Raw genomic sequence first — 72089 nt, 5'->3', positions numbered from 1 at the left:
AAAAAAATATTTGCTGATCATCAGGGCTCAGTTCGAAGTGGGACTCGTCACTAAAGACAATGACTCCTGTCATTGCTATTCCAGGCCGAAGACGTGTCTGGAGATGCCGCAGACAGCGGCCCGGCAACCAAGAGTGGGTGTGGGGTCACATTTCTTTTCATAGCAGAAAGATTTTGGTCGCCATCTACGGCACGCTTACAGCCCAGCTGTACGTGGAAGATATTCTATGCTCCGTTTTGTTATCCTTCACGGAAATCCATCCTAGGTTTACATTTCAGCAAGATGATGCGCACCCACACACGGCGAGAGTTTCTGCTGGTTGTCTTTGTGCTTGCCAAATCCTACCTTGGTCAGCAAGTTCACCGGATCTCTCCCCAAATAAGAACGTGTGGAGCATTACGGGCAGGGCCTCTCCAGTCATCTCCGGTTTTGTGATCTAACGCGCCAGCCTCACAGAATGCGGTACGATATCCCTCGGACGACATCCAACAACTCTGTCAATCGATTTCAAGCCGAATAACCGCTTGCATAAGGGCCAGATGTGAACCAACACGCCATTGAGTTTCTCAGTTTGTGAAGCTCTTTCTCTTGTGTAAATCATTCAACTTTTCTGAAATTGGAAGCATTTGTTTGTCTGTACATGTACATCACATCTACCGGTTTGCGTCCCATTCGGATGTTTCCTTCGTGGCGCGTCCTTTTTTTTTCTCTAATTTTTTGTCGTAGAGTGTATTCAGAAGAGGTTAGGGTGGAGTGTCAAGACGAAACGTCGCAAGAAGCAGTCCATTGGTATATTTCTGTTCCATTAGATCGCCCCAGTTCAGTCTCGGCAGGACACTGTCGAATGCGCCGCTTCTTTGGGCTATCAAATTTTGCTTCAGCCTCTGTATCCTCCTAACATGGCCCCCTGTGATTTTTTTTCTGTTTCCTTGGATGAATAAACCACTGCGTCGCAGGCATTTCCATAATGATGAAGAAGTTATTTTAGAGGTGGAATGTTTCCTTAACAGCCAAAATGCCGACTTCTACAAGCAAGGTCTCCGCCAAATCATTCATCGTTGGGAAAAAGCTCTCACAGTGAAGGATGAATGCGTAGAGAAGGACTAACACCGTCAGTTTCAGATTTAAAGTGGCATCTTGATTTGTTATAAGTATCTTTATGACAACCGCTCATATATCCGCACTAAACTGGTTCAAATGGCTCTGAGCACTATGCGACTTAACTTCTGAGGTCATCAGTCGCCTAGAACTTAGAACTAATTAAACCTAACTAACCTAAGGACATCACACACATCCATGCCCGGGGCAGGATTCGAACCTGCGACCGTAGCGGTCGCTCGGCTCCAGGCTGTAGCGCCTAGAACCGCATGGCCACTCCGGCCGGCGCACTAAACTTCTCACTGCCATTGTGTTGATCTACGCTCATGAATCCTGTCGAAGCGGCAGTACGAGGTTACACGTGAAAAAGCAGTTTCGCTATTATTTCACGAGAAATAGTTCTGTGAAATGCGAGAACTGTCGTTTCTTTCGTATCAGAAATCGTATTTAGCAATACGAAGTGTATGCTGTGATAAAAACTGTAACTGCTGTTGTGCTTCCGAGAAAAACGATTGAGCTGTTTGTGCACGCAGACTGTAAGACAAAGAAACACTATGTTTCCTGTTTTAGAGTCTTCATTATTCTCTTATACTCAGAAGAAGTACAATAGAATGAAAGCCCATACGCCATATACACACCGCACGCGAAGTAATTCCAAACTGCAACGCCATTCTCCCAGGCACACGAGCCGCTTATTCCGTGCTATGCAATTGAGTATAAGACGGAACAGTCGAATAATGACTTGTTTGCGAACTTCTGGGAAATATGAAAGTAGTAATCGCCGATGAAGATTACGGCCTGCACTTCCTGGAACACTTCAGCAGTATCAAACATTCGTCGTGTACTACTACTGAAACAATCGTAGCGTGCTGCTTTACGGACGTGCCTGACTGCTACAATGAAAGGGTTTTAAGAAAGCTATCGTATACATTTACTTCCTTAGAACTAGTACGGCCGTCTGAAGAACCGTGAAGATTGGGGTTTAACGTTTCTTTGACTACGAGGTCGTTGGAGACGCAGCACAAGTTAGTTTACATTGAGAAAGGAAGCTGTCATGCCCTTTCAAAGAAACCATTCCGGCTTTTGCGTTGAGCGATGTACGAAAAACACAGAAAACTTAAATCTAGATGGCCGGATGGAAAAGCGACCCTTCCGCATGCGAGTCCACTGTTTTAGTAAGAATTTTCTCGTAAAAAGTCACATCTGAAACTGCCTTGCAGATTAAAACTGTGTACCGGACCGAGACTCGAATCCGGGAACTTCGCTCTTAACAAAGAGCTCTACCGTCCGAGCTATCCAAGCACGATTCCGGACCGGCCCTCACAGCTTTACTTTCGCCAGTACCTCATCTCCTACCTTTCATATTTCGCATAAGTATCCCTGCATAACTTAGGGGACTAGCATTTCTGGAAGTGAGGATATTGCGGAGACATGGTACGGTATCGTCCGATGAACGAGGTGCCAAAGCAAGGTTGGTACCTCGCAACGCAACCATAAGAAAAGATAGTCGCTGCAAACCGCGTTGACAACGGCGTAGCCACGTCCACAAACGTTTCTCTACGCCGCTGCAACGGATTTTTTATTTGCGGCCGAGTATAGTATTGTTGAGCCTAGTCCGCGGTCATTGACTAAGACAACAACATCGTCTTTTAGTAGGTCAGCTATGCGATCAATGTCTTAGGCAGAACTTCACGTGAAAGTTCTTATTAAAACGTATTCTCAGTGAGAGCCTTTTATTTCATCTGCGTCACGTTATACGTTAATGTTTCAGAGAAACACTCACTGAGAATACGTTTAATAAGAACTTTCACGTGAAGTTCTGCCTAAGACATTGATCGCATAGCTGACCTACTAAGAGACGATGCTGTTGTCTTAGTCAGAGTTGTAAATTGTTAATGTTTCAGAGACAATTGTAAATACTCGTGACATTTCTGTGGAAATGAATTATCTATTAGTAACAACGTTAACTATACCAGAGCAAACCAAAGAACCCACCGTTGTACCGACGACTATATTTTCGTTCGGTACAACACATGGCTTAGCCACAACCTCGCGGATTGTTTGCAGAATGAGTTTTCACTCTGCAGCGGATTGTGCGCTGGTCTGAAACTTGCTGGAAGATTAAACCTGTGTATCCGACAGGTATTCGAATTTGGGCCTTTGCCTTTCGCGGTCAAGAACTCTTAACGGCTTAACTAATCCGGGCATGACGCCGGCCGAAGTGGCCGTGCGGTTCTAGGCGCTGCAGTCTGGAACCGCGAGGCCGTTACGTCGCAGGTTCGAATCATGCCTGGGGTATGGATGTGTGTGATGTCCTTAGGTTAGTTATGTTTAAGTAGTTCTAAGTTCTAGGGGACTAATGACCTCAGAAGTTGAGTCCCATAGCGCTCAGAACCATTTTGAACCAGGAATGACCCACAACACATCCGCTACAAAATTTTAATCCTCTGGAAGCTCTCAGATCAGCACACACTGCGCTGCAGAGTGAAAACTCATTCTGGAAAGTCATATTCTTCAGTTCTTTGGTTGTCGTGGTCAAATAAAATGAAAGAAAAGAAGGCATGCTACGATTTACTGCACCAGTCACGTCTTCCACCAGAATTGATCTGTGTACTTGGCTTGTTTCGGAAAAAGTTTCTGAACTATTTATTTGTTCAGCAAAGTATTTGTTCGCTGATTACATAAAACTTACGAAAATTTCGTCGCCTGTAGATCAGCACTATTGCGGGAAATTGTTGAAGCGTACGGAAATTAAATTATCCTTTTTGTATTCGACACACAGGTGTTATAACCTACAAGTTGTGTTAGGACGTACGATCTCGTGTAGCTATTTTTACTAACAATACACGTCTCAGCATGATCATACATGTTTGTAGTAATCTTCGTGAAATAGCTTCAACGGAGATGGCGTAGTTGTCAAAACAATGGACTCGCATGCGGGAAGACTGCAGTTCAAGTCCCTGTCCGCCATCCAGGTTAACATTTATGCGATTTCCCTAAATTGCTTCGGGTTAATGCCTGTATGTTTCCTTTGAAATAGACATAGGCGACTTCTCTCACTCTCCTTCTCCAATGTGAGTTTTGCATCTATGGGACATTAAATCGTATTCCTCCTTTCTGCGTAATTATGTATGGTCTCGGTCTACTCTCAAAGCATGCAGCATTAAATCGATACATACAATTAAAGGCTTTCTCCACAATAATAAACAGCTGCCACTGACTTTATTTTTTGTCATATGTGACTCTCACTACCGCTCTTACAGCACATTTTGATTTATCATGGCTATTACCAAGAGTACCCACTTTGCTTTTCAATTTGGGAAATTTTTTATGAGGCCTACCGGGACTTCGTAAACCAGCATTTATAAGATTAATAGACTGAAAGCGGTAACGTCACAAGCAATACGCGTCTCGGGAGATAAAACCTCGTCTTAACTAAAATGTTGCGTGCAACTTGCTTGGGGTCTTGCTGTACGGTATTATTAAGGCGTATTGACAGAATGAACTAAAACTACCATATGTAAGTGGTTACAGCACCATATCCTGTTGCAACGTGCATTGAATTGGTTTACTCAAGACGCTGCAATGAATTAATGCTCCATGTTTGAGAATCAGTCATGAACTGAAAATGGTGGCAGCCGTTCACTTTACCGGACTGGTCCTGCTAACTGACGTCAGAAGATGAACACTACACTCTAAAGCACTCGACAAATGAAGAAATTTGCAGACCCATATTGGATTTACGTATTTCAACTTCTTCTTATTACACGGTCCAGCCACATTGATGTGAGCACCGTCTAGTTAGTCTAGATAGTGTTATAGCACCTTTGCTGTTCCTTATCTATATAAACGATTTGGGAGACAATCTGAACAAGCTTCTTCGGTTGTTTGCAGACGACGCTCTCGTTTATCGACTAATAAAGTCATCAGAAGATCTAAACAAACTCCAAAACGATTTAGAAAAGATATCTAAATGGTGCGATAAGTGACAGTTGACCCTAAATAACGAAAAGTGTGAGGTCATCCACATGAGTCCTAAAAGGAACTCGTTAAACTTCGGTTACACGATAAATCAGTCTCATCTAAAAGCCGTAAATTCAGCTAAATACTTAGGAATTGCAATTACGACCAACTTAAATTGGAAGGAACATATTGAAAATGTTGTGGGAAAGGCTAACCAAAGACTGCGTTTTATTGGCAGGACACTCAGAAAATTTAACAGACCTATTAAGGAGACTGCCTACATTACGCTTGTCCGTCCTCTTTTAGAATACTGTTGCGCGGTGTGGGATCTTTACCAGACAGGACTGACGGAGTACATCGAAAAAGTGCAAAAGAAGGCAGCACGTTTTGTATTATCGCGAAATATGGGAGAGAGTGTCACAGAAATGATACAGGATTTGAGCTGGAAATAGTTAAAAGAAAGGCGTTTTTCGTTGCGACGGAATCTTCTCACGAAATTCCAATCACCAACTTTCTCCTCCGAATGCGAAAATATTTTGTTGAACCGACCTACATAGGGAGGGACGACCACCACGATAAAATAAGGGAAATCAGAGCTCGTACGGAAAGATACAGGTGTTCATTCTTTCCGCGCGCTATACGAGATTGGAATAATAGAGAATTGTGAAGGTTGTTCGAGGAACCCTCTGCCAGGCACTCAAATGTGATTTGCAGAGTATCCATGTAGATATAGATGTGGATATGTTCGACGTCAACGTGCAATAACAACCCACAGACGGCAGGTGGCAGCATCAGCAGTGGAGTGTATACAAAGTGGGGGAGTGTAGGGAGTGGGGAGAGGTGCGCGAAAAACAGTGCAGTCGTAATGCGGAAACGCAGCGATTTGAAACTTCCTGACAGATTAAAACTGTGTGCCGGACCGAGACTCGAACTCGGGACCTTTGCCTTTTGCAGGCAAGTGCTCTACCAACTGACCTACCCACTTCTGTGAAGTTTGGAAGGTAGGAGACGAGGTACTGGCAGAATTGAAGCTGTGAGAACGGGTCGTGAGTCGTACTTGGGTAGCTCTGTTGGTAGAGCACTTGCCTGCGAAAGGCAAAGGTCCCGAGTTCGAGTCTCGGTCCGGCACACAGTTTTAATCTGTCAGGAAGTTTCATACCAGCGCACACTCCACTGCAGAGTGAAAATCTCATTACGGACCGATTTATTTGACGACCGAAAGAGCGTGATCATTGGCTTTCGGGCGTAGCGTGGAAGGATTTCCGAAACGGGTAAGTTTGTGAACTGCTCGTGTGCCGCCGTCGTTAAAGAATACCGTGCGCGGAAAAATAGCGATATCCAAAACCGGCGCCGAGGCGACTGTGGTGCATCATCGGCAACGGATGACAGGGGTGAACGACGGTTCAAATGGCTCTGAGCAGTATGGGACTTAACATCTGAGGTCGTGTCCCAAAGACTTAGAACTACTTAAACCTAACTAACCTAAGGACATCACACACAGCCATGCCCGAGGCAGGATTCGAACCTGCGACCGTAGCAGCAGCGCGGTTCCGGACTGAAGCGCCTAGAACCGCTCGGCCACAGCGGCCGGCTGTAAACGACGGCTGCGGAGACGTGCACGATGAACAGACGTGTAACTGTTGAGCACCTCACCTCCCGGATGAACCAAGAGGCTCCTCAACGACCGTTCAGCGAATTTTGCTGCGCGTGGGCCTCCGCAGCACGTGCGTGACTCAGGCACTCATGTTGACTGCTGTTCGTCGGCGACGAAGGCTGGCATTTGTACGCCAGTACCGCAGCTGCACGTCCACTGAGTGGCCTTTTCAAATGAATCACGTCTTGAGTTTCATCGGACAGATGGCCGTCGGAGTGAACGGCGTGAAGCGTCTGGAATCAAACGTCCTGCCACAGCCATCGGAAGGGTCGAGGTCGAAGGTGGGAGCATTAAGATCTAGGAAATGTTGTCATGGCATTACCAGGGTGATCTTGTCATTCTGGAAGGCACAGTGGATCATTACAATCCTTGGAGACCATGCCTACCCCTGCATGCGGTTTGTTTTTCCTCGGCATGATGGCATCTACCAGCAGGATAACGCAACCTCCCAGTCAGCTGGCAGTATACGTGCGTCATTCGAAGAGCACCAGGATGAGTTTTTCGTCCTCTCCTGACCACTGAAACTTCCCAGATTTAAACCCGATCTGGAATCTTTGGGACATCTGTATCGTTCTGTACTCGCTGTGGATCCTCAACCGAGAAATCTAGCGCTTCAGGCTACGCCCCTGCCGGTGCCTTCCAGAACCTCACTTACTCTGTTCCTGCACGTCCTGCAGCGCTCCGCTCGGCAAAAGGTGGACTGCTACGGTCGCAGGTTCGAATCCTGTCTCGGGCATGGATGTGTGTGATGTCCTTAGGTTAGTTGGGTTTCGTAGTTCTAAGTCTAAGGGACTGATGACCTCAGATGTTAAGTCCCATAGCGCTCAGAGCCATTTGAACCATTTTTGCAAAAGGTGGTTATTCACGCTTTTGGCCAGTGGTCAAACTAATTTGTCAGAACAGTGTAAAAGATTACTTTAAAGGTCATCTTTAATCAAACATAAGAAACAGTACCCTTTAAAGTAAAGCGGGCGGAGCTGTTAACAGTCTGGCATTTAAAACAGACTTTACACTCCAGGAGAGAACTATGGACTAACTGATTCACAATTTCATCGGTATAAAATGACACATTACTTTTTCTTTAACAAAGAACGATAATTAAATATCTGCGACACAGAAGCGGTTCTAGGCACTTCAGTCCGGAACCGCGTTGCTGATACGGTCGCAGGTTCGAATCCTGCCTCGGGCATGGATGTGTGTGATGTCCTTAGGTTATAGTTCTAAGTCTTCGGGACTGATGACCTCAGATGTTAAGTGCTTAGAGCCATTTGAACCATTTGCGACACGGACTTTCCCAGTGCTATAATCGGCTGATGCCATTTCCAAGACTAATCAGACCCGTTACCACGGATGTATACGGCACTGGTTTCCTCTGCTCTAGCTCGATGACATGTAACGGACAAAATAAACACAGTTGTGCAGTTTTTCATTTACTGCTCTGATCCTAATATGTTAATGGCGTTATTTAAAAACAACAGAAACTCACAGAACGTCACTCAGCCCTTCAGGAGCAAAGTTCGCCGAAAATTTGGGACACTGAACGGGAAAGATGCTGACTGGTCATTGATCTCAAGATGAGTGTGGATTTTCGTTCCTAGGGATATGTCCTACTATTCTTCTTCCCCAACGAGTTGCATTGTTTCATACACAAGAGAAAAGTTGAATACGTATGCTAATTGGGCTAACACAGGATATTGAACGAATACAAATAAGGGCAAGACGAATGGTCAAACGTTTGTTGGACCCATGGGACAGTATCACAGAGACGTTGAAAGAACTGAACTGGCAGGCAACAGAAGACAGACGCAAGCTAATCAGTGAAAACCTACTTAGAAAGTTTTAGGCGGTGAATCTAGGAATATATCAGAATCCCGAAAGTATCGCTGCCATACGGATCACGAAGACAAAATAAGAACAATTACTGCACGCGCAGAGGCGTTTCAGCAATCACTCTTCCCGCAATCCATAAGTGAATGGAACGGGAAAAGCTCTACTAATTGGTAGAATAGAATGTGCCCTCTGCGATGCACTTCACATTCTTTTTCAGTGTGTATATGTAGATCACAAATACTAAGCTATCTGCAACATTCTTGATCATAGTTACGTTGCTACCATCGATGCCTATAGCTTCAGAAGAGATTCTCAGTTTCCTTGTCTTCGTTGTAGCGTGTCTTAGGTGAATTTTAACGGCAGGGCTTATTTGTATTGCCTGGGGATTCTTGCGGGAGGTAGTTTTTTGTAGCATGAGGTTGATTAGTTCTGAGAAAAATTCATTCAGTTCGTCAGCTGAGGCCAGAAAAACAGTTCCTGATTTTGCATTTTTGACACCCAAGCTACGGAGATCCTTCCGCAGAATCGCGGATGTCGTATCGCTGCACCCAAGGCATTGCGAATGCGTTGTTTTGCTTACCCTGTTTCGTGGGTTTCTGCATTCTTCGTAGCTTTCCGGTTTCGGATTTGCCTTGAAACGTCTGTGGGCAACGCGCCTGTAGTTCATCCTTTGAATAAGTCAGTATTCAGTCGAGACGGAGCAGTTTTCTTTGCACAGCTTGTAAGTATAGGCGCTTGTCATTAACTTAATAAAACTTTACGACCTGTCCGCGCTGATTATTTGATGCCGCTGGTTTTTAAGCAGTCAGCTCTTACAGCGTCACATTCTGTGTGTTTCATGTTCCTACAAGTTACACTAAGTGATCAAAAGTGTCCGGACACCCCCAAAAACATACGTTTCTCATATTAGGTGCATTGTGCTGCTACCTACTGCTAGGTGCTCCATACTAGTGACTTCAGTAGTCATTAGACGTCGTGAGAGAGAAGAATGGGGCGCTCCGCGGAACTCACGAACTTCGAACGTGGTCGGGTTATTGGGCGTCACTTGTGTCATGTATCTGTACGCGAGATTTCCACACTCCTAAACATACCCAGCTCCACTGTTAGGCAGACATGTATCCAGACCATAACACAGGAATTCCAAACTACATCTGGATCCACTGCAAGTACTACGACAGCTAGGCGGGAGGTGAGAAAACTTGGATTTCATGGTCTAGCTGCTGTTCATAAGGCACACATCACGTCGGTAAATGCCAAACAACGCCTCGCTTGGTGTAAGGAGCGTAAACATTGGACGATTGAACAGTGGAAAAATGTTGTGTGGAGTGACGAATCACAGTACATAATGTAGTGATCCAATGGCGTGGTTGTGTGGATATGGCGAATGTCCGGTGAACGTCATCTGCCAGCGTGTGCAGTGCCTACAGTAAAATTCGGAGGCGGTGGTCTTATGGTGTGGTCGTGTTTGTCATGGAGGGGGCTCGCACCCATTGTTGGTTTGCGTGGCACTATCACAGCACAGGCCTACATTGATGTTTTAAGCACCTTCTTGCGTCCCACTGTTGAAGAGCAATTCGGGGATGGCGATTGCATCTTTCAACACCATCGAGCAGCTGTTCATTATGCACGGCCTGTGGCTGAGTGATTACACGACAATAACATCCCTGCAGTGGACTGGCCTGCACAGAATGCTGACCTGAATCCTATAGAACACCGTTGGGAAATCTGGAACGCCGACATCGATACCTCTCCTCAGTGCAGCACTCCGCGAAGAATGGGCTGCCATTCCCCAAGAAACCTTCCAGCACCTGATTGAACGTATGCCTGTGAGAGTGGAACCTGTCATGAAGGCTAAAGGTGGGCCAACACCATACTGAATTCCAGAATTACCGATGGAGGGTGCCACGAACTTGTAAGTCATTTTCAGTCAGGTGTCCAGATACTTTTGATCACATAGAGTATGTGACGCGATTTCAACTTTGTGGTCCGTGGGAAGTAGAGCTGCACTATTACGTTTGGTGCTCAATAGTCAATGGAAATGTGCACAGTAAATCACCTATAACAGCAGTCATATACACTGAACGTAGCTGAGTTAATGCTCCCCATTAATTCTAGGCAGTACCTTTTTCAATTGAAGTTCATTTATTGTCACCAACAGTGAAAATAACAATAGCCATGTGATTGTGAATCAAAATAGCAATAATGAGTAATTACAGAAATGGAACACTTTTGTAAATGAAGATAAAAAACTTATGAGTGCAATAAAAAGTAATTTTTGTACATGTGTAACACTTTTCACTTTCATATCGTATTTCCAGAAGTCCTGTTGGAAACGTTGTAGACGAGTTAATTGGAACGCATTTGACTGTTGGTTGCTTGACCACAAGAGGAATGATTGTATACTCTGCTGACCAGAAGCTGACAAAGAAAGCTGAAAATTCCATTTATAAAAATTTTCCAGATTACTGCGCAAAATTTGGCGGATCCGGCGCTGTAGGTGACAACCGCGTACGGCTACTCATCACTTTGGGAGAAACTTTTTTTCGAATTGTGATCTTCCAGGCTTCGTCCGCAAGATTTACTGTGATAAAATTTCTGGGTTAGCAACATTTGCCGGCCAAGGGTCTAGCACTATGGGACTAAACTTCTGAGGTCATCAGTCCCCTAGAACTTATAACTACTTAAACCCAACTAACCTAAGGACATGATACACATCCATGCCCGAGGCAGGATTCGAACCTGCGAACGTAGCGGTCGCGCGGTTCCAGACTGAAGCACCTAGAACCGCTCGGCCACACTGGCCGGCGCCAAGGGTTCGTTCGAGTCCAAACAGAGAACAAGGAAATCTGCACTCTACAACAGACTAAGAAAACTAGGGGAGTTGTCGAAGTACTGCGTAAGAAAAATGGCAACTTAAACTCGACTGACATCCCGGAAACTTTTTCCGAGTAAGAGCGACAGCTATGTTACGAGTGACGGCGGCTTCCTGAGAAGTGTACCGTTTGTCGGCGCCAGACCTCAGTTCCAGGCGAAGTGTGGCAGTGGGACGACAGTACTCAGCCGGTGGAAGTGACGCACGGCGTTCTACAGCTCACGCATTGTGCTTGCGACGAACGGTCAGGAGGCGCTGGAAGCGTGTGCCCTTGTCCATACTCGCCTGTTCTATACATCGTTAAGTTCGCTAAGTCAGACCACACTAAATACATTCAGAACGAGTCGATGTAATGTGCGGGTTTCTGCTAAATAATAGCAGACAATGTGCCGAATTTTCAGAAGTACGCGAGTAATTTCTTACATTTGTATCAGGCGAATAATACCACAGTCTTCCCTTTTTTAATGGAACAGTATACGTATTCAGTGGTACTGGTCAGAGCCTTCGAAGAGCACACAGCATGTGTGCAACTTGATAAAATGCTAAGAATGTAACAGTGCCGCCCCAAACCACTGTCCCACTTCCAGGTAAAGAGCTCCCACAATATTTGGGTCACCGGAAACCATCGATACCGGATGTTAGTGTCGTTCCATGACGTAATGATGATGGTGATATGACGTGTGACGTCATACATGCGCAAAGAAGAAGAGAATAAAACACTAACAATATCTTCGTAGATTGTGATTACAGGCTGAGGTGGGGCATCTCAAGATATAAATTGGGTCGAAACCAGTAAACCATAGATTCTCTAAACAATCGAACTCCTTCGTATGAAACTTCTTCAAACGTCAGATTACGTTATAAATAAGTTGATGTGTTAAATTTTGACGTTAAGCATGTAAGCGAGAAAAAGTTTAGAAAAGGTTTGTAACTATGCTTACAATTTGTCGAAAGGCGCTAATTGCTCTGATTATGAAAGACGGGATGAATACAGACTGCATAATTTGCACTCATTTTTAAGAAAAAGCTAGTTTCTCACGCGTTTATGACAGCATGTCTCCTAAGCTTGTTGTCCTACAATGAAATAATTTCGTAGGCCTTTTTTTTCCTTTATTGGATTTATATCTCCCCCCCCCCCCCCCGAAGGGGGATGGCTGGCAGCAGCTTAGTACGCCGCTCTTCAGCCTACAGAATTTTTACAGCATAAGAAGAGAAGAAACAATAAAACCAGGCGATAAAACAGTGACGTAAATTGTAAAACGGCGGAAAATTGTGGAAAGTTAAAACATAAAACAAATCGTGGGCGATGATAATAAAATACACAAGAAGCAGACAGGGAAAATAGTAGACAGACAATTAAAAAACACGGCGACAGTCTGGATTCTGTACGGAAGAGATATAAAAATCACGCCCTGCAACAGTATGATGTCCATTCACAACACTTCGGAAAAGACGCACAACACTTAACAATCACTGGAAACACTGCACTAAAAAGTCGGCACGAAGATGACACACCACAAGCAATGGCAGATTGGGGGGGGGGGGGGAAACCTGGACAGATGAGGGGGGAAAAAGTAGGGGGGGAACTGATGAAGGGAGAGGACTCAGAAGGGGGGAGCAGGGCAGACGTGAGAGAGAATGGGGAAAGGCAGAGGAAGGAAACGCAAAAGGACTCGGGGGAGAGAAGGGAGGCAGACAGAGGGTAGGTGAGGACGAAACAGGATGGAAGGGGGAAGGGGCGAGTGGGAAGGGGAGAGGGAGCCCAGGGAAAGGACAAAGGAAAGGAGGGGAGGTGAGGATCAGAGTTGATAGGAGGGATAAATGGAGGGAGAGAGGGCATCATCCGGGAGGGGGAGTTGATGGAAGCCACCTTGGGAAAGGAGATGAAGGATGTAGAGATGGAGGGTAGGGGGGACACAACAGTGAAGACGCGACAGAGGGCGGGGGTTGGAGAGGAGAGGAGCAACCAGGGGATGAGGGGGATCAAGGCGGAGGGAGGTGTAGAGCATGCGGATGTGTTCGAGGAATAGGAGCAGATGGGGGAAAGGAATGACGTCATAGAGGATCCGCGTGGGGGACTGGAGGCGCATACGGAAGGCGAGCCAGAGTGCATGGCACTCGAGGATCTGGAGGAACTTATAGAATTTGGGCGGGGCGGATATCCAATTTCGCAGGTACATTCGGTGGTATATGTGGATGTCGTCTGCAAAATGTCTCACGAGTACAGTTAACAGTAAACGAGTAATGAACTAAATCGTCATGCCTCAAGCTGCTGTTTTACTGCATGAACAGCGAAAATAATGTAAGCTGTGACCTTCTTTCCTTTCATCATTTTGTGGGGGATGTCGTCGAGAAAAAAGTTTCAGAAAGGTTTTAAACTGCACATAAAACTTGTTGCAAACTACTAAATGCTCTCATACTCAAATGCTGGCTGAATAAGTCTGAGTATTTGCGCATGGTGTATTACCTTGCCTCAAGGTATTACACAGTTATTTGAATGTGTAGTGTTTGTTCTTTCGCGCGTTCTTGTCCAAAAGAACAGACACTACGCGGAATCCGCAGTTGTGAGACATATTATGTAAACTGAAGGTGGAGGGGGGAGTAAGGAAAGGAAAGGAACTACTGACGTCAGCTGCATCGAAACTTTATACAGAATCAGCGGCTACGAGTGAAAATGTGGCCAGACCAGGATTCAAATCTGGGACCTCCTGCTTATGCGGCAGTTGCTTTAACCTCTGTATCGTCCGGACACAGTTCAGCGCAATTCCGCGGATTATCGCGGCGCGCCACCTATGCGCAGCCGCCATCCATGCCCTCCATGCTCCCTACCTTTGAGATCCCCGCAGGAAGTCGAACGTAATCGTGCATCCAGACCGAAGGCAGTGGATTCATTGCTTTCCGAAAGAATGGACGCCACACGTTAATATAACTCAGTCGTCTCGATGGGCAATAAATCTACTAACATCAGTGCGGATGCGAAATTATGTTTGATCTCATGCGTTGCTTTAACCTCTGTGTCGTCCGGACACAGTGTCCGGGAGCATCGATGATAAGGACGGGGATAGGTGGCGCTGAGTGGGAATGTGGGTCGGCCGAGACTCGCCCCGATGTAGTCCGCGCAGTTGTGATAACCACTGTGTCCAGATGGTGTGGTTAACGGGACTTCCTAGTAAGAAGGAGATCCCAGGTTCGAATCCCAGTCCGCTACACATTTTGACTCGTTACCGCTGATTCCGCAAAACTCCCAATACAGTTACTTTCCTTTCCCTTTCTTCCTCCTCCTCCATTTTACATAACATACAAACAGTTTTTAACAGAATCGTTACTATGTAAAAGTGGTCATGTCCACTTTTTTTCAAATTACGTTTATTGGAGATACCTGATCTTTGCATCTGAACGCATCGTTTGGTATAACGAGCGACCATCAAAAGAAATGCTCGTTAGATGGATACTGACTGAGGGAATGGCTCATGTCCGGAGGTGACTCCAGAGAAATGTGAACCTTTGATAAGTTTGACGTCTCAGAAACAGAACTTTGGAGAAAACGGGGAAACAGAAAATATTCAAAATTTCGACAACTGGTGACCTAACCACGACAGAAAGTAAACTGCGTCAGTGAGTTGTTACGGTAGCAAAACAAAAATGAAGTTTCAGATATTTACGTACAGGCACTTCATTTTCTGTAGCGAGCCTCGTGGAATTATTGCAGCCAGGCCCCACGTTGGTGGAGTCACTGCTTTACAATTTCCACTGCTCAAAGGCTGATGTAGGTCAGAGCTTCCAGATATAGTAGACCTGTACGAGTAAAAAAGAAGATACCAGACGGCGTAAAGAAAATTCTACAATACATATCTGGCCAGCAGAAATCATTTTATAACAGTATCTGACAGGGGACAGCGAAGGAAGGACAAGATAAAGACGATTGAAGCATACCCACCATTGTCTGCTTTGCTGTATTTCGACTGTGGCTGTATTTCGGTACGTTACGAATAAACCTGTAGGCTCATAAAACACTTTTTTATTGCTATAATAAAAACGATTAATATAAACTTGCAGAACACACTCCTTAAGCTGCAAATAAAACGCTAGTTGCCTCGTCAACGTCATCAGGTTCGAAAAAGGGTCATCTCTATTACATTCAGACTGGATTACTGATCACATGTGATGACTAGAGTATGTTGTAATAGTATATTTTGTTTCGCCCCGGTACAAATTGCTATGTAGCAACTGCACAACGCCTTGCTTAAGCCTGCTGTGTACTAAAACATGCTGGCCGGTGTGGCCGAGCGGTTCTAGGAGCTTCAGTCTGGATCGGCACGACCGCTATGGTCGCCGGTTCGAATCCTGCCTCGGGCATGGATGTGTGTGATGTCCTTGGTTTAGTTAGGTTTAAGTAGTTCTAAGTTCTAGGGGACTGATGACCTTATATGTTAAGTCCTATAGCGCTCAGAGCCATTTGAACCATTTTACTAAAACAGTTTTTTGTCTCTCCTGAAAAATTTACGGTCTGAGACATGGACAAGACCACAACTCACCGACTCAACTGTAATAATTGTCTTGCTCTGTTGAACCTTTGACATAAGATTATATCTCTTAATGAGGAGTTTATGTCAGCAGTTCAATTTTTACATTCAGTAACTACTTATAAGAAATATTAAAAATCAAATTTTTGTTGCCGCTGGAAACCGTTAGGAACGCAACATACAGCTGTGTCCGGTTTCCGTGCCGTGATTTAACGAAGTCAACGAATGTTAGTTGTGGCGACATACTGATCTGTAACGTAGGCAGAAGCCTAGGCGATGCTCAAAGCTGACAGTTTGGTTAAGAATCGACGAAGCAGTATCAAAGACTTCAGTTAATCCCAAATCTCCAGCCTACTGTAGTATACGTATGCATACTCATAACTCAGGAGCGGTTCGCGTGTTTATTATTACGACTTTGATATCAAGTGCTTAAAATGTTGATGTTGATCATCGATACATCCCATAAAACAAATCCGGAGAGGCAATACTGCACGTTGAGTTTCATCTAGTCTTCTTGTAGCTTAGACTCGTGTTATACGCCGTTTCATGTCGTCGGAAGCCGTCGTTATTTATTTGCAGACCTCTTGTTTTAACTTACGCCACAGATAAAACGACAGGTAGTGTTAAGTCTGGTGAGCGTGCAGGCCATTTTGAGTTCTCCAAACGACCGTTTCAACGATTTACAAATATTCTGTTGAAAGGTGGCTACACTGAGCCACAGCGCCAAAGATCGCGCCAGAGAGTATTGTTCCGCCGCCTCCACTGGCCACTGGCAGTGATTATTGAGACGTAGCGGCAAGCAGTTCTTGCCGAGAAGTTGTGGTGGACACTGCTTGTAGCTGAAGTCAGAGTGAGATGCGGTAGTGGAGAGTGTTGTTCCATGTTTTATGCAGTGGTTTGATGGGAGAGATAGCAGATGTTCTTCTAATGGAGATATTGTAATGGTCAGAGTGCATTTCGTCAATATATATGGAGGTATTTTCTTTTATTCTTTTATTATTTGTGTGTCCTGAATAATGTGCCATTACAGGTTCAGTCAACAAAGCATCTGGCTTGTGTTCTTGTATTAGAGTGTAATTCTGCTTTCCTTACGCAATAATAGTATTTCTAATTTTCTTTTATCACGTCAGTATAATTGGTATTTAAAAATTCTTGTTTTGTTGAAGAAGAACCGTGCCAGATGTGCGTTGAGTCACACTACCACACACAGAACAGCTACACTTGTGCTTTGTTGGCTTCGTAGATTTTATAGTTGCTGGGGACATAATTAATTAATTGTATTAACTGAAATTTTCATTTCATTCTTTGTTGTTGTTTCATGCAGTCAGATTGCGTAATAATACTAGTCAGGGCCAGCCGTTTACGAGACTTGCGTAATCGGACTTACAGCTACTAAAAATATTTGCATTTTTTTTTATTTAACTAAGCCCCCATGCACTGTTGAGAAGGCCTGTTATTATCAGTGCGAAAAATTCGTCAGGTTGGCACCACATGGATTGGCTTACGTCCAGTGGGATGTCTTCTAGTAACTGCGGCAGCGTATGTGGCTTATCTGTTACAAAATGTAGATATTTAAGGCTATTTAGAGTCACATCAATAAAACAGGCACTAATGCTGCGATTCTTGGAAATCTCGCATCGCACGTGACAGATTTCGCCCAGCCAGCGCGGATTTTCAACTGACCAGTAGCGAATGTTGCGAAGATTATTTTGCTATTTTGCCCATGGATTGTAGACGATGCTTCATCCGTAGTCTTAACCGTGTGTAGAAACGCCGTATCACTTTACGGTGTTCCTAAGCGCCATTTTGATAGCTGCAATCGATTCTGATTTTCATTGCTGTGAAGCTGTTGATGGAGCCAAATGCGGAAAGATGAAACGCACTGTAATGTAGTGTTATAGAACACTCTTTTGGATGATCTCAGTCGCACTTTTATGCTGCCCTACACTGACATGTCTAGTGTGCATTGTTGCTGCTAAATTGTCATTTGCATTTCTCTCGTCATATACTGTTCTTTTTCGTTGTGGTCTCACTATCAATTTCTGAATATAAAATTTGCAAATTTGGCGCCAACAGGATACCTTCCCGTGCCGCTTCTCTAAGAGACTGGCGACATTCGCTGTAAACGGAAACCATGTGCACTAGTTCGACTGTGTTATACATCGTGAAAGTCTGAATAGCTTCACGAGCATGTTATGTAATTGCTACAGCACCAGAGAACAGATTAATGAGCTTCAAGCGTGCAGTAAACGCACGAACCGCACCTAAGTTACATGTTTCCGACACGTTTTCTCGTAACGGCGGGACATTGGTTTGCGGCCACGTTATCTTCTGCTATTTGAGCAAATTGTACACATTTTATATCGAACTCATATTCGATGGCTGGTCCCAACGCAAAAGATAAAAAATATGCAGTGCCGTTGAAAGAAAATCGCTGTCATAAATGTGCAGCTATAAACGTTAAAAATTACTTCCATGCATTAGAAAATTCGCCTTATTGACCGCGGCAATTTAGCGAATACCGCACCTCGATATATTTGTTCTGGATGTAACTGAGGTGGACCCGTCTTAGCTGCTTCAACTTGTGTAAAAAGGAAGGTTTTTCGTTGTCTAACGTACGGTCAACGTCGAGGTCATTACAGACGGTATCCTAGCTCGGTGGGGCAAAAATGAGGAAAGAGAGTTCTTTCTAAAGGAGCTAGCCTGGCACTGGAGTGATATAAGGACACTAGGGAAAATCTAAATTAGGATACCTGTACCGGAATTTGAACCCCGTTCTTGCGATAAGCGAATGTGGTATCTGCCTTTCAGATTGCTGCTCCATCTTATCTCTTTTTGTAAAGAGGTACTGAAATGCGCATGACAAACCGTGGGACGAAGTCAAACTTCACAGTTTACATGTCACGTCCCGCAGGATGAAGCGGCTTAGTCATTCTCTGCCAGCTATTCTTAGCCGGCTACACTGAAGTGATGACTATCGACGAATGCTGAACTTCGCAGTACGACCTTGACAGCATCTGTGAAGGGTATGCGTTGTAGGAGGGCATCTGAAGACAACAGCTGAGTATAGCTTACTCTCGTGGTAGCAATCAGATCTGAGACCTTATCGGATGAATTGAATATTCCGTTTTCTTTATTTTTTTCCTTTGGGTCCATAGGTCACCAGCGGTTGTCTGCTATACAAAAATAATGTAGTGTGATTCAGCACAATAAGTAACCGTACTTCTCATATATTTTACAATACATTACACGTAATACAATTTTTCAAGCAAATGGGAAATTCCTTATCTTGGTTTTTACACTACGTGATCAAAAGTATCCGCACACAAGGCTGAAATTGAGTTACAAGTTCGTGGCGCCCGTGACACCCAAACACATGACGACATTCGAAGTCCGTGAGTTCCTCGGAGCGCCCCATTCTGCTCTCTCACGATGTCTAATGACTAGTGAGGTCGCTGATATGAAGTACCTGGCAGTAGGTGGCAGCACACTGCACCTAATATGAAAAACGCATGTTTTTTGGGTGTCCGGATACTTTTGATCACACAGTGTAAATTTGAAGTTGCCATTCTCGAGTTTCTCAACGTGTCCACCTTTTTCGGTCACTATTTTTGTGTAAATATAATGTAACTACAGTTTTCCTTAAAACAGCAGTATTTTCACTGGGTCGTGTGTTAAATTTTATTCGTAATTGGATTACAGACTTGAAAGCATACGTAACTGAAGACTCAATACAACTAAAGACTAATTACAACTGCTATTGAAGATTAAGTTATCATCGTGGAGGATCATTTCATTTATGCTTTATAAAGTTTACGAAATATTAAAAACGACAATATGGTGTTGTAAATTATATGGAAGTATCACTGTTTACTCTAAAATTCCATTCACTTTCTGCAAAATTTGACAGCTTTATTCAGTACTGTTTAGAAAAAGTTGAAGCACCAAGACCGAGAACTGCGATCACAATGAAATTTATTCCGTCGTAAGTTCACTGAGGCTTTTTGCGGATGTTGCTGTGATATATCGAGAGGTTGTAACAATGGAAAATTGTACTGAAATGCAGGAGGATCTGCAGTGAATTGACGCGTGGTGCAGGGAATGGCAATTGAATTTCAATGTTGACAAGTGTAATGTGCTGCGAATACATAGAAAGAAAGATCCCTTATCATTTAGCTACAATATAGCAGGTCAGCAACTGGAAGCAGTTAATTCCATAAATTATCTGGGAGTACGCATTAGGAGTGATTTAAAATGGAATGATCATATAAAGTTGATCGTCGGTAAAGCAATGCCAGATTGAGATTCATTGGAAGAATCCTAAGGAAATGCAATCCGAAAACAAAGGAAGTAGGTTACAGTACGCTTGTTCGCCCACTGCTTGAATACCGCTCAGCTGTGTGGGATCAGTACCAGATAGGGTTGATAGAAGAGATAGAGAAGATCCAACGGAGAGCAGCGCGCTTCGTTACAGGATCATTTAGTAATCGCGAAAGCGTTACGGAGATGATAGATAAACTCCAGTGGAAGACTCTGCAGGAGAGACGCTCAGTAGCTCGGTACGGGCTTTTGTTGATGTTTCGAGAACATACCTTCACCGAGGAGTCAAGCAGTATATTGCTCCCTCCTACGTATATCTCGCTAAGAGACCATGAGGATAAAATCAGAGAGATTAGAGCGCACACAGAGGCATACCGACAATCCTTCTTTCCACGAACAATACGAGACTGGAATAGAATGGAGAACCGATAGAGGTACTCAAGGTACCCTCCGCCACACACCGTCAGGTGGCTTGCAGAGTATGGATGTAGATGTAGGTGTAGATTAGGAACATGACACCACACAGACGATTAGCATTACAGACTTGTACAGGCACTGTGGCTGTGGAAATTCAGTACGGAGTAGCGCCACCACATGCGGCAGAGGAGGCAGACATCGTGACATGGAATCAAATAGCGCCTCAGTATGCTGCTGGGGAATACTCTGCCATTCGGTTTGTAGACACTTCCACAAAGCATCAACTTTGGCCGCTGGAAGACCTCAACGAGAAAGTTGCCGACCGGCCATGTCCTAGACATGTTCGATGGGCGCCATATCAAGCGAACGACGAGCCAGGGAGGCAGTAGTATCAGTCGTTCTTAGAAGACGGTTTGCACGTTCCCCGCCACATGCGGCCGGACGTTGTCCTGCTGAAATATGGCATGTAGAACGCCCTGCAAGAGGGGCAGTGCCTCGAACTGTAAAACCTCCCTGACGTAGCGGTAGCTGTTCAGATTGCCCTCAAGAGGTAGGCAATGGCGTCAAAAACCACCACACTTGGCGTTTGTCAGCTATGCCACTCAACAATACAGTCTACCCGATTGTGTTCACCACGGCGGCATCGAACGCGTATGCGGCCATCAGTGACGGACAAATTGATGCGGGACTCTTCCAAAAACACTACATTTTGCCACTCAGTACACCAGTATCGGCGTTCACGTGTCCCTTGCAGTCTGCGGCGTTGGTGAGTGCTGGACGGTAGATACTGACGCTATGGCATGCGTGTCACCAGTCCGGCGCGCAGAAGACGTTGTCGAACTCACGATGCAGACATGTCCACACCCGCTGTAGCTTTCCAATGTCGCGCTACCACTGTGAAAGAGGCTGCTCTGTCAGTTATGGCCAAGCGCACAAGAGGGCTGTCATCTCGCCCTATGGTCACACTGTGTCGTCCAACACCCAGTCGGCACAGCGTACGGTCTTGTTTCCTCCACTGTTCCACATCCACCTCACTGTTGAAGCAGCGTGCCGTTGTACGAGCCGCAATGTCACGGAACGACAGATCCGCCTCCCGGAGGCCAGCAACTCTCCCCTCTTCGAACGCACTCACATGCCCATATTCCATCCTGTGACTGCCGCGCGGCATAGGCGAGCGGTCTATGGCGCCCTGTCACGGTTCGCGCGGCTCCCCCGTCTGAAGTTCGAGTCCTCCCTCAGGCATGGGTGTGTGTGTTGTCCTTAGCATACGTTACTTTAAGTCAGATTAAGTAGCGTATAAGCTTAAGGACCGATGACGTCAGTGGTCCCACAAGACCTTACCACAAATTTCCACCCTGTGATATCGGCGAGATGTAGTGGCCCTTGGTCATACGTTTCTAGTTCCTATGACGGCTCCGCAGCGACCGAGCAATGCGTAATAGTGACCTGTCTGGGCACACACAAAAGGGTGTTGTTGGGCCTATGTGCACGACACGCTTCTGAGTGTTTCACGTATTATTGACACTAGTGTAAATTACTACACCTAACTATAGAACAAAGCCATCTGTTTCTTAACAGTAACGGGCGAGCTTGCGCAGTGATTAGCACACTGGACTCGTATTCAACTTCAAACCGACGTCCGGCCATCCTGATTTAGGTTTTCCGTGATTTCCCTAAACCGCTTCAGGCAAATGTTGGGATGATTCCTTTGAAAGGGCTCGACCTACTTCCTTCCCTAAATCGATGGGACCGATGACCTCGCTGTTTGGTCCTCTCCCGCAAATAAATAAACCAACCAACCAACCAATCTTTGAGAATGCCCAATGTTAATCACATAATTAGCTGTTTTTCCCCCACAAAATATACTAGTCCGTTGAACGTCTTTTTACATCTAGTTTCACAAGACATGCAGCACATGTCAACAAAACTGATAGAACCGGCCGCTGTGGCTGAGTGGTTCTAGGCGCTTCAGTCCGGAACCGCGCGACTACTACGGTCCGAATCCTGCCTCGGGCATGGATGTGTGTGATGTCCTGAGGTTGGTTAGGTTTAAGTAGTTCTAAGTTCTAGGGGTCTGATGACCTCAGATGCTAAGCCCCATAGTGCACAGAGCCATTTTTGAAAGCTGGTAGAAATTTCCTTCTCGAAATATACGAATAAAATATGTAGTTTTCAATAGATGAATTGGTCTCTTTTTCAGAAACGATTACAAAGCTATAAAATGTAATTTGGAGCTAATTTAATCCAGAACACGAATTAAGAAACAAAGATCTTACTCATTACGATATTAATTATGCATGTAAGTTCACAGCTGAAGACTTTGCCGATAATCACAAGTCGCACGGCAAAAATTTATATTGATGTGATTTCCGATGTTCAGCGGAACAGTTGATTCCATTTTTCTGCACAATATTTCAGTGGCCGAGCGAGTCGTCGTTTTTAGGTTCTTCAAACTGTGTTATTGTGGTTACTTGCTGCCTGGACTGCAGCTAGTATGTCGTAATGTGTCCATGGTACGCCATCATTTCTGCGATTATATCGTTGTGATCGTTGCGTAAGATTCGGAGGACTAACAGCTACTGTGAGTCATCTTGGAACGTGCGTTCTCACAAGCGCAAGAGAAATCCTTCGCCTGGTATGTAACATCCAACGTCTGTCTCTTGGTGTTTATCGCCCTGGGTTATTGGCATTCCTATGACGCTATCGTGCTGACTAAACAAGCACCTAACAAATCGCGCAGATTCTGTTTCAATTTTCTCTATTTATTTCGGTAACTCAATTTCTTAAGCGGCCCTGATTGACCAGCAGTAGTCCAGAATCAGTCGAAAGAGAGTTTTTCAAGCGACCTCGGTCAATGATGAATCCCGTGCGATTCTTCCAAAAAGTGGCGGGAAAGCATTTGCTACAGTCTTTGCACTGGATTATTAATGCATAATAGAGTTAACACTTACAGATCTTGAAGTCATCAGCTACCACAAAGTAATATGAATTACTGTAGATAAAAAACACAAGATTTATGGGTGCTGTGCCTTATCTGGGACTCAAACGAAAGGGTTTGGATTTTTGGGTCTGCTACGAAAAAGTGTCATTTCATACCCACCATCGTGGTCCTTACTCTTAATCACTTTACCACTGTACTGAACTGGATTCTACGGCCATATTCCTCCACAGACAAAGTGCCTGTTGCAGCTTGATGCAGGAATTTACTTCTCTCTCATACATTGTATTTTTACTGTTTTATGAGATTAGGAAATTTGTCATCTATTTTGTTGGTATGGTCTTCCGTTTCTTCCTATTTTTTTCTGTTTTTGCTTCAGTTTTAATATTTTTGTTCTTATACTAATAGTCATGAGATATGAACAGAATTAAATATAAGCGAAACAAACACAAAAGAAAATACTCAAATCAAAAAAAGTTATGCATCAGCCCGGTTCCCAGAACTCCTGAAGATAGACGTTGACTGTGGGTATTGTATCACAGACACAGTCACTTTGAGTGCTCAGAGATGTCACTAAACTCGCCCAAAGATGTAAACAACCTTGTATGAGCACCGCCTATTAGACGGAGGGGGTCCGACAGCCGACACCCCCCCCCCCTCACTCATGCGAGCGCCACCACACTATACCAAACATTACAGCACCAATCGTCGTTCGAAATCACAGGCGTTGCGATAGTAAAATTACCGTACAAGTCCGATTAGTAGTAGTTGTAGTTCTTTTAATCACGTAATATAGTGTAGACAGACCCTAATAATGAGATCACACAGCTTGATACTCATAGCCCGTAAATAAATAGTCATAACAAATCTTGTTTTACGATAGTAATAGAAATTTAAATCAGTTCATCGTCAGTCCCTTGTTCCCAAATTCTAGTACCTTTGTGTTGTTCTTAATGACCTCGTAGCCGACACAGTCACCAACCCGTGACGAAGCGTCATTTGCGACGCCGGGAGAGGAGTTCACGCGATTACGGTAGCTGCATGTGTCAGACTTCCGCAGAAACCGGGTGACCTCAGAGGAGAACGGAAGTAGTAGCCCCGTACTCTCTTATCATGCAGCGTGGTGGGGAGCGCAACAGGCAGCCCGCGGAGGAAGTGGGGGCTCTGCGCTGACTAAGCTCCCTGACTCACTGCCCCTCCTGCTGGAGCCAATGGAGTATTTAATTCGAGCGCGCCGCTTGCTTGGGCTGTCATTCCTGCGGAGGCAGTCTGAGAGGTGAGTAGGTGGTGATGTGTTGCCGTTAGTTTAGTTTATAAGTCTACTTCTGTGTGCGTTTATACGTCAATCTCTACGGTGTGTTTTTCTCCGTGTGGCTTGAGCTGGCGCGCTCTGAAATTTAGTGCTATAGGGAATAAATAATACGCGTTCATAGGGAGCGCAACAATGTAGGAATTAACTTCCTGTGTGTGAACTTGAGATGTGCTAACGTCTATGGTTTGTTCTCCAGATGCAGTAGTGTCAAGAATAGTCCCACCTGAATGCACTGATGGGCCCGTTTCTTTTACTTTCTTTAATTCTACCGATAAATTAAACCTAACACACAGTATTTGTGTACCGGTGTAGTTTTACGGGGAAGATCACAGGTATGATAAATCGCCTATTTAACAAAAGGGATTCTGAAGAACTCATGAAATTCGCATAGTTTTGACAGTGAAATTCTGAACGTGTTTTATCGCACATCATGAAATCCGCATTGTTTTGGCAGTGAAATATTAGATTAATTTTTCATATGTTTGTTGCTGGAGGATGAACAGTGGTGAACAGCCTTCGAAAGGTCGTCGAACTTTGTCTTTTGAATTTACAGTGTGAAGTTAAGTCCCCAAGCAGAGAGAGAGAGAGAGAGAGAGAGAGAGAGAGAAGTAGCGACTTTTCGAGAGAGCGACGAGTGCGAAATACAATCGGCGTTCTTTAGCATCAGGTCTATCCGTAAGGTACTGTGAAATCCGAGCAGAAGAGTTTTGTGCCTGCTTATCCTGTGACTTGGCGGCTAAACAGGTGAATTCCAGGTTAGGAATTCGGTGGTCTGAGGCTCGGTTAACATGAATTTCAGTTCTGACAGGTTCAGGTTTCACGTTAAGATCTGTGTTAATGTATCATTAAGAAGCAAATTTGACATTGCATTCTTCCATGACGGGTATCCATGTTTCAGAAATGAGTGTTGTCTGGCGTTCTGTTTATTTCTTCTGGTTATGTTACTGTCATATTGAGCACAATTGACAGAGGAGTATCTGGATCGCGAAATGCTCGAATGCAGTGTTTCCCATGAATGAAGGAAGATTATGGTATAGCATCCCATCGAAAAAGATTTCATTAGATGTGTAGGTAAAGGCAGAATTGGGCGAGAATGCTATAGGAAATTGACCGTAGTCTTTTCGAAAGAAATGTACCGTTATAAGTGTTTACAAAAATTGGCGGAAAACCTCAGGAAGGTCGGCCGGGGATCTGAAAACAGACTTCCCAAATTCAAGTTTAGAGCCTTTTTCCACTTCGTTGCATCTTTCGCTGTACGTTAGTCGATTGGATGATGTCGCAGGAGGTAGTTGTATGGCTGAAGTAATGTCGAAGACGCATTATCACCCTTCATTGTACAATAGTCTAAACAGAAGAGCTGTAAGTTTGGTAATCCACCTGTCCAGGTACTCCACGTCAATGTTCGTTGTATTAACGACCTAGAGGACCTGTTTTTGACCTTCACTTCGCCGTAATTTGTTTTCTGCACGAAAGCATGCGAAGAAGATTGCTGCGTTCTTTGGGTCCTACACGAAACTATGATGTACCCTGTTCTGCGATGTCTTGCGGCGAATTACCCTGTACCACGCAGAAGGCGGCGGCTACAAAGGGACACTAACTGCTTCTGAAAGACGCTCTAACTGCTACATCCTGTCGCGTGGGTCGGCGAAGGAAGGCTCCAATCTCAAACAAGGGCACAGTGATCCGACAGTATACATGTCCAAAGGCGCAGTATTTTATCTGTGCTTACTTTAGAAATGTTTTTCGAAATGCATATTATTAACATTTGGTGGGAAAAATGTTATCTGATCCTCAACAGAAAAAAAGAATTGCAGTATAGCAAATTCGATGTTGTTTGATTATCATGGACGATAAATCATTGGAATCAAACACAGTTTTCACGTATCTAGAAGTACCCATCCGGATTGTTTTGAAGTAAGACGCCACATAAATTTAATTACAGGCAAGATAAATACCAGACACAGAGGTATGTTAGATAGAACATAAGCAAGCGTATGTCAACCACGATACAAGTCTCTTGCAAAATTCATGTGACCGAGCATTAAGTGCTGTTCGTCAGTGTGAGACTCTTACCAAGTTGGGCTAACCCAAAAATAGAGAAAATCTAAACAACCACCAAAAAGATTGCTTGCTGCTTTTATTCAAGGACATCAACGTTGATGCGCAACATTATTCTGTGGGAAATAATATGGAAAGCATTTTGATGATAATTTCGGAAATTGTATGACAGTACCGTCGATGACAAGTTAGTGAATATATTGCCTCCTTCCTCATGTCTCTGGCGTATTCGATCTTGACGGTAAAAAAATATAAATTTTTGGTAAAGAGAATCGACTGTGATTTTTCCAGCATCCCATAAGCAAGTGAGATAGGAAGGGAGAAAAATGAAATCCTCCGTCGCACACCGCAGGGTGGCGTGCGGAATGCAGGTAGAGAAGTGGGCTACGAACCGCAGTTTTCATATGAATGAGCTGCTGGTTTGTCACGCCAGGACACGAGATGTGTTTTTATATATGCGTGGATCCACAGTGTGATGAATTTATTAATCGAAGTCATTTTTCCTCCAATGCGATTTTTGTTCGACGCAAAAAAGGTTTATTCGTCCCGATTGGTTGATTTTGAGTTCATTGCCATTTTCAAGTGGCAGCATTATTCATGCTGGCGTACGATCGGGCACGTTGTTTTAACAGATCGTACAAAGTGGTTGTCAGACGTTCAAAATATAATTATGTACTCCACAAGACTCTGGACAAGGCCGAGTAATAACATGCAAATGGAGTACCATGAGATGTGTGATGCCCAGTTGTTGATGCGCCCGCCGATTTTGGTGTACATTTGACCGTTAATCACATTGGTGTACTTCATCGCCCCTAATCTTCCGTCCTTTTCGTGTAACTGAATGTTCCAATGTACCGCCCCATTAACGTCACCTACGAGCCATTTGCATTAATTTCTGCAGTCAGTTCGATGTGAAACATGAGCGGCGTTCAGTAAATAATGCAACACATTTATTTTCCTCGGCCACTTTCGGTTGAAAAAAAAACGGAATTTGTTATGGGACATCATAGAATATTCCCAATTTAGTCGCTATAGTTCCTGAAGTTCCAATAGATGATGGCACTATACTTAGCCTTCAAAATGGCGCCTGTAACAGAGCTGCGTTCCAGGCAGAGCAGCTACTGAGTTTCTTTTGGTGGAAAACCAGAGCATCACAGATACTCACAGGCGCTTGCAGAATGTCTGTGGAGACATGGCTGTGAACAAAAGCACGATGAGTCGTTGGGCGTGGCGTCTGTCACCATCGCAACAAGGTCACGCAAATCTCCCCGCCCTCCCACGTGCTGGCCTGTCGCACACGTGTGTGAGTCCTGCGATGTTGGAACGTGCGGACACACTCGAGTTGAACGACACCTCACTGCACAACTGGACATCTCTGTTGGTAGCGCTGACACACTCGTCCACCCGGGGTACGCAAAGTTGTGTCCCGCCAGGTTTCTCGGCGCCTAACAGAGGACCATAAAAAGCAACGAAGGACCATCTGTGTGGATTTCTCGCGCGTTACGAGGCTGGTCGTGTCAATTTTTTTGTCGAACATCGTCACAGGCGATGAAACATAGGTTCATCACTTCGAACTGGAAACAAAATGGCAATCCATGGAGTGGTGGCAAACCTGCTCTCCTCTGAAAAAAAAGTTCAAAGCCGCCGCCCCAGCCAGTAAATCCGTGGCGACAGCTTTCTGGGACTCTGAAGACGATATTCTGTTCCATCTCCTCCCTCATGGTCCAGTGATCAACGCTGAAGTGTATTGTGCTACCCTCAGAAAACTGAAGAAACGTCTTAAGCTTTTCGTTGCCACAAAAATGCAAGCGAACTTACCACTTCCATCTGTGTGACCCAGTGTAGCATGCACTCCGCGGGATGATGGGGAGGTTATTGACGCGTTGGCTTCGACGTCGACCAGTAGAATGGTAACATGCAGGCATAAATGCCCTCCCAGTAAGGTAGCGTAAAGCCGTCGCATTGAACCGAGATTGTGTTGAAAAACAGTTTTTTTAGCCAAAAGAATGGGAAATAATATGGTGTATTGGAATATGAATAATACCAGTACGCTTTCAGAAAAAAAGATGAGTTGCATTATTTATTGAAGGCCCCTCGTAGCATAGAATAAGGAAAAGAAATACTTGAGGTACCGTTGTTGTATTCCATTCAGTTATGCAGCTGTTCTGCATCAAAGCATCACCCATGTGCAGTTTTTCCCCTCCCTTACGTCCTCCTCACACCTTCAGTACGGTCCTTTGGAATTTGCACTTAGTGAACACAATACTATTTCGCCTTTCGCTATGGAGTGAGCGATTTTGTATGCATCACATTTTCTAGGGCTCCCAGTAAAGTTATTTCTATCCATGAGCGGTTACCGAACAGTAGGCAATTTCGTTTCATAGTTATTCAGACAGATGTGTTTTAGGATGCAACTTAACGTTCCATCTGCGAAGTTCGTGACTGCTCGTCAAACGAAGAAAAACAAACCTTGCTGAGTAGACTCTTCAAGCACATTGCTAATACATGAATAATTCGGACACTGTCGGCACTAAAGCGGAACTACTTTAACAGAAAGATCAGTTCCTTTTTAACAACGAGGAAAACTACTTCCGAAGGAGTTGCCGTGATTTCCACCATCACATCCTATCTCATTTGAGTAGCTGCGTAACAATGTCCACAGTTGAAACACATCATCTGCCAACAGAACGTTAAACATTCCGAGTAATTCCATCTTGTACAGACAGCAAATCTTTATAAATAACGCCGGCCGAAGTGGCCGAGCGGTTCTAGGCGCTACAATCTGGAACAGCGCGACCGCTAGGTCGCAGGTTCGAATCCTGCCTCGGGGATGGATGTGTGTGATGTCCTTAGTTTAGTTAGGTTTAAGTAGTTCTAAGTTCTAGGGGACTGATGACCTCTGAAGTTAAGTCCCATAGTGCTCAGAGCTATTTTTTTTTGCGAAGTTCGTGACTGCTCCTCAAACGAAGAAAAACAAACCATGCTGAGTAGGCTCTTCAAGCACATTCCTAATACATAGGTCGAAAGCAGCATTATAAGCTTGAAATGAATAATTCGGACACTATCGGCACTAACGCGGAACTGCTTTAACAGAAAGATCAGATCCTTTTTAACAACGAGGAACTCTGCTTCCGAAAGAGTTACCGTACAATTCCACCATCACATCAAATCTCATTTGAGTAGTGACGTAACAATATTTACAGTTGAAGTACATCATCTGTCGAACGTTTAACATTCAGTCCGAGTAATTCCATCTCGCACAGCCAACAAAATAAATAACTGTGTGTATTCAGTACAAGAACAGCGCCATTCGACAGTAGAAGTTGATAGTCTACGCGGTTTAATACCAACTTTACTTGCTTAGAAACGTATAGTGATGCTTTTCCGGGGACTGCGAAAGCACAGGAATCCCCCTAACTCCGCGAAACCTATCGACACTTCGCGACCCTCCGGTCGGTTGTTCTCGGAACTCATATGCTGCTTAAGCCGGCGCTGCAAACAGGTTCCTGATCTTTCTGCGCGGCACGTAGCTTTCTCTGACGTCAGCAGCCTTCTACAAACTTAAGGTTGCGTGAGCGGAACGTCTCCCCGCAGGCGGGATACGCAGGGCGCCAACATTCGCAGAGCTATGATGAAATGCTTTGCTCTGTTCCACACAGAGTTCCACAAATGGAAAAGTTCGCGTTAAAGGAGTGCGTAGTAATCGACATCCTTATATTGTCTGCAAACAGAGCAAGTGCATAAGTGTAGTTCTTAGTGTTTTTCGGACTGTCTTCATTAAACAAGGAAAAAAAATGAGATGAATTCTTTTGCCAAATCGCGATACGCCAAGGGGCGTATTTTTTCCGACGTCTCGAAAATGGCGCGAAAATCGGCAATTACTCAAAACAACGAAAAGTGACGTCCTCCAAATAAATACTAAAGAAATACGTTAAACTTTGATTACAGGATAAATCTCACGAATTTAAAAGTTGTAGATTCAACAAAACGCCAAGGTATTAAAGTTACGAACAAATTAAAGTAGAACATCACGTAGAAAATGTGGAGATTACGAACCAAAGAATGCGTTTTTTGGAAGAACACTTAGAACATGCAGCAAATCTACGAGAAAGACATTGTGCTTGTCCGACCTCTACGGTACTGAGTGTGTGGTAGGGGACCCGTATCAGATAGGAATGATGGAGCATACCGAAAAAGTTCAAGCTAGTTTTGTGTTACTGCGAAGCATGGGAGAGACTGTCATGGATATGATGTGCTAATTGAAGTGGCAATTAAACGAAGGCGTTCTTCGTTGCTGCGAGATCTTTTCGCGAAATTACAATCGCCAATTTTCTTCCCCGAATGTGAAAAGTATTTTATTGACTCCCGCCTTCCTTGGGAGAAATGACTATCATAATAAAATACAAGAAATCAGAGCTCGCACGGAAGAATTTGGTGTTCATTTCTCCCTCAATGCAGTTCAAGAGTGGAACAGTGGAGAAATAGCCTGTAAGTGTTTTATGAACCGGCTGCCAAGCAGTTCAATGTGAATTACATGGTAGTCATGTAGCTCTAGACCAGAGGTAAAAAAACAAACACCTGCCAGCGCATTCGACAAAACATTTAAATGTTAAAGGATTTTCCTTCATGGCAGATAATGCAAATTCAATTCTGTATTTCCGAAGAGAAAGAAAAAAATTATTTATTCTGGAGTATGTGTAGTGTTGCAATCTGTGTATTCTAGATAGCTGAGCGACTATGAGAATTGAGTCTCATGGTATCTGGTTGTTCAAACACCTGTTCTGGAACTTCCTCTGGAATAGCTGACAGGGGTGTCAGTCGGAATATAGTGTTCGTGCATTGTTTTGCGCTCTTTGCAAGTTACTTTCCTGAAGTTTCCACTGGGAAGTAACATTTCGTCGGTAAGACTGGGCACATGGAACTCATGTGATATCTTTTCGACTCCACTCACTCATATTCCGTCCTCCATCTGATACGAAGAACGTCTGTCACGTTGAGGATATTTTCGTCAGATATGGAAAAAAGGAAGGTCTGATATTTGCATTCCATCAAAATGGAAGTCATTGCTGACAGAGTGGGCCTACTAACTTACTTGGATAACGATGGGGAGGCAAGTGATCTCGGTCTCCATCCGCTGGAGGATCGAGTCCTCCCTCGGGCATGGGTGTGTGTATTGTGTTGTCCTTAGCGTAAGTTAGTTTAAGTAGCGTGTAAATCTAGGGACCGATGACCTCAGCAGTTTGGTCCCTTAGAAATTCACACATTTGAACGTTTTGGTCTCGGTCTTTCTGATGGAACCATCTCAGTATTCAATCAATGCGGTTCAGATAAACCTCGAGAAATCTAAATAACACTTGTGCTATGGGAGTTCGTAGTCTTGTAAGAGTACGAATGCGTTGTTTCAAATAACCGATGCGCTCTCCCATCCTGTGCAAATCTGGAAGTAATTGTGATATTAGCGCCATGTTTCCCGAATCTGAACTGTTCATAAAGAAGAGTTCTTCAGATAGCACACAATCAAGCTACAGTAGCCCATTACAAACAGTATTGTAAGGTCCTTAAAAAGTTATTAGGAAGGCAAAGAGTATGTGGTATGCAAGTAGAATGGCTAATTCACAGGATAAAATTAAAACTATTGGTCAGTTGTGAAGGAAGTGTCTGGTCAGCAGCACAAGGTCGACGATATAAAGTCAGTTCGTAGTAAAAATATTTCTGTTGCTGATAAATTAGATATATGTACAACAGTTAACAATCATTTTCTGAGCCTTGCTGGTGAATTAAATAAAAATTTAGTTTCCAAAGTGAATCATATAACTTTCTTGGCAAATGCCTTTCCGAGATTGATGTGTGAAATACTCATCTGTGAGACAGATAAGGGGGAGATTGAGTCAATAATAAAATTACAGAAGACTCTGAACTCTCATGGATATGATTGAGCAGAATATTAAAGTACAGTGCTGCGCATGTTAGCCCCTTATTTAGCCATATTTGTGATTTTTCCTTTAGGAATGGTCAGCTTCCTGAACGATTAAAGTAATAAGTAGTAAACCCGCTTCATAAAATTGGAAAAAAGGGATAATTTAGATAATTTTAGACCTATTTCTATGCCATCATTGTTTGCTAAAGTTATTGAAAAGGCTGTGTATGTAAGGATAATTGATCATTTTATATCACATGATTTGGCGTCAAATGTACACTTCGGCTTTAGAAGTCGTTTAACAACTGAAAATACTATATTCTCTTTCACTTTAATGTGCTGGAAAGGTTAAACAAAAGGTTTCGAACGCTAGGCATATTTTTTTGTTTAACTAAGGCGTTTGACTGTGTTGATCACAAAATATTGCTCCAGAAGTTGGGACCATTCAGAATACGGGGAGTCGCTCACAATTGGTTCACTTCTTACTTTAGCAACAGACAGCAGAAGGTCATTACTCACAATGTTGAGACTGGCTGTGATGTGGGGTCTAAGTGGGGTACGGTCAAGTGGGGGTACCCCAGGAATCAGTGTTGGGGCCACTCCTGTTCCTTATTTATATAAATAATATGCCCTCTAGTATTACGAATAACTCTAAACTTTTTCTGTTTGCTGATGACACTAGCTTGGTAGTAAAGTGTTGTGTGGAACATTGGCTCGGTTTCAAATAATGCAGTTCATGACCTAAGTTCATGGCTTGTAGAAAATAAACTAATGCTAAATCACTGTAAGACTCAGTTTTTACAGTTTCTAACACACAATTCAACAAATCCTGACATATTAATTTCACAGAATGGATTAGTGAAACTGAACAGTTCTAAACCCACGTTCAGAATCTTGTTCAAAGACATAATGCAGCCATTTTTACTATTCGAACGGTATCCAAAGCGGGTAGGTTCGGGCAATAAGTGGTGTAAGTTCACGAACCTTTTGTCGACCACTGCTCACGGGTCTTGGTATTTTGACATTGGCCTCTCAAAAAAAAAAAAAAAAAAAAAAAAAAATTATATATATATATATATATATATATATATATATATATATATATATATATATATTCCTCACTGTCATTTCTTGTTAACAGTATCAGCTTATTCCCAAGAATAAGCAGCTTTCACTCAGTTAATACTCGGCAGAAGTCAAACCTGCATTTGGATCGGACTTCCTTAACTTGTGCAGAAAGGTGTGCCGTATACTGCTGCATTCATTTTCAGTAAGCTACCCCTCGAATTCAAAAAATCTCTGCAGTAGTCCACGCGCTCCCAAATCGAAACTGAAGAGTTTTCTCATTTGTCACTCCTTCTATTCTGTCGAGGAGTTCCTTGAAAAATTAAGCTGATTCTTGTTGTTTTGTTGATTGCGTTTACTTAAATTTATGGAATGACTTTTTTTGGGTTCATAAACATTTCATTTTTATCTGTTGTTACTTTTATGTTGTAATTTCATGAACTGACACGTCCCATGACCTTGGAGATTTGCTCCTCAATTTGGTCCTACGAAACTTGGGGAACTTGACGTGTAAATAAATAAATAAAAATAAATAATAGCAGTGCTATCTACCAGCGTGAAAATAACTCGGGTTTCCCACTGGGAAATGAAATAGTGATAAATCATTTATTGTAAGCTAGATTGCGAGTTGTTCACAAGGCAAAGAGTCAGGGAAGAACACTTGTTCATCCTGCCTCAAATAAAGAGACATCGACAATGCCGCGGCGAAATGATGGGGCATCTCACTGTGTGTTCAGCTTAAAAAAATATGAATGAAAAAGAAAAAGAAGTTCCCGTAATGTATGACTACATTTCCTTTACGTCACAGAGATCTCCAGAAGACAACGTATTGGAATAAAACAGAGCATATATATAGTTCAAAAATCTCAATTAAGAATACGCCATTGCGAGAATGAACAAATAATTATTTCTCAACTTAACAGCAGTGCAGATCGTCTGCCGGTACCACGTAAGTCTGTTACATGGAATGGTGCCCTACGTAGTGATCGAAAACATGAACAACGCAAGAAGTTTACCTTCTGCGTAGCGCAGAGAACTTACTCGTTATCCTTCCTGCTGTCTCGTACCGTGACGGTGCCCTTGGAGCTTTATAAAGAAATGTTTTCGGTCTGCGGTAATCCAAGACAGTCTTCAACAGAAACTGTTCTACAAAATGATCCCAACACCGCATGTACTGGATTTTCATATAATATTACCACACAGCATTTGAAGAAGCTCAAAACAATACATCGTTACCAATTACCGTTTTTCACCTTTAAAAAAAATTGAATGGTGTGACTCTAGCTTTGTCGTTTAAAAAGTAATCCAAGAGTTGCGAAAATTGTAATCGGAGCTTATAATTGTCAGTCCAATCATATTTAGGAAGAACCAACAAGACTGCTCTTATGTTAGCTTTTGCACGTGATCTGGCGATTCTATGCCAACACAAAAACGAATAGAATAAAGTACGGCTCCAAAACAGACTAGCACTCAAAAATTTTAAAAATTAGATACAGGAAAACCGAGAGTATTCCTCAGTTAAAATATTTAGAGGAAACTATTCAGGAATATCAGCTGAAAAGATTGGTAATGAAATACGTTGTTACAAAATGGAAAGAGACTTCAGACTTACAAAAGAGACATACAACAACAAAAAATGCATCTCAAAATAAACTGAGACACTACAGAACATTCATCAAACTAGTGTGTTTAAGGGGACTGAAAGACTGCTTTAAAACACAAATTGGGTCAGTGAAGAAATCCAAACAGGGAACGAAAAGCAATCAGAAACATGTTAGATCCAAATTTCACTGAAGAAGGGACATGGAGACTAAAAGCTAATTAAGGATTTTAAAAGGATACCAACGTTTATTTGAATATAGGAAAATGCAAGCTTAATTGGCTTATTAAAAGAATGGAACCAACCAGAATATCTAGGTAGACTGGAATTATATGTAGTTGCAGTAAGTTGTAAATCTGTGACAGTAAAATGGGTTGGTGGAATAAAAAGTCTGAAAGAAGCAAGAAGAACACAACATGATATACCAGACAGACGAAAGTGTAAGACTTGTAGAAAATCCCAAGAAGACTGGAGCAACATTGTGTGACAATAGGAAAACATTCTGAGAGAATAAAAGTAATATGGGCCCAATGAAAAGCTCAAACAGAACTCAAAAGTACCCTTTGTTTTAAATCATATGATTCAGCAGAGCCCAGAACTGAATAATAATAACAATAATAATAATAACAATTTATTTTGTTTTATGTGAAGATAGGTATTCAGTGTAGGGAATGCAGTTGCTGGAGAGTGTAAGAGTAGCATTGAAATTTGAAAACCAATCACCATCAGACAATTGATGCAAACCACCAAATATTGCATGAAAATTTGGATTTTCTCCAATCCCCCAACACATTGCTCATACAGGGATTATGAAGATGAAGTTAGAATACTGGTAGCAAGAGCTTGCACACATTTACATAAGCAGTCATTCATCCTGTGCTTCATCTGTGAATGGAATGTGGAAAAGACCTGAACGTACCAATATCAAACTATGAAAATTACTCTCTGCCATTCACTTTATACTGATTTCCAGCATATAGATGTAGGCATTTCCCTTATGTCACTTAATTTGCCTTAAAGCATTTATTACCGTTGGACCTGAGTGACATTGATTGGATTATAAATATTGTATAACTGATCACAACATTCTAGAACACTTTATTGTCCTGAATATGAAACTGAGTTAGAATTCTGTCCTATATTGGCCAACATCAATTTTTGCTCTTGGGAATGCTGACATAAGTACAAGAACTAAGTGATTACATTGTTGCTCTTTATGAATATATTGTTTGTTTAATTAAATGAACTGTTGTTTATGCCTTGAGTTCTCAATCTGTTTCTTACAAGCATTTTTTCTTCTCTTAATTGTCTGCTTATCACATCTGCTCAAAGAGATACCTTCACTAATTCTCATCAGCACAATCATTCCTACGGTATTAAATCACAAGAAGAATATATGCGATTCTAATCCCTTCTTGACAAGTCTGCTTTAAATATTTTGCAGAACCATTTGAAATCTGTGACCCATCACTAATTATCCAATTACCATTCTGCATTTAAATTTTATTTAGGGAAAAGGTGTACAGGAAATATACAATACAATTTTCATATAAGTCTTCATGTTCTTTGAACATCCTAATATGTCTGAATATGTGTATGTGCAGGAATACTGGTGAATATGGCTGCTGTAACATGTCTGTTGGCCTTGCTGTCTGTTGCGGTGGCAGTGAGTGGCCACAGTTACCACCTTGGAGGATGCCCCACTGTTGATCCAATGCCGGACTTTGATGTCAACAGGGTGAGTTACCATGGCTTGTTTTCAACCATTGACAAAGCAAAATATACACGCAGACAAGTATTTTTATGGAAATTTTCAGATTTAACATTCTCCAAAGTTCTCACTTACATTCTTCATTATGCTAATACTGTCAGCAACACAACAGCAAATAAACTATGTGAAATGCGAGGTGTGTTCAAAAAGTATCAGTAATTTTCAGTTTTTGGAAATAATCTACTTGTTCGTCTACATTAATGTTATCTCCTTCTGAATAGTCTGTGTTATATATTACACACATTATGCTGTCAGAGACAGCAAAGGACTTGGAAGAGCAGTTGAACGGAATGGACAGTGTCTTGAAAGGAGGATATAAGATGAACATCAACAAAAGCAAAACGAGGATAATGGAATGTAGTCAAATTAAGTCGGGTGATGCTGAGGGAATTAGATTAGGAAATGAGACACTTAAAGTAGTAAAGGAGTTTTGCTATTTGGGGAGCAAAATAACTGATGATGGTTGAAGTAGAGAGGATATAAAATGTAGACTGGCAATGGGAAGGAAAGCGTTTCTGAAGAAGAAAAATTTGTTAACATCGAGTATAGATTTCAACGTCAGGAAGTCGTTTCTGAAAGTATTTGTATGGAGTGTAGCCATGTATGGAAGTGAGACATGGACGATAACTAGTTTGGACAAGAAGAGAATAGAAGCTTTCGAAATGTGGTGCTACAGAAGAATGCTGAAGATAAGGTGGGTAGATCACGTAACTAATGAGGAGGTATTGAATAGGATTGGGGAGAAGAGAAGTTTGTGACACAACTTGACTAGAAGAAGGGATCGGTTGGTAGGACATGTTCTGAGGCATCGAGGGATCACAAATTTAGCATTGGAGGGCAGCGTGGAGGGTAAAAATCGTAGAGGGAGACCAAGAGATCAATATACTAAGCAGATTCAGAAGGATGTAGGTTGCAGTAGGTACTGGGAGATGAAGAAGCTTGCACAGTATAGAGTAGCATGGAGAGCTGCATCAAACCAGTCTCAGGACTGAAGACCACAACAACAACAAACAGTGCCAGCACTTCTTCCAATCCCTGAAACACTTCTGAAGCTTAATGTTATGGACAGGACTTAGCTTTTTCAGCTATGCCTTTTTAATCTCATCTACACTTGTAAAATATGGCCTTTTAAGGTCCTTTTTATTTTTGGAAACAGAAAATCACATGAGGTCATATCTGGTGAATACCTTGTTAACAACTGATGACAGACTAAAATTCCAAGATGGCTACTAGTGTACAGATATGATTCAGACAAGTCTATTAACCCAACAATGAAAAATCACATGAATTGCACTAATATAACCCACAAATTTACACAATTCCTGAAACTTTTTTGACACACCTCGTATGCCCAGCCAGTCATTTTCATTGGCATCAGAATTAGACAAATATATTCAGCTTAAAATTTAGTTTGTGTACAGCTCAACAAGTAGTGTGCTTGGAAACAAGATAAGGGAGATACTGCTCAAGTTTTGCCTGATTGTGCTGATTGTGACAGCAATGTATGGAGCTAAGTCTTGAATGTTTACTAGCAAGAAAGAAAGGTAGATTCAAATGTGTCACGTGTGGATTGCTTGTTTAATTGTGAATGCCACGAGGAGAGACTATAAAAAGTAAAATGACATAAAACACACATTAAATATTTACAGAATTATTCATTTCTTGAGGAACAGATGAGTTACGAGTGTTTGCTCAAGTTAGCCTTCAGTTACTGAGACTATTATGCAGCAGTCTTCAGATGTGTGATATATCTACCATAACATGATTCGGAACTACGTCATTCCATTATCAGGTGCTGTATAACAAGGAAACAAATCATTCAATCACAATACTATACATACTGACAACCATATAAAGTAATATTTTTATATGGTTGTCTGTATGTATAGCTTTGCAATGCATTGAATTGTCTCCTTGCATTATAGCACTTGTTAGCGGGATAATGTAGTCCAGAAACATGTTGTGGTAAAAATATCATACATTTGACAACTGGTGCATAACATTCATAGTACTGATTTATGTGGCAGTTGTATAAGGGGTGTTCAAAAAGAAACAAGCCGGAGGCATAATGACAGAAAACAGTACCTGTATGTTAGAAGTATTGACCCTGGCTGATGAGACACTTGTCCCACTGTGACACAAGGCGGTGAACGGTTGTCTCTTAAAATTCCCGGGACTGCATTGTGAACCAGTTCCACATGTACAGCTAAATGTCATCGTCCGCATGAGTGCAGGAAAGGTTATGCTGACCTTCTTCTTTGACAAAGGTGGCATACTTCTGGTTCACTCCCTACAGCACAGGACAACAGTGAATGTTCAGTGTTACTCGCAAACCTTGACAACCCTTTGCCAAGCAATCAAAACAACCAGGCAGTCTCACCCGTGAGGTCATTCTGCTCCACGACAATTCAAAGCCTCATACAATCAACACAGTCATGGCACTCCTGCAGAAATTCAAATGGGAAGTTCTCAGCCACCCTCCATACAGTCCCCATACAGTCCAGACCTCTCTCCCTGTGATTACACCATTTTGGTCCTCTTGAAAAGGCTCTGAGGGGCAAATGATTCAACTCAGACGATGATGTCCAGCTGTACGTGTGGAACTCGTTAACATTGCAGCCCCGGGAATTTTATGAGGCAGACATTCACTGCCTTGTGTCACAGTGGGACAAGTGTCTCAACAGCCAGAGTCACTACTTCTAACATACAGGTACTGGTTTCTGTAATTACGCCTCTGGCTCATTTCTCTTTGAATGCCCCTTCACAACAGGTATTCAGTCTTCAGAAATCAGCATAGGGTGTTTTGAACAATGAGCAAAGTAACAGTGGGCAACAGATAGAAAAATGAGCAATATTCATACAAGTCTGAAGCTGCAGCATACAAATTAATTGTAGTTCTTATGAGCTTTTTTGCTGATGAAGTTGTACAACAACAGGCAGGATGTGCTATTGCAACACTATACTTGTGACAGTGTTTGATCCATCACAGTGAATTTGTCAGTTGATAATGTCACGCAAATGAAATAAAAACGATTGAGCCATCTGACTCTTATTCATACTTTGGTAGTCCTCCTGTCTTCTGTTGTTTTGCCATTGTATTGAAATTGATTTCATTTGAGTGTACTCTGTTAGGTTAGAATAAATGGGTTTCTAAATCATCTGTTTATTCCAGAGGGTCAATAGCGCAAGACAACTGATTCATATATTGTTTTACTATATTCATTTAAGACTTCCAGGAATATTTAAGCACTTTTCTCACTTTAATTTTAGTCAATACTTCTGTTTTCTTTATTGCATTTAACACTTTCCTAACAACATGAACAACATTCTCATATTCCTTTGAAGCACTCGTTTCTCATGATTTGACACGCAAAAATATTATTGCTACAAAACTGAAGGCAAGTTAGTATTATAAACAGAAGTGTGTAAAGTTTTCCAAATACAACAAATCTTACTGAGGCTGTCAAGTATGGTGTTTGAGGGCCTTGACAGCACATTAGTTACCTTTATGTAAAGATCTTTATTTTAGCTATACAAATATCATAAACTCTTTAGCGACACCATCTCCCATGACACAAAAAAGTGTCCAAACTGCATAAGTGCAGTTTAATTATTGTTTCATAACCATTAATCTCAGTTTTTCTTTTGATTATCAGAATATGTTAATTATATGTTACAGTTCGTGGGCAAATGGTATGTCATTCAGAAGACATCAACAGGCAGCACTTGCCTGGTCAACAACTATGCTGTAGACACTAACCATACTGGCCACTACTTGCTGGAGCAGCGCAGCCAACACTTTATTCTTGGAATGACATCTGTGGACCATGTCTATCGCTACACTGGAGATCTGACGATACCTGACAAGCAAACACCTGGTGCTATGCGAGTCAGATTCCCTCTCAGTGAGTGATTCTGTCGATATCTCTTTCTGAAAAGTTTACTTTTAAGTATTAGCTGTAAAATGTTATGAAATCAGTTTACTTCTTGCATGAGCATTAAATACTTGATAATTTTGATTCCTTGTATCCTTTCACACAGTAATTTGGTATTGTAAGCCTCAAATTATGATGAAATTGACTTCAGTAGTATATATTTTTCTTTGTTTTCTCATAGGGATCCTCTACAGTCCAATTCTGGTTCAACTACAGTTTAACTCTCTCTCTCTCTTCCAGGCATTGCCGGCAGTGCAAGCTACACAGTCTTTGCAACAGACTATGAAAATTATGCTGGTGTCTTTACCTGCCAGAAGCTGGCCTTTGCTCATCGCCAGTCTGCATCGATACTGTCCCGCTCACCCACTCTCGACAAGATGTATGTTGAGAAGGTAAGGGAAGCTGCCACTTGTTAAGATTAGAGATTGTATGATAATTTTATCTTTCGACTCTTTTTGTTTCTTGTTACCACTCTTCTTCCTACAGTTTTAGAATTACTACTTCAAACACAGTTTCATGGCAGTGGCTTGACATCTTTTACCATAAAAATTCATATGGCACAGTGAAATTACTCTTCTCATGCTTTGTTAATGAATGCTGCAAATTTCATTAGAAATTCAGGCATATCTCTGAGAAGTTCAATTAGAGATGGAATAGTAGAGTAATGAACTGAGAATGCTCTTTTATGATTATATAGAAAGTCATGTTTCACTACTAACCTTATAAAAAGGGAAAATAAGTGCCCCGAGTGTGCTCCACTCACTTGTCATTATTTCATCTTTGGGTGAATCATACTGTAATATCATTGAATTGCACATTTATGGCCTAAGTGGTTTTGTGTTTTGTTTCATTAGATATAAATTAAGTTGCATAGTTCATGGAAGCACTTAACATTTGGATTATAACTGGGAGGTCTGAACTGCTAATTATAGTTTAAGTAAGTTTGCAAGTGCAGCTAATTGGTACCATTTTAAACTAAAACAGTGAAACATACAATGAGGGTGTATCTAAAATTGTATAATTTTTATTTTGTCTGTCCAGACTTTTTCACATTAGTGTTCAGTGCATGGATGTTCATAATTTGTTATGCTATTGCTCTTGTGTCAGATAACACATATGTTGTCATGCAATATCAAATGTTCAATGCTGAAAAAATGTCTTCTTGTTTTTCCAGATACGAAGCAAGTTGAGCAGTTTTGGTGTTGATCCTTTTGATCTGAGCATCATCAAGCAAGATGATTGTCCAAAGGTGACAGATGACAGCTATAATATCAATATCAACCCAGATACCTTCAGCCCTGGTAGTATTGCTGGTGTTGTTCGTACAGCCGGAGATAAGTTGGGTGATGGTGTTGAAGTAGTTGCTGAAGGTGCCAAGAAGGTATACCACAAAGTCCGTGGAGATCGGGATCGGGAAGAAATTAGCATTTATCAGCCAGATGAGTCTGAGTGGCTTCCATAAATTGGTGAAAGTTGGGTAATTAAATTTTATCCATCCTCTTCACAGACAAATTTGGAACTTAATGAAAGAATCAGTGTTTTGAATCAGTTAATGATAGTATGTTAGTTTAATGGATTTGTGATACAGTTGGCTAAAGTATAAATGTAATGATGAATTGAAATGTATCTGCTGGAATTTGACTTGTTCTTGTACCAATGGATTCTTATAAATTGTTCCAGGAACATGTGTTCTTGCTCAGTTTCTTGTTTCAGTAAAGGGTAGTGTATGTACATAAGTATTCCATAGCTTATAGTTGAAACAGTAATCAATTTCTACAATTTTTACTTTCAGTGAGTAAAAAAAATTGTGCCATATTAGCATTTTGTGATATTGGATAATCACCCTTGCCATTGTCACCATCCTCTTTTGTGTACATTTTGTTTCCTAGTATAAAATAGTTTGTATTAGTTCTAGTCAAAAAGTGTTCTTGAAATACTTCAGTGTATTGTTGAATGTAAGAAAAAATAAGGAAAAACTAGGTATCTGTGCTACCTATGATAGTGTCAAAGTATAAATACTGCCTTCAGCAGAGACTTCTGTAATATAGAATTTCTGTGTGTGCCTGTGGTTATGTAAATAATATGTCTGAATGTGGAAGTATAGAGATCACTGTTTTGAGGTTTTGTGATGAATAAGAATCTCTCCAAAACATATGCCCACATACATCACACTTCGTAATATGCTGATTCATTTCATTAAATGTACATACCATTAACAAACATATATCAGTTTCATAATAGTTTGTGAAGCCTATGCCTAATATTATGAATTCAGTGACATATCACAGAGAATTATAAAAATATAATTTATCTGCCTTGAATCGTGCAGTTTTTAAATATATTTAATTGTATACTACAGTACTTGACTTGTGTTGTTAAGCTGATTGTTAATTAAATTAGTCTTGTTGAAAGAACATTTTTGTAATAAAATTACTATACTAGCAGATGATGTTACAGTAATAACATTTAAAAGAAATTTGTGTGGAACAGAGAGAGTTGTGTAATTGTTGAACTTGTTGATACAGTGTCATTGACAGATTTTTTTTCAGAGGCTGTGTTATTTTTTAATAGGCACCCTGCTTTGAGAGAATGGAGCTTTTTTAGGGTGGTGGAAGAAAACAGATGTACAAAGCAGAAATACTTGCGTATTTATCAAAGTAAGGGGGTTTCTTTTGTTAAATGGGCATTATGGAAATGAATAGTTTCCAATAACATAGTGTGTGTGGTTTTGTTTGTTTTGAAAGGCCAATTTCTTGTGCTGTGAAGACACTTTGTGTTTTGCCTTTTTTCAGTAGAAAGGCAATATTTTTTTAGTGTAGCAGCTTCTGTGTAATACTGGATTGCTTCTATGCGGGGAAACTAATGGAGGGGGGTGGGGGGAGGGATGTAGAAAAAATTACACAGTATGTGTGTAAATTGGTATGAGTTATATATCAACAAGGTACCCTTCTATGTTAAATGGGGCAGCTTTTTGTAGTTAATGTGGCAGCTTCTGCATCAAGGGAGTAAATCTCCTGAGTATGTTGACCAGCTTTTGTACTGAGTAGTGTAGCTTCTGTATCTAGGTGGCCCACTTCTGTTTGAAGTAGGGCAGTTTCTGTATCAAGTAGGGCAGCTTCTGCACCAAGCAGGGCAGCTTCTTCTTTAAGAGGGACAACTTCTATATTAAGTGGGGCAGCTTCTTTGTTAAGCGAGGCAGCTTCTTTGTCAAGTGGGGCAGCTTCTTTGCCAAGAGGGCAGCTTGTATGTCAAGTGGGGCAGCTTGTATGTCAAGTGGGGCATCTTGTATGTCAAGTGGGGCAGGATGTATGTCAAGTGGGGCAGCTTCTGTGTCAAGTGGGGCAGCTTCTGTGTCAAGTGGGGAAGCTTCTGTGTCAAGTGGGGCAGCTTCTGTGTCAAGTGGGGCAGCTTCTGTGAAAAGTGGGGCAGCTTCTGTGAAAAGCGGGGCAGCTTCTGTGAAAAGTGGGGCAGCTTCTGTGAAAAGTGGGGCAGTTTCTGTGTCAAGTGGGGCAGCTTGTATGTCAAGTGGGGCAGCTTGTATGTCAAGTGGGGCAGCTTGTATGTCAAGTGGGGCAGCTTGTATGTCAAGTGGGGCAGCTTGTATGTCAAGTGGGGCAGCTTGTATGTCAAGTGGGGCAGCTTGTATGTCAAGTGGGGCAGCTTCTGTGTCAAGCAAGGCAGCTTCTGTGGCACTTGGGACAGTTTCTGTGTTGTGCGTAATAGCTTTTGGGCCACATGAGGTTGTTTTTCTGTCAAGTGGAAAAGCCTTTTCATCAAGTGGGGCAGCTCTGTGATCAAGTTGGGCAGCTCTATTGTAAGTGTGGCGGGGCAGCTTCTGTGTCACTTGGGACAGTTTCTGTGTTGTGCAGAATAGTTTTTGGGTCACATGATGTTGTTTTTCTGTCAAGTGGAAAAGACTTTTGGTCACGTGGGGCAGCTCTATGATCAAGTGGGGTAGCTCTATTGTTAAGTGTGGCATATTCTTTTATCAAATAGGATAGGTTTTAGGTTAGATAAAACAGCCTTTTTATGAAGTAGGGTAGCTTTTATATCAGTTGGGCCAGCATGGCGGTCAACTGGGACAGTTTGTGCTTAAAGATAGAGTAGAATCTCTTTAGTAAATGGGCCAGCTTTTGCTCCAAGTGGGATAGCTTCTGCATCAAGTAAGGCAGCTTGTGTGTCATGTGGGGGAAACACGTGAATAAATGGCACAGAATTTGCATCAAGCAATGCAGTTTCTGTGGTAAATGGGGCAGCTTTAGAGTCAAATGGGGCAACTTTGGTATCAATTATGGCAATTGATCAATTATGGCACCAAAGTAGACCAACTTTTTGTAACATTTATTTTCCTCATATAAAATCTAGTAAACATGTCAAGGGAGAAATAATTCTTGTGAAGTGGTACAGCTAATTGTTATAAACAATTGCAGCTTAGTAATGAACTGAGACAGCTCTTTTATGATTAGGACATAATTTCTGTAATATGTGATCACATTTGGCATATTTTCTGATCTTAGAGGCTCTTTTTATCTATTAAAACCATAGAACCATTCTGTAACTAGTTTGTAAATAGGTATAGTGTGCTGTAAGGCTCCATAGACGATATAATAGTACTTGGTTACATAGTATTTTTGTTGTTTTAATGGTACATATACATCCTTAAAAATATTGTGGTTTGAAATATTAGGACAATGTTGTTTGTTGGGGTGAAATCATAGTAAAAGAGAAGTTAACAGTTATTTCAGAAAATGGGATATAAGCAGCTCCAGTTACATGTAAAGATAGCAGTTTTTGGTGTAGATTGTTGTGCTGTTGCTGTCTAAAATGATAAGCTTCACTCATAGGAACATTTAGGGTGCTAATGGGTAGCTATTTCTAACAGTGTAATGGTGTTCAAAACAAGTGTTGCAACAGTAGAGGAATTTGGAAGTTTTGTTTCTGCTGAAATCTTGAATGATGTTGCAACAGCACAAGAGGTTTTTAGTGTGATTTATTCATAGAAATTAGAACTTTTTCCAATCCATGGCTGTGTAACAATATGAAAGAAAAAACAGTCTTGGTTGCAAAACTACAGTATGTTTTATGTTTATAGAAACTGTTAGCTACATATGTTATTAGTATTACAGATGAAGGCAACTATTCAAAATTACTATTGTTGCTTAGTAGAAGGAGAATGATATGAGACCTGTAGGTGTTAATGAGATTAAATTATGAGGTAGCTAAGACATTTAATATTTAATGGTGCTACAATAAGAAGACAATTAATATTTAATGGTGCTACAATAAGGAGAATAATTTATTTGATTTGATGTGATGATGTCACTGAATCCATTCTGAAAAAAGAACACTTATAGCAAGAGTCTTCCGAAAGAGATTCTACTTTTTGTTATAGTTGTCATTTTACTGATTAATAATATTGAATGAGTTGCAACATATGTAGAGTAGTGTGAAATAGTGTTTCCTTAATCAAAGAATGAGTGTGTTTGTGTATTAATGTTAGCAAATTTGTTAGGAACTTTGGCACATAAGGAGAGCATCATACAATGACTGAAGCTTGTGTAGATATGATCTTGTATTCAAATATGTTACTCTATGAGTGACAATGTATATGATAAGTGTAATGATACATTGATTGTAAATAAATAAACATATTTTTGAATTACATATCTGTATCATTTTTCCTCCCAGTTACAATACTAGAGAAGGGAAGTTGCCACTCACCATATAGCGAAGATGCCGATTCGCATATATCCATATCAAAAAGATTTTCACAATTATAGCTTTCTGCCATTAAGGTCTTTGTCAGTAATAGACACACACACACACACACACACACACACACACGAATGCAACTCACACACATCACTGCAGTCTCAAGCAACTGAAACCATACTTATTCCTTCCTGGATTTTCCATTGTTTGATTTTTCCTCCATTAACTTAGAAGTCTTAAACAAAGTATGTACATATTAACATTAATGCTTGATGTTCTGCTCCAGTGTAATGTCTTCCTCAGAGTTTTACACTTGTAAGTTACAGAATAAAAAGTGCTAGTACTGTTCCACATATTTCAACGATTTCCTTCAGTTCCAAAGAAGTAAACAAAAGATTCATATTTCATACATGTTTGATCTGCTCTGTGGTATGTTCATCCCTGTGGATGTTGAACAATAATAATTTGTATTAAAAATTTAACTACTTGGAAAAAATGGCATTTTCTTTCAAAAGGTTCAACGTTAGCTGTAACTTTTTTATTTGACTCACATTTACTACATTGATTCACAATGAGCTCATTTCAGTGGAATTGCCATTTATAAGTGTTTGCCTATGTGGAATAACATCCATAATGCATTTTGGAACTAATTTTCTGTCTAGTAATATGTCATTATTATGAATCACAATTTTTTATCAACTGTCAAAAAGCACTATAAAACCACCAAAGGTCGAATATATATATAAAAAAAAACTATATGATTCATAATAATAACAGATTACCAGACAGAAAACTCTCTTCAGAATGCAATATGGATGACACTACACCTAGACAGCACTTGACAATGGCAAGTCCATTTAGAAGAGCTTGCTGTGAATCGGTGTAATCAAACCAAGTCAATAAAACAATTTGAGCTAACCTTCTATCAGTTGAAAGAAAATGTAAGATTTTGACCTCATGTATGCTGTGGGACCAGTAGTGAACAACTCACAAAACCTTTGCTCACTATGGCAAATCAACAAATTCCTCTTGCACTACCCTTATTCTTCATTCATGTATAGTGTAATAAATGAATTTTTTCTAAGAACGCTTATGTTTAAAATAATGTGCGATCAGCTGTCACTTATTTTAATTGTCTAGCTACATTTTTATATGTTTGCATCTACAAATCTGAGGTTTTGTTAGGATAGCACAGTGTATTTAAATGCATACCTCCAAAACACTGGGAAGGGGACTTTGTTTCAGCCATACTATTATATTGGAAACTATGAACTATGAAATATCATAAATGTAGATTATGTAATTGTCTAATTATTTATTTTCTTGTGAAAATTCCAAAAGCATTTCAAAATGCAGTTAATAGCCTTGACCAGCCAGTGGCCATCATCGGACTGTCTACATGTATGTACTGCAAGCAATGGCCAAAAATTATCTTGTGTTACTGCTTGCAACATGTAAATTTAGACAACTGGATGACTGCCACTGGCTGGCTGAAAATGGTAACTGGATTTTGAAATGCTTATGTGATTGTTGTTGCAAGAAAATAAAAGAATACAGAAAGATTATTTGATGCTGCATATTATTGTTACACATATAATAATAATGGAAATACCTGGATGAAAAAATGTGTAAAATAAGGGAAATGCAACCACTCACCTATAGTGGATGGAAACAAAGTGAGAACTTGGTTGCAATGGCAGATATTGCAAGACTACCATCTGGAAACAGCAGCTGCCAATGAGGCATTATGGTTCCTCCAAGACTTCAGCAGAGTCACCCTGTTTCCAAATATCCTTTTCCTAGGCCCAACCAATCAGAACTTCCTAAGTATCCTTCTCCAATGCTCCAATTGAACAGAACTTTCTCTTAAAGTGTTGTTCCCTTCCTATTTTCCTATAGCCTGCTGGCACTAGAGCATTGCATCATCCACTGCACATTCTTGAGCCTGTGGACTGTAGCATTACTAACTCAAGTCTTTTTGGTGCTACTTTGTTCATCCACTAAACAAATTCCCTTAAAACTTGTTACAGTTGGATTTTCCATGCTTGTTTACCATATGCTTCTAACCATGAAAAAGTATGTTCTATGATAGTCATGTGTGCATTGATTTGCTGTTTTGTGGTAGCATCTTTCATGCAGTTGTTCCACCCTGCCATAGTTGTTCTCAGGGAAGGGCTTTTCTGTGTCCATGTGGATGGCACAGGGCTTAGAGAAGTATGCCAAACCATCTGCCAATAAGTAGCTAATGGCAAGTTTTCAGGAAAATCTTTTCCTGCTGTGATAGTATGTCTTCCTTTACCATGAACTGTTGTGTGTTGAAACAATACACAGCCCGTACCACCAGCAAGTTGAAACACACCTCACACATAGAGAATTGCTCGTTTTGCCTACTACCAATACACACATGCGAGATACAGAACGTCACATCTGTGATTATATAGTATCACACCATTTGACAAGAATATAGGATACCATTACATGTATTGTTTGGATCATGACATGACAATTTTTGTATCATGTGTTTGTTGTTTGTTTCAAAGAAAAAATGGTTCAACACAAGAAAATGATTTCTTTCCAGCTGAATGTTTAAGTACAGATCCCATATGTACTTTAGTGTGGAGCACATATGTAAATAGAATGTCTGTTATACATGAAAATTGTGTGAAATCTGGAGATACAGCATTGACCAGCCCACCTGGACATATTTTCAGGTGATTCAAAGTACTCTAGTCATGGCATCAACATGCATATCATAAAATGATACAAAGATTAACTTGATTTTAACTGTCATACTCATCCATGACTAATAAATGAATGTGAAATTAAATGAAGGTAGTTTTGTACTCTCAATATAACACTAAACACTAAAACTTACAAAAATAATGGAAGGCAACCTTTTACCTACAGATCAATTGTGTGTCATACTCAGGTACAGAGGAACAGCTTGTGTTTCCTTGTACCTTTCCAGGTTTCATTCTTTCATTCATGGAATCAATACTAGAAATAATAATAAATTTTACAAAAATTTAAATTCACTTAAAGCGGTCCAGAAAGGTGCCTATTATTCAAGAACACACATTTTCAGTACCTTGCGAGCAACAACTACTAATGAAGGTCAGTTTCAGAGGAGCCTAAAGGATTTATTGCCATCTCATTGCATTTCACTGATGACTTTCTTAGTGAAAGCAACTGATGAGTGTATGTTACTAATTATATCAAATAATGTGTCTAAACTGACTCCTGTACAAAGTCAGTGCAGTAATGCAATAATTGTAAATAGTGTTGGAAAATTATTTTCCTTTTTGATGATGCATGACGTGTCTACAAGAGCCCAAGAATTATTTTATGCACCTCGATGTACTGAACATTTAAATATTTTGTGGCAAGTTATTATTACCCATTTCACACACACACCTCCAACAGTGTGGCTACATTAACTGCTTGTGAGTAAAAAGAAACAAGTTGTATGAAAGCAAAAATTTTAAACAGATTCCTGTTAACACTCAGTGAATGAATAATAGAATAATTTGAACTATGTTATTCTTCAAGAGCAGGATTATATGTGTGTCCTCTGAGATGTTTTTTATTTATTTATTTATTTATTTTTGTGGGGGGGGGCATGTCTGAATAAAGTCTTCCTGGTTTTCAAGCTGTGTCAATTCAAATAAGATACTAGAGCTTTCTATAGCTATCTCCTCCATCATTGTCAGGAGTAAAAAGACCACTGATTGCTTGCACTTGTGGAGTTTCCACTTATATGGGCATGATTGGTGTCCTGGGCACCAATCAGAAAGGGCTGAAATGATGCATGTGCAGAAGGCAAGTTGGTCACCTCACATCAACTTAGTCCCGCCGTGGGACTTAGTGACATCAGGCGGCACGAGGGGCCAGTGTCACATTTGAAACCGACACTACTGTCTCCCTATGAGCATTAAGAATCTGTCTTTGTTTTCTTTTGTTGTCCAGATATCCTGAGCTTCGTTCCAAGCACAAGCTTCACAAGTCATCTATAGTGAACATTGCCTCGAAAACAGACACAAAATACTATTTGCAAAGATGAGAATCTTGGTTCATACATCAACATATTGGGATTCGATTACAGCTGAGATTAGAGGGAACCGCAATAATTTTAACTCGTGCATCAACATATTGGGATTCCATCATAAAGGAGGCAGCTGAGATTAGAATTAATCACAATAATTTTAACAGGCACCAGGAGTCCACACCTAGTAGGGCATGATGGTGGGTACTGGATATCAAAAGAAAGCAAAGTCAATGCTTGATGCTTGTAGGGAGATGAGAGAGGCAGTTTAAAACATGGTGCTGGCCCTCGTGCCCCCAGATGTCACTCTGTCCTGCAGTGGGCTGGCCCTGTTATGAGTTCCCCAATTTGACTCCCTCGCACGTGTCATTTCAGCCCTCTCTGATTGGTACCTGAGGCTGCAATTGTACCTATATAAGTAGGAAACTGCACTAGCACCAGCAGTCGGTGGTTTTTACTCCTGATGATGATGGTGGAGATAACCTTTGAAATCTCAAATTTTTTGTTTGAATTGATGCGGCCTGAAAACCGAGAAAATTTTATTTAGATTATATATATTGTTTGAATATTGTGATTGTGTTAGTTAATTTATGTGTAATGTTAACATGTACTAGAAAGTCATAGACGGAATGGAAGCAATGGGAGGAATAATGGTAAACATTCACTTTATAGGTATGGCAATGAATGGTTGACAGGCATTTAAACATAATTGAATTTGTAGCAGCCTGCACATCAACAACTACGCACTAATGTGAAATTCAGTGTTGTGTAGCATATATTGCAGTGCAGTGTTCTTATCAACTGAATCACAGCTGTCTGAGCAGTTCTGCACCGAGCTCTCAGGGGTGCTGTGTTTTTATGCTTGTATGTTTTCTATGTATTCTGTTTATTATTTTATTTTTGTGAATTTGTTGGTAATGTGCGCTTCTTCCCAACATTCTGTTACCTGGTGTTGCCAAGCTCTGGCCTGTAAACAACTCCTTTTTATGTCAGGGATTAGAGTTCCGAGTTATGGCATTTCTGTTCTTTCCATTTCACTAGAGATCTACCATTAACTTTTGGGCCAAATAATGCAACCCTCAAAAGTTCCTGTAACACCACAGCATGAGGAAGATGATGTCCATAGAATTTCAGCATCCCCAAGAAACTCTTCAACTGTAGTTGGCCAGGGTTGCTGTAGAACTGTGACCACCTTCTCAGGCAGAGGAAGGGAGCCCACAGCAGAGTTCTTATGAGAAAAGAATGTCGTCTCTGGCTGTATGAAGACACACTTGGCCAAATACAGGACAACTCCACATCTTCCCAGTCATTAAAATACCTCCTGCAGATGCTGTCAATAATGTTACAGGTTGGTAGAGAACATTGGGACATCATCAATGTATGTGAGGCAGTGTGACAGCCCTTGGAGAATGGAGTCTATAAATCTTTGCCAAGTTTGAGTGGCATCACATAACCCAAAAGTCATGAACATGCTTTCAAATAACACAAAAGGCATTATCATGGCAGTCTTCCATGGCTACCAATATCTGAGGATGTGCCTTCACCCAGTCCACAACTGTGAATACCATGGTACTGTAGCACATAATTATAATCTCTCAAAAGAGGTACAGGGTATCTGTCAGGCACAGTTCATGAGTTAAGTGCATGATAGTCACCGCATGGGCACTTGGCTCCACCTTTCTTTGGCACCAAGTGTAATGCTGAGGACCACGGGCTTTTAGACGGCTGCATTATGCCTTCAAGTATCATAGAATCAAATTTGGCCTTCACTATTGCTAAGCAGCCCTGAGCCAAGTGTCTTGGCCTACACACTACAGGGGGTTGTTCTGTCATCTTCATGTGGTGCACTCTGGCAAGTGGTACACACTTAGGAGCACCAGGCAGCCTGCTCAAGTTCGGGTAGTTGTTCAACAGTTCTGCATACTCACTCATAGAAGTCTGCATCAACTTGGCCCTGTGAATTGCTGCACTGTGCTGCAAACTAAGCCAGTGATGCCATCCACCAAGCAAGCATTTACAATGTCTGGAAGTAGTCGGCAGTGCGGCAGGAGGTCTGCCCCGATGATCACCACGGTGATGTCCACGATGGTGAAGTCCCATGCTTACGGGTGGTGCAGTTCGAGTTTGAGCTCCATCTGCTGACTACCGTACATCACAATTGAGGAGTTGTTAGTGGCTGTCAGACAGGAGGCAGTTGGCGGTCGAAAATGATGCATGGACGTTCAAGACAGAATGCTCAGGCCAGTATCTACTAAGAATTTCATGCCTGATCCTCTGTTGGTGACAAACAGGGGCTTGGAGGATGTCTGGCAGTTGGTTACACACACAACCAACCATTGGTTGCATTTGGTTTAGAACATGATGATGAACACTCCTTCGTCTATTGAGCCGGTGGTGGTACCAGCACATCTTGCATCGTTTTGTAGATTCGTGATACCACTGGAAGATCTGTTTCGTGAACATAATTGGCATCAACCTCTGCCATTACCAGTGCTGTCCCACGACAACAGCATGCTTACATGGGTGGCCAACAGTTCGACCTTTGCTGTGGGGGAGTCAAGGTCAGCTCATGCCAATGTTGCTGCAGCAGTTGCGCTGTTGTCTTGCGCTGTGACTGCACTGACATGCGCAAATGTAACTGTGTTCTGTACTCAGTTGGCAAGCTGCACCACAGTGTCCAGCGACATGTCAGTCAGCGAGGCAACTATGCCTTCTGTCTGCGGCGGCACATGACTGTTCCATACCATGCACAATAAGTTTTCTTGTTCAGTGTCTGTGTCAAGCTTACTGCTTAGGCTTTCTATTGTCCATCTCCAGCTGATTAATAGCTTGACAGATGTGATCCTCCTACAATATGGCCACTCATGTATCAATTCTGGTCTGGGCTCAGTGTATGAGTCTGTTTCCTGTCGCGCTATAATTACGTCTTCCATCTCAGTGGCAAATCAGTGATGATGTTGGCTTAATATGAGTGTGGATTTAGCTGCATTGGTTGTTATCTGTCTGTAACAAAAATTCACTTTTGCTTGTGCAAACCAAAGGACAGGGTTATCCAGCCAGAACAGTGCCAGGCAGACTGCTGTTCTCAATACTGTTTGTTCTTTGGTCATTGTGTGATTCAACTCTGATTCTGTTGATAATATTGGAGTCACTATTTCTTGAGTTCAGCTCTACTTTTGACTAACTGTCTTTCGCTTGATGTGTTCTTAGTGATGAAGTAAATGACACTTGCACTGATTCTTTGGAACTTTATTAGGAACACATGTCTCATGTTTCTCTTATAAATGGACAAGACAGAAATGCTGTAATTCAGAACTCTAATCCCTCACATAAAAAGGAGTTAATTACAGGCTACAACTCAGCAACTCAGCAACTCTAGGTAACAGAACATTGGCAACACCATCAACAAATTCACAAAAAACAAAGAATAAACAAAACAGAAATAGAAAACATATAAAAGCATGGAAACACAGTGCCACTTGGCGGCTAGTTGTGGAACTGTTCAGACAGCCGTGACTCACGGTGCTTAAAACACTGCACTGCACTATATGCTACACAATGCTGAACTACAAGTTACTGTGTGGTGGCTGACATGTAGGCTGCTGCAAACTCATACCTATGCATTTAGACAATGTCCTTTCTTGGAGCTAGCAGACTAACAAAAACTTACACCTGCAAGTCTGGCTACAGTCTTGAAAAATGTAGATATGTGTGTTTGTGTTAGTCTGTTAACTTCAAGGAAGGACAATATCTTAAAGCATAGCTGTAAGTTTAACATTTTCATGCTTCAACTTACATGATTTCAGTTACCTTTAATCCTTCCATTATTTTAGTTGTATTGATAAGAATAATTATCATTGTAATATTTTGGTGTAGGCCTAATTACACAAATTTCTAGAAGGATATAAACTGCAGCTATAGTATTATAGTGCTGAATGAGTAACGTAATATTTGAGGTGTACAGGGGCTTTCTGATATTAAAAATGTGTGATATTCTACAAACAGATTTGAATGTACTATACATGATTCAAAAGCTGGAGACACATTTTTAGTGCAAATGCAAACTTATGAATTTTATTGAGCATAAAAGCAATATAGATGGTATGGAACCACCAGAGACAGAAGCTCCAAGATATATGTTATTATCTTCAGGAACATCGTCAGATAGTAAACGAGAGATGAGTATTGTCAAATTGTTCATGTGTTTCTAATTTGTTATTTATGAGTTGTGACACCTTAAAGAAGAATCAGGAAATGGAAAAATTATGCATTGTTACAAGGATAAAACACAAAATCTCATCATTTCAGAATGTAATTGGATAGATAAAAAATCTACTCACCAAGGGGTGACAGGAGAAAACATATTAATACATACCAAAGTGCTGGAAATGTGCAAGTTTTTGGAGCTAGTGGTTCCTTCTTCTGGTACAATGGATGAAGGGGAATGAAGAGAGATGAAGGAAAAGAACTGGTGAGGTGTAGCAAATGGGGAGAGGTCATAACTGTGTCCAGAACCCTCAGCTGGAGGAGAGTTGCTGGACAGGATGAGGAGGAAAGATTTAAAGTTGAGGACCATACCAGACGAGATTTGAAATTCTGAGAGCTTAAAGGTGAAAGATAGGATAATAAACAGGACACAGATTACATACAAAAATCAAGTGACAGTTAATAAAAGTGGAAAGTAAGTGTATATAGAGGTGGGAGGTGGGGAAAGATAGACAGGTCAGAAAATAAAAGGTAGAATATAGAAAACTAAAAATGAGTGAAGAAAGGAATAGTTACTGGGAATAAATGCTGAGACCAATGAAATTAACTTAAAACTAAAAATGGTAAATCCAGGTTGGAATATCAGTAATATTAAGGGGATAAATTGCTACTCACCTCACACATGAGTGTTATCTCCAGCCACTCCAGCCAGCATCACAGTGTATTCATACAGATAAAGTCAATCAATCAGAAATCCTATATGGGGTGCACTGATCTACATACGTCATAGAACATGGTGTGCCACAGGGCTCTGTTCTAGGTCCCCTGTTATTTCTATATTATATAAATGACCTCACTTCCATCCTACACATTAGCAAGGCACTTCTCTTCGCTGATGATACTAATATCCTTGAATCAAATACAGATGAATCTCTTCAGTCAGCAGTAAATAGAAATACTACCATAGATTCATAGTTTGCACCAAATAGACTACTCCTAAATGTGAAAAAGACTGTATGCCTAACCTTCCACACCATTAAAAAAAGAACTCCCCACATTCCAACATTAACACTAAGTGGCAGCAATGTAGAATTTGTCAATGAAACAAAATTCTTAGGGACTGGCATCACTAATACACTAATGATTTCACATGGAAAAGCCGCACTGAAATGATTAGTTCCAGGCTAAACAAAGTTTGTTTTATGCTCAACTCAGTGAGGGAGAAGCTAAATGACAGAATATTGGCATGCATGTATTATGCTCTTTTCCATTCAGTACTATGCTATGGAATTATTTTTTTACACCATAGTACTGAATCAAGGAAATTATTTATACTGCAAAAAAGTAATTGAATAATTCTGTACAAAAAGCAAAGAGAAATGTGCAAACTGCTATTTAAAAAATAAATAAACTGCCTCTCCCTAGCCAATACATATTTGAACGTCTCTGTTTTATTAAACAAAATAGCAGTAGATTGCACAGGAATCTGGACAGTCACCATCATGACACATGGCCCAAGAATTGTTAAGATTGGTTCCGCTCTACTAAATTGTATAGCAATGGCGTTAAGTGTGTGGGAATCAAACTCTACAACCATCACCCAAAATAAGTAGAAAGTATTCAAGAATCAACAAAATTAAAGCAAAAAAAAAAGACATTAAGAGAACTCCTAAAGAAGCATTGCTTTTACAGCATACAAGACTTTCTCGAATGTGATCTACCGTAGAACGAATTATATACTTTTAACAATATTATGAAGAGGATAGTTGCTACACACCATATAGCAGAGATATTGAGTCACAGATAGGCACAACTAAAAGACTGTCACAAAATAAGCTTTTGGCCAACAAGGCTTTTGTCAAAAATAGATGACAAATACACACACATGCAAGCACAACTCACACACACATGACCACAGTCTGTGGCAGCTGAACCACACTGCCACAGACTGTGGCCACATGTGCATGAATTAAGCTACTGTGTGTGTGTGTGTGTGTGTGTGTGTGTGTGTATGTGTTGTGTGGTTTATTTTTGACAAAGGCCTTGTTGGCCAAAAGCTTATTGTGTACAGTCCAACAGTAAAATTCAGAGGTGGCGGTGTTATGGTGCGGCCGTGTTTTTCATGGAGGGGGCTTGCACCCCTTGTTGTTTTGCGTGGCACTATCACAGCACAGGTCTACATTGATATAAGCTTCCCACTGTTGAAGAGCAATTTGGGATGGCAATTGCATCTTTTAACACGATTGAGCACCTGTTCATAATGCACGGCATGTGGCAGAATGGTTACATGACAATAATATCTCTGTAATGCACTAGCCTGCACAGAGTCCTGACCTGAATCCCATAGAACACCTTTGGGATGTTTTGGAACACTGACTTCATGCCAGGCTTCACCGACCAACATCGATACCTCTCCTCAGATCCAGCACTCCATAAAGAATGGGCTGCCATTCCCCGAGAAAAGTCCCAGCACTTGACTGTACATATGCCTGCAAAAGTGGAAGCTGTCATCAAGGCTGAGGGCAGGCCACCACCATATTGAATTCCAGCATTGCTGATGGAGGGCACCATGAACTTGTAAGTCATTTTCAGCCAGGTGTCCGGATACTTTTGATCACATAGTGTATCAGCCTTTTCCCTTCTCTGCTCTTCTCCTTCCTGCTCTGTGTTGTCCCCGCCCCCACCCCCCACTTTTCCTCCTCCACAGCCTCCTGATGTTGCACCTGACAGTATTGCCCTGCCATCTCTCAAGTCCCTGTATGCTCTGCCAGGCAACACTGATTCCTCTTCCCACGTACGTACCGTGTTATCCCTCCCCCTTCCCTGTCATGCCTAGATCGTTGCTCCTGTTTGACTCGGCCCTGTCGCATTCTCGCTGGAATGGCCAGGATGGCATTTGTGTATGTGAGGTGTGCTTGCATGTCTGAATGTGTGAGCATTATTCTTTTCTGACGAAGGCTTTGGCTGAAAACTTATATTAACAGCCTTTTAGTTGTGCCAGTCAACAACTCAAATGCCATCTTTATGGTGAGCAGCATTCTATCCTCTTCACAATACTATTAACAGAAATTAAGGCCAGGTGGGTGGTAACAACCCAGGACATGTTGTAACACTAGTTCCCACCTGCAGAGTTTTGAGAAACTGGTGTCTGGAGAAAGAATACTCGCTTATTATGCTATCTTTCACCTTTAAGCTCTCAGGTTTACAAATATCATCTGGTGCAGTCCCCAACCTTCAGTCTTTCCTTCTCTCCCAATTTGATAACTGTCCCTTGATCTGGGGTTCTGGGCAACTTTTCCATACTCTTCTCATTTCCTAAGCAATGACAGTCATTTTCCTTCATCTGTCTTCATTTCCTTGCAGCCTTCTGCCAGAAGAAGGAGCCACTGGCTCTGAAAGCTTATACATTTCCTTAAGCTTTATATGTGTTTTCTCCTGCTGCCACTTGATGAGCAAATTTTTGATCTATCCAATTATGCTAAATTTTCAAAAATTGATAATTTTTATTGACATATAAGCTCTTCTGTCTCTTCATCAGATATTCATAGTGTTACATCATACTGCATTTTAGGAATATAACTACCAGTGACTAATTCTGTCAGCATCTCATCAATGTGAAATACAAGGAGATTTTCAGCAATACATACTTGTATTTTTTCTTCAGTGGTTAGAGAAGAGAGCATAAAAACTTGATTCAAATTGGAATCTGATTTATATTAAAAATGGACTTATAAATAACTCGCTTGTCCTCGGGCCTATAGAAAATTTGCTTAATATTAAAATAAAGGAAATCAAATGGCATCATTAGTTTGGAAATAATCTCTTGTAAGTATTGTTAAATGCAGGGGTGAATTTATCTTCAAGGCCCAAAGAAAACAGAGTCAATATTACATGAAAGAACAATTATAAAATCAGTAGACAAAAAGCCAAAAGTCATCAAATTGTTTTTTATAGTGGAGAGATGTGACTGGAATTGTGATGAATTAATACAAAGTTATCAACAAAAAACAGAACAAGAACATAACTGGCAAATATTTTTCTTACTAGTTATAAATAGTGGGAAAAATTAAACATACAACATAATCCAGGCACTGAATGGTTGATAGGCACATACACAAGACTGAGAATGTTGCTAAGCTTTCAGATGATATACTTCTTCAGAATTAATTAGTGCCGAATATGCACACATACACTTCCTCAGCTATATTATCTTGGGTGACTACACTGTACCAGCACTGCTGTCTGACTGGGGCAGTGGGTTGTACTGGGTAGAGTGCAACAGGAGAGAAAGTAGGCAGATAGGATAGAGAGGGTTGATGTAGCAAGGGCATGGGATAGGAATGAGGCACAGGTGGTGTCACTCTGGCACAGGCAGGAGAGGTGTCTCTCATTGATGCTGAAGAGTAGACTGGGATGGAGAAACAGAGCAAAGGAAGGGGGAGACCATGGGGAGGAGGCTGTGAATATAGAATGAGCGAAGTAGAGGATATAGAGATGAGAAACAAATTGGGTGTGAGTCCAGGGTTCCAGAGATTGAGGCAAAGAAGATTGTGGGATTAAAGGGTATGTTCTTATGACAATTCCCACCTATATAGTTAAAAGAAGATGGTACTGGGGGAGTGCTCCAGATGGTAACGGTTATGAAGCAGTGACTGAGGTCAAGCATGAGCTCAGTAACATTTCAGCACTGATGGTCAGCCTGTTGACAGATGGATCCATCACATACTGGTAGGGTCTAATAACCAAATGAACCTGAAAAGTAATGTTGGAAGGGTAGGACAAAGGAAAAAGGCATCAAAATTAAACATTGTACTCACACTTTCTGCCTCCAAGCAGCCACATACTGTGGATGCCAGAAATCCACATGTCATAGATTGAATAAACTATTATTACAATTCAAGCTGATGACATTCTGTTAATCATTATTCTCAATTGCAGATGTTTTACAAATCAAATTTTGTGGAATTAGCTAATAGTTCCAAATTGTAAGATAGATTTTAGTACTGTTATGTGTGCTTCACCAATGGCGAGCCATTCTGTCACATTGTAGTTTTACAGTTTTCTAAGTCGTTTTTTCCTTTTGATAGAATTAATTAATGAGCAGATAAAAACAGATGTAGAGAACAAGCATACACAAACATGTCACATATTGATAAGACTGAAGATATTAATAAATTCCAAGCTGCCAGGGCTACAGAAAAGAAATCATCCAAGTATTCTTGGCAAAATTTGCCAGTCATGGAGTAAAATCAGTAGTGACAGTATAGTATTTTCCACTTCCATAAAAATTAACTATTGGGGGAATGTTTAGTTTTGCATATAGATGCCTCACAGGAACAGGACTTAGTGCTGCTGTTATTGACACTCTACTTGATCCAACAGGCTCTGATAAATTAGCTATTAAACTCACAATAAAAGGGTGGTGTGACAATAATGATGAAATAATAACACTAAAATATCATGTTCAAAAAAGAATAAGTGTTCAATAGGATCATAAGTGATAAGTCAATCAGAATACTGAAAGAAAATTTGGAGGAAGTATTGTGGACAGAGATATACCAAGCAGATACAGCAGAAAAGAAATATAGTTATTCGCAAGTGTATTCCTACATCACTTTGAATCTGTTTTTTGCTTTGAATAGCTGGACTAAAGTGAAATAAAAATGGACAGAAAGGATTGTTGACATTCCAAACGAAAGAATGACATCCTCCATGACGAGAATTTTAATTTAATTCTGATGGCTAATTGTAATCCAAGATGTGGAGCTGTATTACAAAACTCTTCAGCTTTGTTATTAAAAAGTATGGAAGATGAAAGTTAAACTTCCATTGATGCATGAACAGAAAGGAAAAGGAGGTGTGTGCTTTGTACATTAAATTAAAAAAAAGAGCAAACACGTACTGGTACATAATTAAAAATAAGAAAATATTATCCAAATGAGATTCATATTCCTAACTGTGGCTAACAAGGAGACTACACAGCAATTGGATGTCTGTAATTTTTTTATATTTATAGTATGTGAAGTTCCCAACTGAAATATCGATGAGCCAAAGCAGTTTGATGCAACTCTTAAAAATTCTCAAGAAAATAGACGTCAAAGTTTTGTGAGCATCTTTAATGGACTGAAGTAAATCAATTTTTCAACAGGCAGCAGTGCTCTATGGAAGAAGGCTCACCTACCAATGTATAAACACAAGCTCAGTGAAGTTACTTTAGAGTAAGTGAACTGGACAGGAAATGCTGGGGAGGTATACTCTGTCTGTAAACTAAAACGTGAGCAGTGCTCATGGAAGGGGAAGTTGCCTTTCCCAGAAAAATGTTACAACTGCCATACAGGATGACTAAGAATCAGTTATCTTTCTAGCAGTGTAGAACAGTATACACAGATTTACATAGGTTCTGTTCATACGCGTTTCTTACAGTATTATTGTTAGTAACTCATATCTGTATTCCATGTAATGCGAGCACACTTTGTGAAAAATAAACTCCCCCCACCTCATCCCACATACACACCAGGCACGTTGGCACACTGCATCACCAATGGTTCATAAGTACTCTGTGGATGGTTGGTATAACTTTAGGAGACCCTGTAGGTGCTTTCTGTGACACAGTGAGCTAGATATAGTGAGGAATCACCTGTGTCACTCCTCAGTTTGCAGACCTTTGAAGGAGGGAAGTGCACAACCACAATCCAGTGACCTTTCTTACCTCATGTTTCTACACTCCATGTACCTTCCAACCTGTTACACAATTTAAGAACGAACATTAGTTTTATATCGTTTAAACACTACATTTAAAAATCCACAATTTTTGCATCCCCTGCAATGCGGGAACTATAAGTCCTGGAGAAAACATGAGTAGGACCTTTTTGATAAGAAATTTAATCTAATTAAATTTTGTAGCTAGAAGCTACACATTTTGAGTTATTCAAGAAAAACATAAAAAAGTGACCTCTAACTGCCCCCTCACCCCCACACTCTCACTCCACGAGTGGGAATTTTCAGTGTTGTCCAAGGCACTCTCTGCTATCACTGTACAAAGATTTGCAACTACATGATTTTTTACCAAAATTTTCCTCTTTGCACTACTGGCATGCATCAGTTTCAAGGACATAAGAACCAAAGAAATAAATAGAAAATAGATTGCTACTCATCGTAAAGGTGACATGTCGAGTTTCAGACAGGCACAATGGAAAGACTGTAACACACTGAGCTTTTTGCCAAACCCTTCACCAGAAAAGAAAAACATGCAGATATTCACACAGCCAAGCACATGTCCCACACAGAGATGACCACCATCTATGGCTGCTGACACCAGACAGAAACTGAAATGTGTTGAACAGGAGCAACTATCCACAGTGGAAAAGGAAAGGGGGAATGATAGCAGGTTATGTGTGGGGTAGAGGAAACAGTGCTGCCTAGCAGAGTGTGCAGGAACCAGAGGTGGCAGACAAGGCTACTTGATGCAGCATTGGGAGGCTGTAGGGGGGGGGGGGGGTAGGGAAAAGAAGGCAGCAGGAAGGAGATGAATAAAGAAGGCGAAAAGATTGGTGGGTGCATTGGCAGAGATCGGTGCATAATGGGGTAGAGGGGACATGAGTTGAGAGTAGGTGATAGGACAGAGGAGACAGCAACTGTTTGGTGGATGGCATGAGGATATCTTAGTAGTTTACCATGGTTTGAAACCACCCTAATGTGTAACAGTCTTTTTGTTGCACCTGTCTGCAACAAAAAGTGTTATCTTTCTGGTGAGTAGCAATCTATTCTTTCCATGACTGTTGCTACTCCATCCTGGACTTCCATTTGTTTAAATGGGAAACAGTAATTCTTCAGGTTACATTTCCTAATATTTATACATAGTACCTATTTATAAATCTGAGATAATTTCAAACCAATTTTTTTCTTTCTAGCTTTTTTAATACATTATCTGTCAGACAAGAGAGAGTGAAAGTAGCAAAATGCAAAAGTACTTTGATCCACAGACTACAGAAATTATACAAAACTAAATTCTTCAGTGAGCTTACATATGTTATCGTTCCTCATAAATCAGTTATGTAAATATTAAATTAGTTGAAGTGTTGAGTAGTGGATATGCACACAAAGAAAAACCTTAACACAGTAAATCAGCTTATGAACATGGTATAAGAGCTGAAGCAGTTTTTAGAGATACAGATCTTTGAATCCAAGACATGGTGAGGAGTTGTTTGTGTTCCATCTAAGATTCTCCTAAATTCCAGGAATGTGTCAATTCTGTTTTACATTGTTATCCACCTGCATACCAAAAAAATATGCATACATAGTTCATTTAACTGCTTGTTACTAATATCTACTTCTGGCATTAGAAGACACAATTATTTGTTTACAACTGCATAAATTGTGCTTCTGTAAGTTTTAAAGTTCAATTGTTCGTGCTGAATCTGATGTAAGTTATAAGCATGTTGTGAGCAAATTCTACTGTTATTTAACAGTATTCATGGGTCACAGTAAAAATCAGACTGAATAAGCTGTGACAACACTATACCAATACAGGATACAAAGAATAATTTCTGTGTAGTCTTTGTGTTCTTTTACAGATTTAAACAAGAAGCTGCTTATTCTTGTCCACAAGTCTTTGACATGCAGACAAGTGATCAGAAATTGGCAATCCAAGCAGATTCAAAAATAAATTTGATTTACAACAAAGCTTAGGAGCATAGACAGACACTAAATAACATATGTTTGATTGGCAAAAGAGTAATGCATGAAAACGTCAATGACTACTATAGCAGAATCATATCAAAAGACCTCTCACAAAACCCAAAGAATTCTTAGTCAACAGTACAGTGTTAGTGGCCCCAAAGTTAATATCCACTCATGGATAAAACATGACTGAAAATTGAAGGTAGCAAGACAAAAGCAGACTACAAAGGAGGATCCTGGAGTACCCCCAGAGTTTAATTCCCACACCATTACAGAGATGAGTGATATGGATGTTAGTGTCAGTAGTGTTGAAAAACAATTAAAATCACTGATACTGAACTAGGTCTCAGTGCCCAGAATTTGTGGCTGAGTTATGCAACCTTTTACCAGAGTAAACTGTGGATCCCTTGAACAAAAAACTATGCCCTGTAGGTGAAAGAAACCACAAGTCATACTCATCTATAGGAAGAATAGTAGAAGTGATCCACAAAACAACTGTCCATTATTATTGAAATCTATTTGTTGTAGAATCTTGGAATATATTCTGAGCTCAAGTGTAATGAGGCATCTCTGTGCCAACCAGCATGGATTCCAAAATTGTCAGTCATATTAAATTTAACATGTGTTTTTTCTCATGACATCACAAAGCTGTGAATTGGGCAATCATGTAGGTGCATTATTTCTTGACTTCCAAAAAGTATTTGACTCTGAACCACACTATAGTTTAATAATGACCGTATGAGCATATGGAGTATCAAACAAAATTTGTGTCTGAGTTGAAGATTTCTTAATCAGGAGGAGAAGGCACGTTACCTTGGATGGAGAGTCATGATAGATGTGAAACTAACTTCAGGAATGAGCCACAAAAAACAAGAAACGAAAAACTGGGAATTGCCTGCAGATTCTAAAGTAAATTTAAAGTACATCTTATCACCTAATTAAATTATGTAATTATTTACATTCAGGGATAACATGATAGGTAATAATTCCCACTGTACATCGGTGTTCACTCCTGGAGTAAGAAGTGGCAGTTGTCAGTGTCCTAATACAGGTGCTAAGCCTTCAGCATCTGCATCTACAACTACAACTGTGTCTATAGCTACATAGTTACTCTGCAAATTCACCATTAAGCACCTGGCAGAGGGTTCATAGAATCACCTTTAAGCTACTTCCCTACCAGTCCACTCTCAAACAGCATGTGGGAAAAACAAACACTTAAATCTTTCTGTACAAGCTCTGATTTCTCTTATTTTGTTATGATGATCATTTCTCCCAAAGCAGGTGAGTGCTAGCAAAATATTTTTCACACTCTGAGGAGAAATGTGGTGATTGAAATTTTAAGAGAAGATCCTGCTGCAATGAAAAATGCCTTTGTTTTAATGACTGCCACCCCCAATTTGTGTATCATATCTGTGGCACTCTCACCCCTATTTCATGATAATACAAAACAAGTTGTCCTTCTTTGAACTTTTTTGATGTCCTTCACCAGTCCTATCTGATGTGTATCCCACAATACACAGCAATACTACAGAAGAGGGTGGTCAAGCATGGTGCAGGCAGTCTCTTTAGTAAACCTGTTACATTTTTGAAGTGTTCTACCAATAAATCACAGTCTTTGGTTTGCTTTCCCCACAACACTATCTATGTGATCATTCCAATTTAAGTTATTCATAATTGTAATCCCTAAGTATTTAGTTGAAATTACAGCCTTTAGATTTGTGCCATTTTTGCACAGTCAAAATGTAGTGGGTTCCTTTTGGTACTCAAATGGTTAAATTCACACTTTTTAAGATTTAGAGTCAACTGTCAGTTTTTTGCACCATACAGATATCTTGTTTAACTTATTTTGCAATTTTTTGATCATCTGATGACATTAAATGATGGTAAATGACATCTTCTGCAAACAATCTAAGAGGACTACTCAGTTTGTTTCCTAACAAGTTTATGTTGATAAGGAACAACAGAGAGCCTATAATACTTCCTTGGGGAATGCCAGATATTACTTCTGTTTTACTTGATGGCTTTTCTTCAGTTATTACAAACTGAGACCCTTCCAACAGCAAATCATGAATCCAGTCACTTAGAAGTCACTTGTGTGTCAAAATTCATCCACAAATCTAAAAATATGGAATCAATTTGACGTCTCCTGTCTATAGCACTCACTACTTTGTGAGTGTAAGGAGCTAGTTGTGTTTCACAAGAATGATATTTTCTGAATCCATGTTGGCTATTTGTCAAAAAACATTTTCTTTGAGGTGATTTGTAATGTCTGAACACAGCATATATTTCAAAATCCTACTGCAGATTGACATTAGTTATATAGGTCTGTAATTCAGTGGGCAGTGGCTCTCTTGTCCTTTGAATAATATTTTTGTTTATGGGTTTTAAATATGAACCAAGTAAAGCAGATTATCATTAACTGTTGTTCACTGACAGTACACTCTTTTTATGTAATCTGTCATCATGACATGTCTACATTATTTGTTCACAAGCTAGAGACAAATGTGAAAATATTTATATGAGGGCTATACTGAAAGTCTTGAGCAACCCATTGCAATGACTGCAGGATTGTAATCTACAGATTTTACACCAGATGCTGCTGTACTGTGATGTCATTAGCATCTATCACGTGACCACAGGCAGTACTTCCAAAATGACTGACATCACTGTTTCATTCTGACAGAGTGTTGTCATTGAATTCCTTGATAGACGTAAAACATACTGCTGAAATTGGCTTCATACTTCAACACACCTATGGAGATTTCTGCATGCGGAACAGCTGTGACAGGAAATGAATCAAAGATTTCAAAGATGGAAACATGAATACCCAGCATAAGCCTCATAGCAGTCGCCTTTGAACTGCCTCTGTGGAATGCAAGGAATGATTCTTGTTGATTTTTTGAAATATGGATGAACTACAAATGCTGCCCACTAAGTACGGGAACTTCCAAAGCTCTGTTATGCATTCCATGATATTTATCCCTTGGAAGATCATCCTGCTACAGGATAATGCACATATCGCCGTGGACATTAGGGTGTACATCCTCCCTACAGTACCCTCTGACTACCATCTTTTTGTTTCTGTTAAGGATAAAATGCAAGGTTAATGGTACAAGATGATGGAGGATGATTGGCAGGTAGTGCATCATTGTCTTCGGGAAGCTGGAATGGCATTCTATCATAATGTATTTTCAGATTTTCTCAACGATTGGAAAAATGTGTGCAAAGAAATAGAGCTTATGTTGAAAAGTGGCAGAAAGTATGTAGGTTATGATGATGTACCAGTAGTTGGATTGTCTAAAAAACAGAGGTTAAAAATATCAAAAATTGTTGCTCATTATTTTCAGTATGGTCCTTGTCGAGTGCACAATATGTGTGGAGTTCAAATAATACTGGGTACATAAAGCTAGCTTAGACAATTAAAGGACATGCTAATGGGAAATAGAGGGTTTGTATTCATCATAATAGCTAAGAAACTCAAATCCACTGAGAGAGAAAATGAGGCTGAATGCAAGACCATTTGTGTGAGAGTCAGCAAAAGGGTGGGCATGAACGTACAACAAGGTCCTTCTATAGACTACGAGGGCCACCCCTGAATCCAGCTGAAAACTTTACCTCATAAATAAATTTCTTATTGAAACACACTTGCATCATTCAACAATTGATTGGGGTGGTTACAGTTTTGTTAGCATTGGGCATAACAATATACCCTATGAAGCAATACTAAATGTCCCCGCTAAAAACTAATGGGCAGTTTGGAAGACCTCTCACATCAGAAATGTATTAGATTTAATAGAAACAAATAGATCTGATAATTTCAGGATGATCACAGTATCAGTGACAACGAAACAGGCAACTAAGAGAAGTAAAGAGATTCACTTGTCACTAAAGTGGATAAAGAAGTAATAATATCACACCTCAAGGAGGAGCATAAAATGTTTAGCTGTGAGCAGGAGTGTGCAGGGAATTGTGGCCCATGTTTGGACAAATAACTGACCAAGAACTGGTTAGACATGAGCTTAGGAGAACTGTTCATGATGAGAGGGGCCCTTCTTGGTATTCATTCTCTGCAATAAAGTAACTTCTAAAGAAACAACTACGGCAAAAGAGGAGTAAAACAAATCTTAGGACCATAGCTACAGATATACTAAATGATACATGTTTGACTGGCAAAAGAATAATGCATGAAAACTTCAATGATTGCCATAGCAGAATTGTATCAAAAGTCCTCTCCCAAAATCCAAAGAATTCCAGTCAAATGTGCAGTGCTGTCAGTGGCCTCAAAATTGGTATCCAGTCATGGATAAAGCAGGAAAGGAAATTGAAGGTAGCAAAATAAAAGCAGACTACAAAGACAGATCCGTGATTACTAGCCCAATTTAATTCTCACAACACTGCAAAGCAGGATGATATGGATGTTAATGTCAGTGGTGTTGAGAACAACTAAAATCACTGAACGTAAACAAGGTCTCAGTGCCCAATGGAACCTCAATCAGATACCATTCAGAATTTGTGGCTGACTTATGCAGTATTTTACCATAGTAAACTGTGGATCTCTTGTACAAAAAACTATGCCCAGTAGTTGGAAGAAACCACAAGCCATACTCATATAGGAAGGGTAGTACAAGTGATCCACAAAACAGCTGTCCATTATTACTGAAGTCTATCTGTTGTAGACCCTTGGAACATATTCTGAACTCAAATGTAATGAGGTATCAGTATGGATTCCAAAATAGTTGGATGTGTTAAACTTAACTCATGCTCTGCTCTCATGACATAATGAAAGCAATTGATCAAGGAACCAGCTGGCCACAGGCACTGGATTGTAACTGGTGTATTGCTTAGCAATCAACTATCTTTGAACTCATACTATCTCTGAAGCCTCGGGTGAGTATCCCCTCACTTTCAACCTATCCTTTATCCTACATGATGAGGAAACACACTAGTTCTGAAAGCTATGTATAGTTTTTCCAGTTCTTCTTTCAGGAAGTACTTGAAACTTCACCATTTCTTTGGCCAGCAGTCACCCTGCTCCTGTAATATTCAAAAAGTCAAGTGTCTTCCAAATAATAATATATTATCTTTAAGAGTGTTGTTGCCTCCATATTGGCCCAAATGATGTGTTGTCACTAAAAGAAACGCCCCTCTCCATATCCAAGGTTGTTAATGCACACCTGTGTGATGGTGCTTGACTTGGAGGCACACGTGTTCAAATCCTGGTGGTGGATGAAATTTTCACTGCCAGTATTTGCCAGCAAAGGGAGTGGTGGAAAGTTTCTGATCACCAGTCTTCTTGCCTGTGTCCTGGGTTAAACTCCAAACCTGTTTGCAGTCTCTGATGAAGTAAGAGGATGTTACACTGCTGATGGCAATCTCTGTGTCAGTGGTCTCGTTGATGTTGTTTGAGATGAGTAGGCTATGTGCTGACACCAGATTTTACCCATTCTCATCATACAACACAAATGTAACACTACACTATACACACATCCACTACACTCACCTAAATTCCACAAATACAAATACAACACAACTGTCACACATCCACAAGGCAATGAGACAATGTGCACCGAGGAAGAACACACTTTGTGACAAGTGACTGAACCCAAAGCAATATTCCAGCCAACAATACCACACAATATTTATATTTACATTAAAAGAAACTAAGCAACATTTCAGGTGGAAAAATAGCATACAGAAAAGTTACTTGTTTATCTTACTCATCGAGCTTCTTTAAGTATGTGATGTTAACATATCACTTTCAAGGACACTGAATTTCACAAGCAAATATGTTCTGCTCTTCCATGGTGAACATCTGGAATCTTTTCTAGAGTTTGGCTTCAAGTCATACTTTAAGGATACAGAAAAAAATGAGTACGTACATATGAAAAAACATAATTCAGTATAAAGTCATTTTCATTTGAACACTTTGAAAGACAATGTAAAGCTGCAGTTCACTTTTACACACCAATTTTCCTTGTTCACATTTTAGACAGTATTCTGGATTAATGGTAATTGATACATCACAATTCTAGAGTGATCAGATATGGTTACAATCTTCACACATATCAACAGTTTTCTGAAGATAATCCAGTCTTTTTATTTGGTGAAAATCTATTTTTCAATAGAAGAGGACTCATTTAAGAACACAGCCCATAGGTTCCTCATTAAAATAGGAGATAGTACGGAATATTGATGTAATATGTAATTTTATAACATTAACTGAATTTTCCATCAGTACTGTAATATTGTTGCCAGTAACATTTAACTGTTAAATAAACGTGTATGAAACACAAAAGTACTCTTTTTTACAAAAATTCTGCATGAGTATTGATTTACAAATCTCTGTAGGACATGACAATGTCTAGAAGTTCTTTGCAGAAGGGGACAATACAAATTATGCTTAACTCCCTGTCTTGTGCTGTTGAATTCCTAGTTTCACAGTGATGATTTGAAATTTAATTATCAGTCATAGAGGATACAATTCCTATGTTCCATTTTCATGATTCACAATTCAGTTATTGAATGCAGTGGGTAGAACCTCTATTCAATGGTTATTATATGAGTCTCTTAACATTGAAACTACGTTTTTTCCCCATCCAGGTATGTTACTGATCACATTGGCTGGTTACTGGTACTAACAAAGAGAGGAAATCATCCCACAGCATTTACAAAAGTCACAATGAGATTTTCACTCTGCAGCAGAGTGTGCGCTAATATGAAACTTCCTGGTAGATTAAAATTGTGGGCCGGACCGAGACTCGAACTCGGGACCTTTGCCTTTCGTGGGCAAGTGCTCTACTATTTGAGCTACCCATGCATGACTCATTCCCCGTCCTCACAGCTTTACTTCTGCAATACCTCATCGCCTACTTTCCAAACTTCACAGAAGCTCTCCTGTGAACCTTACAGAACTAGCACTCCTGAAAGAGAGGATATTGTGGAGACATGGCTTAGCCACAGCCTGGGGGATGTTTCCAGAATGAGATTTTCACTCTGCAGCAGAGTGTGTGCTGATATGAAACTTCCTGGCAGATCTGTGGTAGAGCACTTGCCCGCAAAAGGCAAAGGTCCCGAGTTCGAGTCTCGGTCCGGCACACAGTTTTGATCTGCCTGGAAGTTTCAAAAGTCACAATATGCAAAGATCACTTGGTTCTAACAAAATATGTGATGTGAGACATGCTGATAGCTACCACTTATGAAGTAATTTCTTTGCCCTGTACAAAAGACCTACATTGTATAACTGAACAATACAGCCATCGAAATCTGGAGCTACTGAACACTATCACGAACATGAAGACGTGATCAATTTTACAAACTTTTGTGTCCTAGCTAAAACCTAGAATGTCCCAGAGCCTGACATATGAAACTTTAGACCTGATGAAACATTCCAGTAATGTTAATTGAGAAGGGGGCTGCAGGTACAGTCTGTACATAATGATTGAAATATCATTGTACAAGGTGTGTTCAAATTCTGTCTCTGATTTTTTTTATTGTAACTGGAAGCAGACAGTAATTATCAGTGTGGCTCAGCATATGTGAGCACTCTTTGTGTATGACTCACAAGGATGGTAGCTCTGTATGTCACACTGGACCGTAGCAACTGTGGTGAGAGAGGGAAGTGTTCTTGTCACTAGAAATGGTGACTTTTCATTACGAGAACAGTGAGTAATTGTTCACTTTATCTACACCCACAGATGTTCACTTCCAGTTAAGTGAGATGTGAGGTAATGGTGACATGAATGTGAAGCATATGAGTTTCTGGGTGTGATACTTCAAAGAAGGCCGAACATCTTGTGATGAAAAACCAAAAGAGACCTCGGTCTGCCAGCCAGCCAATCTGACAATGTGATCATGCAAGTGAAGGCAAGTCCTGGAGGATTGCCAATTAAATGTGAAAGATATTCCTCTGGAGTTGGAATTTCTGTGGAATCTGTGCACACAATCCTGCATGATGACTTGAAAATGAGGAAGGTGTCCTCCAGGTGGGTGCTATGAACACTGATGAATGACCTCAAGAGTGCATGTGTGACAGTTTGCCAAGTGATGCTGACACATTATGATGGTGAGAATGGGACTTTCTTTTCAACAATTATAACAAAGGTTGAGGTGTATATGCCATTTCTCAATCCTGAAATGAAGTGTCTGACAGCTTAGTGGAAGCACACAAGCTGACTGCC

General features: G+C 40.8%; 2 protein-coding genes across 2 annotated transcripts; one reads left to right on the top strand and one right to left on the bottom strand.

Moving 5' to 3' along the window:
* Positions 1 to 24779: 24779 nt before the first annotated feature.
* Positions 24780 to 46935, top strand: LOC126100134 (apolipoprotein D-like). The gene is made up of 5 exons (XM_049910668.1): positions 24780 to 24891; positions 37172 to 37305; positions 41018 to 41243; positions 41514 to 41665; positions 42448 to 46935. Exons 2-5 carry the CDS (start codon positions 37186 to 37188, stop codon positions 42733 to 42735), a joined length of 786 nt encoding a protein of 261 aa, XP_049766625.1. The 5' UTR covers positions 24780 to 24891; positions 37172 to 37185; the 3' UTR covers positions 42736 to 46935.
* On the bottom strand, positions 44434 to 45252 carry LOC126101411 (uncharacterized). Its single transcript, XM_049912073.1, has one exon. The coding sequence runs from the start codon at positions 45250 to 45252 to the stop codon at positions 44434 to 44436; it is 819 nt and encodes a 272-aa protein (XP_049768030.1).
* Positions 46936 to 72089: the final 25154 nt, after the last annotated feature.

This window comes from Schistocerca cancellata, chromosome 9 (genome assembly GCF_023864275.1).
Source record: "Schistocerca cancellata isolate TAMUIC-IGC-003103 chromosome 9, iqSchCanc2.1, whole genome shotgun sequence".
In the NCBI taxonomy this organism is placed as follows: domain Eukaryota; kingdom Metazoa; phylum Arthropoda; class Insecta; order Orthoptera; family Acrididae; genus Schistocerca; species Schistocerca cancellata.
This window is presented reverse-complemented; position numbering and strand designations above follow the sequence as displayed.

Coding starts and splice junctions, on each gene's coding strand:
- LOC126100134 (XM_049910668.1), top strand. CDS start 37,186: ATGGCTGCTGTAACATGTCTGTTGGCCTTGCTGTCTGTTGCGGTGGCA. Junction 37,306..41,017: donor CGGACTTTGATGTCAACAGG/GTGAGTTACCAT, acceptor TATATGTTACAG/TTCGTGGGCAAATGGTATGT. Junction 41,666..42,447: donor ACAAGATGTATGTTGAGAAG/GTAAGGGAAGCT, acceptor TTGTTTTTCCAG/ATACGAAGCAAGTTGAGCAG.
- LOC126101411 (XM_049912073.1), bottom strand. CDS start 45,252: ATGCCACACTTAACAATAGAGCTACCCCACTTGATCATAGAGCTGCCC.